Source organism: Triticum dicoccoides, chromosome 6A (genome assembly GCF_002162155.2).
Source record: "Triticum dicoccoides isolate Atlit2015 ecotype Zavitan chromosome 6A, WEW_v2.0, whole genome shotgun sequence".
NCBI classification, from domain to species: Eukaryota; Viridiplantae; Streptophyta; class Magnoliopsida; order Poales; family Poaceae; genus Triticum; species Triticum dicoccoides.
Window position 1 is genome coordinate 3,945,216 of NC_041390.1, and position 72,089 is coordinate 4,017,304.

A 72,089-nucleotide genomic window follows, 5' to 3' on the forward strand; every position below is an offset into this window, starting at 1 on the left:
ACAAGCCATCAATAACCAAAGCATTACGCGCATGCTCCTAGGGGGATAGATTGGTAGGAAAAGACCATCGCTCGTCCCCGACCGCCACTCATAAGGAGGACAATCAAATAACACCTCATGTTTCAAATTTGTTGCATAACGTTTACCATACGTGCATGCTACGGGACTTGCAAACTTTAACTCAACCACTTCTCAAATTCACAATTACTCTACTAGCGTGACTCTGATATTAGTACCTCCATATCTCAAAACAATTATCAAGCATCCAACTTTTCTTAGTATTCAACGCACTCAAAAGAAAGTTTCACAAATCTTGAATACCAAGCATGTTATTATTAAGCAAATTACCATGCTATTAAGACTCTCAAAATAATTTCAGTGAAGCATGAGAGATCAATAGTTTATTTAAAAAAAATCCACCACCGTGCTCTAAAGATCTAAGTGAAGCACATAGAGCAAAATTATAACGCTCAAAAGATATAAGTGAAGCACATAGATCAAAACTACATAGCTCAAAAGATATAAGTGAAGCACATAGAGTATTCTATCAAATTATAATTCATGTACGGCTCTCTCAAAAGGTGTGTACATCAAGGATGATGTGGCACACTAGCAAACAAAGACACAAATAATACAAGACGCTCCAAGCAAAAGACATATCATGTTGGTGAATAAAAATATAGCTCCAAGTAAATTACCGATGGAAGTAGACGAAAGAGGGGATGCCTTCCGGGGCATCCCCAAGCTTTGAATTTTTGGTGTCCTTGGATTATATTGGGGGTGCCATGGGCAACCCCAAGCTTAGGCTCTTTCCACTCCTTGTTCCATAATCCATCAAAAGAATTCACCAAAAACTTGAAAACTTCACAACACAAAACTCAATAGAAATCTTGTGAGCTCCGTTAGAGAAAGAAAACAAAAGACCACTTCAAGTTACTGTAATGAACTCATTATTTATTTATATTGGTGTTAAAACTACTGTATTCCAAATTCTCTATGGATTATAAACTATTTTACTAGCCATAGATTCATCAAAATAAGCAAACAACACACGAAAAACAGAATCTGTCAAAAACAGAACAGTCTGTAGTAATCTGTAGATAACGCAAGATCTGGAACCCCAAAAATTCTAAAATAAATTGCTGGACGTGAGGAATTTATCTATTAATCATCTTCGAAAAGAATTAACTAAATAGCACTTTCCAAATAAAAATTACAGCAGTTCTCGTGAGCGCTAAAGTTTCTGTTTTTACAGCAAGTTCAACAAGACTTTCCCCAAGTCTTCCCAACGGTTCTACTTGGCACAAACACTAATTAAAACACAAAACCACATAAAAACAGAAGGTAGATTGGTTATTTATTCCCTAACATAATAAAAACAGAAAAAACTAAAAATAAAATTGGGTTGCCTCCCAACAAGTGATATCGTTTAACGCCCTTAGCTAGGCATAAAAGCGAGGATAGATCTAGGTATTGCCATCTTTTGTAGGCAATCCATAAGTGGCTCTCATGATAGTTTCATATGGCAATTTTATTTTCCTTCTAGGAAACTGTTCCATGCATTTTTTAATGGAAATTGAAATCTAATATTCCCTTCCTTCATATCAATAATCGCACCAACCGTTCTAAGGAAAGGTCTACCAAGAATAATAGGGCAAGAAGGATTGCAATCTATGTCAAGAACAATGAAATCTACGGGCACATAATTCCTATTTGCAACAATAAGAACATCATTAATTCTTCCCATAAGTTTCTTAATAGTGGAATCCGCAAGATGCAAGTTTAGAGAGCAATCATCAAAATCGCGGAAATCTAGCAAATCACACAAAGTTTTGGGGATAGTGGAAACACTAGCACCCAAATCACACAAAGCATAAAACTCATGATTTTTAATTTTAATTTTAATAGTTGGTTCCCACTCATCATAGAGTTTTCTAGGGATAGAAACTTTTAACTCAAGCTTTTCTTCATAAGATTGCATCAAGGCATCAACAATATGTTCGGTAAAGACTTTCTTTTGACTATAAGCATGTGGAGAATTTAGCATGGATTGCAAAAAGGAAATACAATCAATTAAAGAGCAACTTTCATAATTAAATTCCTTGAAATCCAATATAGTGGGTTTAGCAACATCTAGATTTTTATTTCTTTCAATCCCACTTTCATCAATTTCATCATAAAGATCTAAATACTCCGAATTTTTAGAACGCCTTCTAGGTAAAGGAAGATCATATTCAGTTTCATCAAGATTCATATTGCAAAACAAATATTTGATAGGGGACACATCAATAACTTTTAGATCTTCATCTTGATTTTCATAGGAATTGGAAGAACACGCTTTAATAAAGGGATCTTTGGAAGCACGCATCCTAGCGGTTCTTTCCTTGCACTCATCAATGGAAATTCTCATGGCTTTGAGAGACTCATTGATATCATGCTTGGTAGGAATAGATCTAAGCTTTAAAGAATCAATCTCAAAAGAAATTCTATCAACATTCCTAGACAAATCATCAACTTTAAGTAATTTCTCTTCAAGCAAAGCATTAAAATTCTTTTGTGAATTAATAAACTCTTTAACACTATTCTCAAATTCAGAGGGCATCTTATTATAATTTCCACAAGAGTTGTTGTAGGAGTTTCCATAATTATTAGAAGGATTACTAGGATAAGGCCTAGGATTAAAATTCCCTCTATGCGTGTTGTTACCAAAATTATTCCTACCAACAAAATTCACATCCATAGATTCATTGTTATTCTCAATCAAAGTAGAAAAAGTCATATCATTAGGATCAGAAGAAACACTCTTAGTAGCAAATAATTTCATAAGTTCATCCATCCTTCCACTCAAAACATTGATTTCTTCTATCGCATGCACTTTTTTATTAGAAGATCTTTCGGTATGCCATTGAGAATAATTAACCATAATATTATCTAGGAGTTTAGTAGCATCTCCTAAAGTGATTTCCATAAAAGTGCCTCCCGCGGCCGAATCTAAAAGATTTCTAGAAGCAAAATTCAATCCGGCATAAAAAATTTGTATAATCATCCACAAATTTAAACCATGAGTAGGGCAATTACGTATCATTAATTTCATTCTCTCCCAAGCTTGTGCAACATGTTCATGATCTAGTTGCTTAAAATTCATAATATCGTTTCTAAGAGAGATGATCTTAGCGGGAGGAAAATACTTAGAGATAAAAGCATCTTTGCACTTGTTCCAAGCATCAATACTATTTTTAGGCAAAGACGAAAACCAAGCTTTAGCACGATCTCTAAGCGAAAAAGGAAATAGCTTCAATTTAACGACATCATTATCGACATCTTTTTTCTTTTGCATATCACATAAATCAATGAAGCTATTGAGATGAGTAGCGGCATCTTCACTAGGAAGGCCGGAAAATTGATCTTTCATAACAAGATTCAACAAGGTAGTATTGATTTCACAAGATTCAGTATTGGCAAGAGGAGCAATCGGAGTGCTAAGGAAATCATTATTACTGGTATTGGTGAAGTCACACAATTTGGTAGTATCTTGAGCCATTGCGACAAACAAGCAATCCAACACACGAGCAAACAAAACGCAAGCGAGAAAAAGGCAAATGAAAAAGGAGGCGGAGAAGGAGAAGGAGAAAGAGAGGGAGAATAAAACGGCAAGGGTGAATTGGGGGGGAGAGGAAAACGAGAGACAAATGGCAAATAATGTAATGCGGGAGATAGGGATTGTGATGGGTACTTGGTATGTTGACTTTTTGCGTAGACTCCCCGGCAACGGCGCTAGAAATTCTTCTTGCTACCTCTTGAGCTTGCGTTGGTTTTCCCCGAAGAGGAGAGGATGATGCAGCAGAGTAGCGTAAGTATTTCCCTCAGTTTTTGAGAACCAAGGTATCAATCGAGTAGGAGGCCACGCTCAAGTCCCTCGTACCTGCACAAAACAATAGCTACTCGCAATCAACGCGATTAGGGGTTGTCAATCCCTTCACGGTCACTTACGAGAGTGAGATCTGATAGATATAATATTTTTAGTATTTTCAGTATAGAGATGCAAAGTGAAAAGTAAAAGGCAAAGTAAAAAAAGCAAAGCAAGATTAAAGTGATGGAGATTGATATGATGAGAATAGACTCGAGGGCCATAGGTTTCACTAGTGGCTATTCTCAAGAGCATAAGTATTCTACGGTGGGTGAACAAATTACTGTTGAGCAATTGACAAAATTGAGCATAGTTATGAGAATATCTAGGCATGATCATGTATATAGGCATCACGTCCGTGACAAGTAGACCGAAACGATTCTGCATCTACTACTATTACTCCACTCATCGACCGCTATCTAGCATGCATCTAGGGTATTAAGTTAAAAACATAGTAACGCTTTAAGCAAGATGACATGATGTAGAGAGATAAATTCATGCAATATGAAATAAACCCCATCTTGTTATCCTCGATGGCAACGATGCAATACGTGCCTTGCTGCCCCTTCTGTCACTTGGAAAGGACACCGCAAGATCGAACCCAAAGCTAAGCACTTCTCCCATGGCGAGAACTACCAATCTAGTTGGCCAAACCAAACGGATAATTCGAAGAGACTTGCAAAGATAACCTATCATACATAAAAGAATTCAGAGAAGATTCAAATATTATTCATAGATAGACTTGATCATAAACCCACAATTCATCGGTCTCAACAAACACACCGCAAAAAGAAGAAGATTACATTGAATAGATCTCCACAAGAGAGGGGGAGAACTTTGTATTGAGATCCAAAGAGAGAGAAGAAGCCATCTAGCTAATAACTATGGACCCGAAGGTCTGAGGTAAACTACTCACACTTCATCGGAGGGGCTATGATGATGTAGAAGCCCTCCGTGATGACGGACCTCTTCTGCGGAGCTCCGGAACAGGCCCCAAGATGGGATCTCGTGGATACAGAAAGTTGCGGCGGTGGAATTAGGTTTTTTGCTCCATCCCTGTTCATTTGGGGGTACGTAGGTATATATAGGAGGAAGAAGTACGTCGGTGGAGCTTCGTTGGGCCCACGAGGGTGGGGGCATGCCTGGGGGTATAGTACCCGCCCCGCTACCTCGTGCCCACCTCGAAACTTCCTTGGCATAGGGTTCAAGTCTCTTGGGTCATATTCGGGAAGAACATCACGTTCCAGAAAGGTTTATTCCGTTTGGACTCCGTTTGATTTTCGTTTCTTCGGAACACTGAAATAGGCAAAAAACAGCAATGCTGGGCTGGGCTCCGGTTAATAGGTTAGTCCCAAAAATAATATAAAAGTGGAAAATAAAGCCCAATATAGTCCAAAACAGTAGATAATATAGCATGGAGCAATCAAAAATTATAGATATGTTGGAGACGTATAACTGCCCCTACTGTCACTGGGAAAGGACACCGCAAGACTGAACCCAAAGCTAAGCACTTCTCCCATTGCAAGAAAGATCAATCTAGTAGTCCAAACCAAACTGATAATTCGAAGAGACTTGCAAAGATAACTAATCATACATAATATAATTCAGAGAAGATTCAAATATTGTTCATAGAGAAACTTGATCATAAACTCACAATTCATCGGTCTCAACAAACACACCGCAAAAAAGAAGATTACATCAAATAGATCTCCACAAGAGAGAGGGAGAACTTTGTATTGAGATCCAAAAAGAGAGAAGAAGCCATCTAGCTAATAACTATGGACCCGAAGGTCTGAAGTAAACTACTCACACTTCATCAGAGAGGCCATGGTGTTGATGTAGAAGCCCTCCGTGATCGATGGCCCCTCTGGCAGAGCTCCAAAGAAGGCCCCAAGATGGGATCTCGCGGATACAGAAAGTTACGATGGTGGAATTAGGGTTTGGGCTCCGTATCTGGTAGTTTGGGGGTACATAGGTATATATAGGAGGAAGAAGTATGTCGGTGGAGGGTGGAGGGCGCTCCTGGGGGGGGGGGGTAGGCGCGCCAACTACCTCGTGCCTTCCTGGTTGCTTTCTTGATGTAGGGTCCAAGTGCTCTGGATCATGTTCATTCCGATGATCACGTTCCCGAAGGTTTCATTCCGTTTGGACTCCGTTTGATATTCTTTTTCTGCGAAAATCTGAAATAGGCAACAAACAACAATTCTGGGTTGGGCCTCCGGTTAATTGGTTAGTCCCAAAAATAATATAAAAGTGTCTAATAAAGCCCAATAATGTCCAAAACAGGATATAATATAGCATGGAACAATCAAAAATTATAGATACGTTGGAGACGTATGACAAGGTTGTCCAATCCTTTTGTTGAAAAGGACAGGCCAAAACATTCTCTTATAATAAGCAAAGCGTTCTTGAGGGTACACGGGAATTTCACCATGCTACTTTCAACATGTTGGTTTAATTTGTGTTCTCTACTTGGATAATTTGATATGTGGGTGGAAATTTGTTTAGGTGATGTTCTTACTTGAACAAACCTCCTACTTATGAATAACCCCCTCGCAAGGATCCGCAACTACGAGAAAAGTATTAAGATAAAATCTAACCATAGCATTAAACTTTTGGATCCAAATCGTTCCCTTACAAGGTAGCGCATAAACTAGGGTTTAAGATTTTGTCACTCTAGCAACCCATCATCTAATAACTACTCCACAATGCAACTCCTTAGACCCAAATATGGTGAAGTGCAATGTAGTCAATGTTCACATGACACTACTAAGGGATCAGAACATACATATCATTAAAATATCGAACACATATCAAGTTCACATGACTACTTGCAACATGACTTCTCCCGTGACCACGAGAACAAAAGTAACTACTCACAAATGATAATCATGCTCAAGATCAGAGGGGTATTAAATAGCATAATGGATATGAACATATAATATTTCACCAAATTGTGACCCCCCGATTCAATTGTACACTAATCATACACGTGAATGTTTACGATCAAGATCAGGGACTCACGGGAAGATATCACAACACAACACTAGACACAAATAAAATAATAAAAGCTTTATATTACAAGCCAGGGGCCTCGAGGGCTCGAGTACATAGCTCGAATACACAAGAGTCAGGGAAAGCAACAATATCTGAAATGGGCTAGAGTATATAAAAAATCTAAAATGAATTATGAAAGTAAACACAGAGCTAATGTATTATTATCAACATTCATAACATACATCTCATTCTCAATGAAAGTATGCCCCTTATGTTATTCATAACACCGAACATTAGAAGTTCTCTTATGAACAACCTTCTTGCAAGATACCTTATGCAATGGGCTAGAGTGTGTTAAACTCTAAAATGAATTATGGAAGTAAATACATAGGTAATACACCGATGGAAGGCATAGCAACTTTTATTATGTTCCCAACATGTATTTAATCCTCAGTCCCGGCAAGTCCTTTAGGCCATAGTAGTTCTTGCATTGATTTGCCACAGAATACAATCGAGCGGGTATTTTTGTGATCAACTCACAATGCCCAAGAATTCGTGATTAACATGTTTAACCATAATTCCCAAGAACTATATCTTTCACCAGCCTTCTATACATCAAATTTTTTATGACATTCATACATGAGCTAGATATTCCAGTCTTCTTTCTTTTTGCCTTAATACTTCCAACAGTTTGGCTTTCACTATTTCTCCTAGTTCCAGAAGAAGCTTCCAACTTCATCATATGATAGGCGTTCTTCTGGATCCCTCTCTCATCAGTCAAATGCCCAGTAAACACTTTTACTAACAGTTTGCAAAACAAACATTGATTTGGATATCACATATCTTTTAGCCTTTGTTTGTGTCTGAAAATGATTTTCAGTTCCATGAATATTACATAGCTATCCCAAAACTTTTGAAGTTCGTGTCTCATGGAAGCAAACATATTGCACTTGACCGTAACGGAATTCTAGCTTTTGGATGGAAGGACGAGAGTCACATCATCCATAACATTAGCGCCAGAATACCGAAAGAATGCGATAGGACAAAGTCCTTCTCGGAACTCTCGAGGACAATCCTCACATTACGTTACCAATTGTAAAGTTTTAACCATATATTTAACATCTATTCAATTTTAACAGGGAAGGAGGAAATGCGAGCCATTATTCTACAAATATTTAGCAAGTAACACTTAGACAGTGTTCATAATTAATTGCACTGAGAATTAAACATGTTAATTCAACAGTGTGCTCCCACTCAAATCAATATCTCTCATAATTGACCGTGAGTGCTTCAAGATCCATATTACAATTCAACGCCAAGGATGTATCCATCTCAAGTGACGAGAATTGCAATTGGTAGGCCAACTTGCCAATCACATCTCTATGTGCCTCTTGTTCATCTTTCGATGCACATGTTCCGAGCTCATGACTTTCATGTCTGAGCGTCAAGACAACCAAGTGATCTCAACTCACTCGCCTCACAATTCTCTAATAGTTCGTACCCATGTATCCATGTGATACCCCAAAGAGATAGGTGCCGTGACAGTGCTACACTTGGGAGAACACTAACTACTTGATATTTTAAGTGAGAGATCACCCTAATAAAAAGTGACTACCGCGCAATCAAAAAGGGTGCACCAAAGGGATAAACATCTCAAGCAATTCATAATAGCGTGATATGGTATAGCCCTTTCCGACGGTGCACCAAAGTCTTGTATTTCTTCGCCTTCGGCATTCGCGTCGGTGTTCACCTTCGTGAAGATTGTCACCACCTTGTTGATGCACCAAATAATATTGCTATCTCTATAGCTAATAAAATAAGTGCATTACTTAAGGTTGACACGCAGGTCATTAAACTGACAATCATATGGCTCTAGCCATCATGCTGAATCATGACACACAGGTCATCTTAATTTACATTATATAGTCATCTCATACATAATCAAATTATTATGAGCACTGCTATACCACATCACATGCAAACGATCCTGCAAAACCAAGTTAGACGCCTCTAATCGGTTCATACAAAAAAGGTTTTATGTGGCTTTTGAGGTTTTGAAACAAACGGAAGCTACCTACGTCCATCATCATGTATGATTTATTCAAGTCACTAGATTAACTTTGCAGAGCGTATGAAACATGAGATAATAAAATCTCGAGCCCCATACTGAACTTCGTCATACACATGACCCCCGTGCAGATCATATATGCATTGCCCTTTTGTCTGCGAAATTTCATCTTTCTTTCTAACTATGGTGGATTTCAACGAACTGTTAGCACTTCGTTGATCAATCATGATCATGGATTGGCAGAACATTGAAAATCCACCACACCGTTATCAAGATCAGAAATATGCAAACTCTAGGGAAGAAACAAGAACATCGTGTAACAGATTTCATCTGCTACCCGCACAAATAATTTTTAATAATAGAACTCATCTACTACAAATTATATTGTGCAACACCCATACATATCTATGCATTATAGATCACAACCTACATCTACGCATAGCACGGCTCATGATGCCACTGTTGGGTAATGCAACAGAAAAAAAAATTCCGACATATGCACCAGCCAAGGACCACTATGGAGACTGCATACAAGGTTTGATCTTTTTCATTACCGACTCGTAGCACAGCGGAAGAAGAGTCAATGACGATCGATGGTGCAGATCCGCACAGCTCGGATTTACAACCTCCCAACCGCGAGGATGTATTCCCTCGTCTGCCCCCGGACAGCCCTCTGGGAGGCGGTCGGACAGTCCGTCGGACGGGGTCGCGGACAGCCCTTTGGGAGGACCTTTGAAACGCGGACGGTCACTCGGACAGCCCTTCGGGAGGCACTCTCGAACTAAGAAAAAAACTATGATCTCTCCATAGAGTTGCACACATGTGCTTTCATCTATCCGGCAGGGCTTCGCCATCCAGAACTAGTTCCTGCCGGAGTCCAGACAGCCTTTCGGCTCTAAGAAACTATTTCGCTAGGAGGGAGAGAGAAGGCCAGATCATGCATGATATTTGTATGTGATAAGGAGTAAGTGTGGAGAGTGCCTCTCCACCTCTATTTATAGGAAAACCCAAGGGGTAGGGGGGAACATGAAAAACCCAAAATGCCCACAATTTATGTCACACATAAAGGGCATAAAGGGATGACAAGTGGAGCTCCATGGAGGAGCTGCACCTTTGAACGTCCCACCTTCATGGGGGCCCTCAAAGGGGGTTCCTTGATCCCCAAGTCCTTCTAGAAGCCTTTTCGAGCCCTAAAAGGTGAATTTTCATAAAAATATCCAAAAAGCACTTTCACTATACACGATGACATTATTTCAGCGTCCGTTCAAACTAAAAATATTTATGTGGGCTTAGAATATTTCCAGTACCCACTAAAATAATTTTCAATGCGTTCCGGAACAATTCCGGATTAGTTATTTTCATCAGCGAAAAGCATCTGAAGTGGTTTCGGCAGCTCTGGAACATTTCTGGTTTTTATCACAGAAAATTCCCATAAGTTTCCAGAATAATTCTGGCACCCTCCAAGAATTATCAGGCATGTCCCGGAACCAATTTTACTTAATGGAATACCCCGAAGAACTTCTCGGTTTTACCGAAACTATTCTTGTGTTCTCTCTCTAGAACCTTTCCGATGTGTCCGAAACTTTTTTGGTGAATTTCTCTCAGACTCCCTGTCTAGTATTCAACAGATAGATGACCCTTAAGCGTGTGATCCTATAGGTTCGGTGATGTATAGACATGAATGGGACTCTTTCCGATCAATGATCAACATCGGAGCCGTGGACACCCAGATTGACCCCTATACCCACACGAATGAATATTCGAGTGAACCTCCAGTTGCCGTGTGCTATTCCTGTTGCCTCATGATATGTTACAAATACCCGAGGTGAGATTTACTTGCAACCCCGTGGATTAACAATTTGTCCAATATGCTAGTTAACGTGTTACCGGTTATGTTCTCTTTTCTCGTTTCCGTGTTCCGGCATGCCTGTGATCAAATCACACTTTGTCTGGCCAGATGATGATGGATATCGTAACATCGAGAGGGCCCGAGAATATCTCTCCATCGTCAGAGGAGAAAATCCCAATCTTGAGCTATCAAGTTACTTGACACACTTTTCCATGAACCCGTAAGCCGCCGTAATAGCCACCCATTTACGGATGACGTTTAACAAACCCCAAAGTTCATGAAGCAAGTATGAAGAAACTTGATACTCTCATGGTCTAAGGAGTTATGCAAACATTAACCATCTCTGTGTTATTAACCATAAACTTGTGACGAACGTATCTCATAGCATAACATTAATTCGGGTCGATTCAACACAAATGTTCTTCTAACATTGTGCCCTCAAAGTTGCTGGCATAGACATGCCCATGATTGGGAAAACATAATCATCATGCCATACTTGCGCTAGTCTTAGAGGCATGACTAGGAATATATTTTACCATTTATTATTCCACACATACGCATGGGTTTTCCCCAGAGCCTTTATGGATATACGGGCTCGGGAACCACAACAGTTATAGCATGGAACATAAACATAATTATGAGCATGGAGATAAATAATAACATTTCTTATTGCCTCTAGGGCATATATCCTACACTCATTGCCTGAAAGATGAAGAAACAGACTGTTGTTTCTCGTTCGAGTGCAGAGGCCGAATTGAGAGCTATGGCTCTTCTGACGACAGAGGTCACTTGATTACGATGGCTACCTGAGGATTTTGGTGTTTCTGTTACTGCACCTACCACCCTCTTGTCCGACAATACATGTGCTATCAGTATTGCACAGGATCCCGTGAAACATGAGCTTACCAAACATATTGGTGTTGATGCTTATTATGTGTGCGCTGCTGTGCAGGATCATGTTATTGCTCTTCAATATGTGCCTTCCGAGTTACAGCTAGCAGACTTCTTAACGAAGACACAGACTAGAGTGCAACATAGATTTCACCTCTCCAAACTCAGTGTTGTGGATCCACCATGAGTTTGAGGGGGGGTGTTAGAATTATATTGATTATAGCCTTTGGCCTTTTGTATTCTTGCCTTTTGGCATTCTCATGTACATCTATATATGGTGGCTTTGGCCTCCTAGTAATACAAGTTGCTATTCCAACAGATGTGTGATCTCTTGTTTGAGGTCTCTATGGCATGAATTTGGTAATTTCTAACTGGTACGTCCTTTCCTTGTATTCCAGAAAAAGCATACCAATGAGTTAGATACGTGACCATTCTACTTTGTAGTTCATGAAGCTCTCATAGGCACTTGATGCATGAAGTAAATCTCGAATGACTAGATAATTAAGAATGTTAGTATTTGACTCTGATGGAGGCATTGAGTCGATGATCTTCTAATTTATGCCGCGATCATATGTACTTGTGTGTGAGAACGTATTAGTTAAATGGTTCAAGGTCTGTAGTAGTACCAACCACAGATTAGTTGTTTTTAGATTGTTGGGGCCATGTTTGTTTTCCCTAATGATTCATCTTAGGATATTATTATAATATGTCTGGAAAAATGAGTTGATCTTTATTGTTGTAATCATGCACAATCGTGAGATGATATAACTTGATCGGCATTTCAGCAAGTGTGCCTTGTTAAAATTGGTTTTGACTGATGATATCAATCGTTGTGCAGGCATCAGGAGTTCTCTTGGACTTGCTAAGACGTGGAATTAACTGTCTGCTGTAGGTTCTACCTTCTTTGTTTGCTGTGGCCGCTGACATTGATCTGACGCTGAAATTGACACTCTCTGTAGTATCTTAGTTGTTCCATGTTGTACCGTGGTGAAGTGGGCTAGTAGGATCTAGTTGTGTACTTCATTTGCAAACATGTCTGCAGTATTCTATACTACTATTAATCTATACTACTATTGAAAGAGCAAACATGAATTCCCCCAAAACCACACAACAAACTGTACACGGGATAATCAGGACTGTCCAATCAAATCAAATTAAACAGATCCGACTGTCTATATTACGTCAATGGTTTGTCATCCAGATCAACGATCCAGATCTAATGTTCTGCCAGGCAGACGCCATCGTCTGCCACCGTCCTAGTGCACCGCGTCCCGCAGATCCCCATCCATGATTTACGGAATGATTCCATCCTAAGCGCTGCCTCGCAGTCTCCTCCGCCCAGCCCTATGACCTCCACGCAAGCCCAGCGCCCGTCGCACTCTCGGTCCCTCTCTCCGCAGCCCTTGACGTGCGCCTCTCTCCGCCGCCCAGCCGCCGCCCTTGACAGATCGATCATCTATATATTTTTTACAGCAGACGAAGAAGAGAGATTCCGCACAAGGCCTCGGTGGTGGCGGTCGCTGCAACCGCACCCAATGTTGCCCGCGACTCTGGCCATGGGAGTTCAGTCTACTGGGCCTGGATCCGGGCGGTGGCAGAGGCGGGTCCGGGCCCCGCGGCTCGACAGGAGGAAGAGGACGAATAAGGCTTAGTGCGCTACATCCCCGTCAAGGCCTACTTCCTCTCCATCAGGTGAGTTAGAACGCATAGGTGGTTGTACGCTGGGTGTTTGAGGATAGTTCCGCAAGAAAGACCTTGTGGGCTACTGTGTTTTTTCAATCTCTCATCTAACAATGTCGTGGGAGGCCACGGTGATTTGGTGATGAGAAATGAAAAACGACCTTTCTTTGATTTTCTTTATCCAATCTTTTACAGCATGGGAGCGACTTGGTAAATCCATCCACCTGGTCGCTAAACTACATTGCGCTCTGCTACTCTGAATTCCCTCCAGAGATCATGGTAAGTGATTTCAGTGTAGCACCACATATTTTGAGGGCCAACAATTATATTTATGTTTGATCGTTTGTTGAACATGTTGTATGTACATCATGTAACCTCATTTATTTCACGTTTTTGTAGGGCATTGGAGTGAAGAACGACATATTTTGCTGTCGCTATGTGGTTCTCTTCCAATATGGTTCTGCTGTGCTCTTCAATGTATATAATCAGGAATCATGCTTTTGGGATAGCTTCTGGAGATGAGGAAAGACGGGTATGTCCATTCTATTTGCGAGCTGGTTCCTTATTGTAGAAAACTGCTGGTATGTCCATGCTATTCACGAGCTGGCCGGTTGTTGTGTAATCCACTAAATAGTGTAGTTTTCCTCATTGATTTGTACCTATCTTTCTTCTTTCATTTCCATGTATGTGCACGATCAATCCATTTTTTATGATAATGATTGCTGATATTTCATAAAGACCATTGAGGATCAAGAGAATTGCTCTGAATTTAATTTGTGTTTGGCCAAACCTTAATATGGCTTCTTAATACTAGCATTCTTAATTGTTTGCAAAATACTTCTCAAATTTACCGTGAAATATGTGCAACGTTGTACAAGGCGCGGTGGGTTATGTGAGTGGCAGTCCATGCATAAGTATATAGGCACCCAGTCATATGGCACCTAGCGTCTAATCCACTTTTATAACACTGAACCTGTATTATATTCTCACATGATGACATTTATTTCACAATTTCCAGATTATGCAGTAGTTGAGAAGCCATCCCCGACAACTTGGATGAAAGGAGGTCTTGATTATATAGTTCTTAAAAGTTTAGACACTGATGGAATTCGGATCATTTCAAGTGTTCCTGGTCAAAGCATCGTTCTTGATCATTGCATACAGCAGGTACTGTGATTGAGCAAAGTGAAGAAACTATAGTTGTTGCAAGGTTTCAAGTTCTAAGACACTACTTCAATAGGTCGATGATATGGTTGAGGAGTTTACTGAAATCAATCGTATCATGGAGAAGACTGGGGACTTCACAATGAAAAGTAAGAAGCTATTTCAACTTATGGGCTAGGGTAAGACGAGCGTGCGACGGCCCTGGAGACGAAGAAGGGACTTTCCCCGGCAGCTACTCCGGCGACAGCAAGTCAAGATTAAGGAGGAAAATGTTAGTAGTAATCTTGATTAGTTAGTTGCAAGCATGTAGTTAGCGGATTAGTGGCCGGCCGTTGAGGAAAGCTAGCACGCACTCTGGTATGGATGCATGTAGGTCGTTGGTTAGCTAGCTAGATGAACGGCCGGGTTGTTTGGGCGTTGTGGTGAAGCTGGACGTGAGCATGATAATAGGAGTAGTTAGTGGCGTGAGTCGTGCATGGTGGTTGTGGGCGCTTGTATCATGGAGTGTCGAGTCCCTGTATAAATGGTTTCGTTTGAGTGAATGGAAAATGGTTGAGAGGCCAAAAGCACAATGTAGACACGGTGGTCACCAAGGGAGTGCTCTAGGCAAAGGCCCTATGTTCTTCTTCCTTGGTATATGGAGTGTGTTTGTGTGTGTCCAGGTCTAGTGTGTTCTTGAGAGCAACCATGAGAGAAACAGGTAGAAGAGGAGTGGCGCCGTGGAGAGGTGGCGCCAACAATTGATATCATGAGCTGGTTTATCTTGGGTGTCTCGTCCCCTTGCCGGAGGCGTGCCGGCGGTGGCGGCGTTCGTCGGCGGCTGCGCGGTGAAGCTTCGGGCCGTGTGTCGGCCTGTGGAGGTGTGCGGCGTTGCGGCTGCCATGGCAGACGCGGAGGCGACGTGCGGTGAGTCCACGGCGAGCGCGGCGGCCGCGGAGGTGCTGCGTGGTGGTAAATAGGCCGCAGACGTGCCGCACGGTGCAACGAGCATAGCGTCGGGCGCGTCGAGTGTGTGCGGGACCTGCAGGACGCAATGGTGCGGTTGGGCTCGTCAGGTGCGCCGGGTGCGCTCGGGACGTGCGGGACGCACTGGTGCGGTCGGGCTCGTCGGACGCGTTGGGTGCGCGCGGGATGTGCGGGGCGCAAAGAAACGCCAGGCGTGTGTCACCAGGGGAGAAGGAGCACAACGTGTGTCACCGAGGAGGAAGAATGAGAGGTTGCAGCGTTCGTGCGTAGATGATGCATGCTGCGTGGTTCGCGTCGAGTGTGGAGGCCGCGGCGGCGGCTGGGGCAATGACCGACGGCGAAGGGAGCAGCAACGTCAACTCCGGCGGACGAGCGTGCGACGGCCCTGGAGACGAAGAATGGACTTTCCCGGCAGCTACTCCGTCGACGGCAAGTCAAGATTAAGGAGGAAAATGTTAGTAGTAATCTTGATTAGTTAGTTGCATGCATGTAGTTAGCTGATTAGTGGCCGGCCGTTGAGGAAAGCTAGCACGCACTCTGGTATGGATGCATGTAGGTCGTTGGTTAGCTAGCTAGATGAACGGCCGGGTTGTTTGGGCGTTGTGGTGAAGCTGGACGTGAGCATGATAATAGGAGTAGTTAGTGGCGTGAGTCGTGCATGGTGGTTGTTGTGGCCGCTTGTATCATGGAGTGTCGAGTCCCTGTATAAATGGTTTCCTTTGAGTGAATGGAAAATTGGTTGAGAGGCCAAAAGCACAATGTAGCCACCGTGGTCACCAAGGGAGTGCTCTAGGCAAAGGCCCTATATTCTTCTTTCTTGATATATGGGTGTGTTGGTGTGTGTCCAAGTCTAGTATGTTCTTGAAAGCAACCATGAGAGAAACAGGTAGAAGAGGAGCGACGCCGTGGAGAGGTGGCGGCAACACATGCGTCATCCAGTGGCGCTTGGGCAAGGCTTTGCTAGATGGCGGCTTGGTCTCCCGTCGTCGGTGTATGGTACCTCGAGCCGTGAGAGTGATCTAGATTTAGGTCGGCCTAGCGGGGGTGGCTGCAGACTATGATGGTGCAGCGACCTCCTATGGCTCAACGGCGGTGGTCGACATCGAAAGATCTTCGAGAAGTTTATCTCTTCATATCCGATACTCTTTTCATTTTTGTATACAAGGCCATAAACTCATATTATAGGTATCAAGGTAGAAATTAATCCTACTTAAGCCAATGTTGTAAGGTAGTTTTTTCTTCTCGCTTGACGTGTTAATTAATGCGTATTTTTCTCTTCAACGCACAACAAGACAACCCTCTCACTCCTCATTGATGGGTTAATGTGATACAAAAAAAATCAACCTTCTCACTCCCACATGCATGCCAGGGGTATTAATATCCTCGGTTGCGAGTACGAGGCAAGCTCATCAATTTTATCTCGATTGATGTTTGTGGCCTTGTATAGGTGCAAATTGTAATTTTCATGGTGGCCTTGTATACAAAAATGAAGGGAGTAGTTGACTTTGGCAATGAGATGCAAATTATAGATGAAGGCTTGACGCAGAGGATTAGTTGTGCATCGGTGCATCACATGTAACTACTGGAACCATGAAAAGTGGTTACGTTGATGGTGGAGCTCCGGGGTGAAAGCCTTTTCCTGAAGTCTGCCAATGCCGATAATAATACGTCATTACCTTGTTAAAGGTATTGCTCATATATGCTCGGACTGTCAGGGGGAAAACCTAGATTCTGGCCATAACTAGCTGGATCTAGTGACGGCTACGATTAAACGTCACTTCCTTCTTTAAGGTGTTGTTGTTGTAGAAAGTCATCGTTCGTATGGTGTCTTGAGATAGTGGTGAGCATATGGCCTTTCTTGTAGTTTGCTGATCACGGATCAGGTCATTTTGGTTTTTTTATCTCGCCCAATCATAGCTTTGATCTTATATCACTTTGCTATTTGCAGGGATATTTTTGCGTGTGTTGGTATTGATTGTGTGCATCATACGCAGAGGTCAGGTGTGTGCTCATCGTGGTTGTATTTTCTTGATGCTTCACATTGAGTTAATCAAATCCACCTTTTTTCCAAAAAAGTTCAGACATCTATCACATTGTTCGCTAATTTTTTCCACTGAAAAAGGAATCCATACCAAGTAATGTTACTTTCTTAATCTGTTTCTCCGCCTTTTCTATTTCCAAGTTCTACAAAAATGCAAAATTCGTCTGTTGATCCCGGAGTCGAGGCGCAAATCATAGTGGGTGGACTCGCCGAAACTGGTGCTGGCAAACCCAAACAGAACCCGGCGCCCTGGTGGCGCCTGGGGCGCCGGCACAAGCGAAAAAGGGCGCGCGGGTCCGCCCCGTTGGCGAGTCCAGCGCCTATTCCCGCCGTTTCTTCCCGCTTTTCCCCCACTTCCCTCCCATTTTCCCCTTTTCTCCCGCCAATCTGCCTCCCGCTCGCCTCCCAGCCGGCCGGCATGCCACCGAAGAAGTACGTCGCCCCCCGCGCGGCGGCAACCGCGACCGCCTCCGTCGCCCAGCCGAAGCAGAGGAAGCCAAGGGCGCCGCCATCCAATCCACCGGGCATGACAAACGCCGAGTGGAGGGCGGAAGTTCACCGACGGGAGGTTGTCACCGCCGATCGGCGCAACAGGGCCATCGCCAAGAAGGCCCGTGACAACGCGGCGCGCGCGGCTGCGGCTGCCGCTTCGGCGGACCAAGCCGAGGCCGAGGCGACTCGCGCGGGGATGATGAATCCACCCGGCAGCCACGCCCAGTACGCTCCCTGGGGCCAGGAAAGCGCCGGCTCTCCGTCACCGCAGCCGTGGGGATCGCCCTCGCCGAGCTACGCCGACGGGGACGCACACGGTGGGTTCAACCCAAACATCACCTTTCCCCATGGACACCCGGCCCAGCGCACGCCCTCGTCCGCCTTCGCCGGCGTGCAGTACCCTCCATACAATTACTCGCCGCCCGCCTACGCGTCCTCCCCGACCCTCCATCTACGCCGTTGCGCGCTACCCTTCTCGCACCTCAGCGACACCGACGAGACCGAGGGCGACATGGATGACATCATCGCCGCAGGTTCGGCCGCGGCCGCCGTGTCTCACGGGTTTGTCACCCAGGATGAGACGGTGGATCTCAGCGGCGGCATGGACGGCGAGCTCGGCTACGTTTACGGGAGGACGAGTAGGAGGAGCAGGAGCAGGAGGAGGACGGGGAGGAAGAGGAGGAGGAGGAGCCGGCGCTTGTTCCGGCGAAGGGGCGCAAGAAGAAGAAGCGGGCGGCCAGGTCAGGCGAGCCGCGCATCAACTGGGCGTCCAAGGAGGAGGAATGCCTCGCCGAAGCATTGAAAGTCGTCTGCCTCGACCCGACCACCGGCACGAACCAGAGCATCGACACGTACTGGGACCGCATCAAGGCCGAGTTCGACGAGCGCAAGCTCGTCGACCCCTACTTCAAGGGTGTCTACATGCAGCGCGGCTCGAAGGAGATGGCGAACCATTGGGGCGTATCCAGGGGGCGTGCAACAAGTGGCATGGGATCGTCGAGGAGGTCGCGGCTCGCCCAGAGAGCGGCGCCGGCGTTGGGGATCAGATATGCCATGCCGGTCTCTCCCGCCTCTCTTCGCCGTGTACGCCTGCCAACGGTTTGTTCCTCCGTGCAGTTGCTGCGCATGTTCACCTTGTACCGGCAGAGCAACAACGACGGCGAATTCAAGTACCTTCACGTTTACAAGCGCATTGACAAATGCGAGAAGTGGGCGGAAGTCCGGCGCACTCTCGACAAGGACAAGGAGACCTACAAGCCGGACGCGCCGACTCCTGGCGCATCGGAAGGGCGGCTGGACGGCAACAAAAGTGCCAAGAAGGGGAAACACGCCGACGCGGCTACCGCTCGAGTGCACGAGTCCATCGAGCACTGCCTCGCCGATGTGCAGGCCCGGGCCGTTCTTCGTGAAGAGAAGACCGACGCGCGGTGGTCGGCGTTGATGTCGAGCAGCGCCGTCAAGCTCGACCTGCTCCGGACAAACGTCGCCGCGAAGAAGAGAAACACTGACCTGGCTTTCCTACTGGGCGGGGCGGACATGCTCCAGAGCACCGACGAGGCGGTCAAGGCGTGGTACTTGGCGGAGCGCGGCCTCATCCTGAACCAGCTTCCCTCGACACCGCTGCCGACGCCCACGCCCACGCCGCCGCCGCCGCCAAGCCCGCGTGATGACGCATCCACGACGCCCAGCAGCACCGATGCCGCGCCGACACCGCCCAGCGCAGAAGCAGCTCCGACACTGCCAAGCCCGCGCACGCCAACTCCGCCGATGCCTGGGGCAGAGCCCGTCGAGTGATGCGAACGCGAACTTCTGTCGCTCTATTTTTTGTATGCCTGTCCGATCGCCGAACTGTGACTTGCGATCGCCGGACTTGTGTGACGTCTTTTGTGAGCGGGAATGACCAAGTTCGAATTTTCCGCGTCCTGGAACGGCGCCTGGGGGCGTGACTGGAAGCTAGATCGCCCCTAGGGGCCGAACTAGCGTCGGTTCGCCCCCAGACCGCTATTTTTTAGCGTCCTGGGGGGCCGAACGGCTGGAGATGCTCTTAGTGTGCATGCTGAGTCTGGCTAGGAGTAGCACTTGCCGGCAACTTTGCTAGTTGCCTACGTCACTAGAAGTTAGCTAGAAGTCATGCTGAGTCCGATTACGATTTTATATGCTGCGTGAGTCATCGTATACGAGTAGGTTTAGTTGATCTTTTGGGTCGGTTGTGTCGACTGTGTATCCCTATATACACAGCCAACGCAAAAATATTGTTCCCGGAGAAAAGGAAATAAAAAGGAAAACTAATAGTAGGAGACGTAGCCTCGGCTATACCTTTTTTCCGCGCGTGTCACTACAACACGTACGTCATTAGGAGGCATTTTATTAGCGGCAATTTCCTAAAATGCCTTAAAATCATGGTACTAACGGCACTTTGAGAAAGTGCCTCCGATGCTCACATGCTTTGAAGGCGGATTTAGAAAATGCCTCCGATTGTTGCTGGCGTTTCGGTGGATAGCGCCTCCAATGCTTGGCTTATTATACAGATTTGACCCTTGATTTTAGACTATTTGCAAAATAACCCTCCCACCTCTGTCTTCTATAGGTGACCATCGAAATAATAAAAAAACAAAAAACAAAAGATCGACTCGATCTGCTCGCATCGATCGCTTGGGGCGTCATCGCTGCCACCGAAGCCTCCGCCACCGGTGTCCCACACCGGAGCTGCCGCAGGCGTAGCGGCCGCCGCGGCGCCGCGACCGGCAACGCCATCCCGCGCTGGACCTCTTCTTCTCTCCTTCCCGATCTCGCGGTGGGATTGCAGCGGCCGAGTGAAGGAGACCCAAAGGAGAGGGGATATCCAGGCACCGGAGAGGAGGGGACGGAGGAGGAGGAGGAGGAAGAAGGTGGCCTCGCACGCATCAGCTTTGTCCTTCCCATGCCAGACTCACCCACGTTCGGTTGCTGTTCTTGATCCAACGCCCCGGTGCACACAAGGTGTTTGAGGTAATGCCCCTGAATTTTTCTACTTCATTTTACTTTCCTTTTGTGTTTGTGCTAGATGTTCTGTATGAACTATCATTTTGGCACGACATTGTGCAGTTTGACTATTGTTGGAGAAGCACTGAACTGATCAATACATGTAGATTAGTACTATATATAACACTAATTACTGGCACTTTCACAATAAGCTAGTTGTACTCCCAGAAGTAGTGTGCAACAACGACAAGGAACAACTGATAGTTGATTTGGTATTTTTGCTAGTTAAACTGACACTGCTTCTAGAAATTCCTCTTTGCTTCTGCTCACATTCAAATATTTATTATAGAATTTTTATGTGGCCTCTGCTTTAGTATGTTACATAACTTCTTCTAAGCACCTCATGTTGAAGAACTTGGTTTTGTTCAGTTGAGAATGGATAGGAGTTGGATGCGTGCAGCAAGGTCTTCCGCCGAGTATTCTGAAGGAACTAGCAACTTCATAAAATTTGCTTTTCGTACGCCAGCAAAAAGTAATAGTATTCTCTGCCCTTGCAAGATATGTGTAAACTCTCATTGGTTAGGTGAACTTGAAGTCTATGATCATTTGATTTATGATGGATTCATGGCTGGATATACCACATGGATTCATCATGGAGAAAGTATGCGGCCCTCCGAAACAACTTCAGGTCCTAGTTCACAGTTTGAAGAATATGCTGATAGTGATGAGATGGATGAGATGCTACTGGAAGGATTCGGGATGTATGATACTCGTACTTTAGGAGAGGAGCAAGAGTCTGAAGATGACTTGGACGATGATGCTGAAGCATACTATAGATTAGTTAATGATGGACGCCAAGAGCTGTACCCAGGTTGCAAAAGATTCTCGAAGCTGCAATTTTTGGTGAGGTTGCTTCACATCAAGAATATGAGGGGAATGAGCAATGTCTGCTTTGATGAGGTATTGACGCTAATTAAGGAGGCACTTCCGGAAGGTGAGGCCTTGCCCAAAAATTTTCATGGGGCCAAAAAGTTTGTGAGAGCCATTGGTATTGGATATAATAGTATAGATGCATGCAAAAACATTGCATTCTATTTAGGAAGGAACATGCTGATGCCATATCATGTCCAGTGTGTGGCACAAGTAGATGGAAGAGCGTAAATACCGGAGTTGATGGAAGGCGTGTCCACAAGGTGCCTCAAAAGGTGGTTCGTCATTTCCCGCTAAAGAAGAGACTCCAAAGGTTGTTCGCTTCTACAAAGACGGCATCAGATATGAGGTGGCACAGCGAAGGCCGCACAAAGGACGGCTTGATACGACACCCAGCTGGTTCACCTGCATGGAAACACTTTGATGCTATTCACAAAGACTTCAGTTCAGAAGTTTGCAATGTTAGATTTGGATTGGGAGCTGATGGTTTCAACCCTTTTGGAAATATGAATCTCTCATATAGCATATGGCCTATCATCTTGATCCCCTACAACCTTCCTCCATGGATTTGTATGAAGCAATCAAACTTTATCCTCTCTGTCATCATTCCTGGTAAAAAATCTCCAGGGAAAGACATGGATGTTTACATGCAGCTGACCATAGATGATCTTCTGGAGCTTTGGAATGATGGAGTCTGGACTTATGATGCCTCTCGATCTAAGAAGTTTCTCTTACGCGCCGCACTACTATGGACAATAAGTGATTGGCCTGGGCGTGGATCTTTGTCTGGAGAAAATATAGCAGTTTGCTCCCATTGTCTATCAGAGACATGCTCTCTTTGGTTAAAGAATGGACACAAGAAATGCTATATGGGACATCGCAGATTCTTGGAACCTAATCACGAGTTTCGATTTGATGCTGAGTCATTTGATGGTTTTGAGGAACATCGAGAGCCTCCCATTCCCCTTTCATCACATGAAATTTCAATATTGACAAAGGACATGAAAACTACATACGGGAAACTGCAGCAGAAGAGCAGCAGGAAGTGACACCGTAATCAGGTAGATGAGAATGATACGAGCGTGCAGCAAGACACTTCAATATTCAGAAAGAGAAGTTGCTTCTTTCAGCTGCCATACTGGGAAACACTTCTATTGCGTCATAATCTGGATCCTATGCACATAGAGAAGAATGTGTTTGAGAATATTGTCCATACCCTTCTGAATGTTAGCAAAAGATCAAAGGACAATCTAAATGCACGTCTTGACCTACAACAGTTGAATATACGCCAAGACCAACATCCAGATTTAACTGGAAGTAAACCATACCTACCTCCGGCATTATACTACTTGGATTCACATGGTGCTAAGATGTTTTGCCAGGTTCTAAAGGATGCTAGGTTTCTTGAGGGCTATGCATCCAACTTGCACAACAAAGTGGATATGGTGAGAAAGAGATTAAATGGACTAAAGAGCCATGATTGTCATATTATAATGCGTGATCTGTTGCCCTTAGCCATTAGGAGAACTTTGCCTAAAGATGTTTGTATTCCATTGATGCGTTTGTGCAACTACTTCAAGCAATTATACCCTAAGGTTATCACCGTGAGTGAGATACAAAAGTTGGAGGATGAGATTCCTGAAATCATGTGCCAATTGGAGAAAGTATTCCCTCCTTCCTTTTTTGACATCATGGAACACTTGACCATTCATCTTGCAACTGAAGTACGGATTGCTGGACCGGTGCATTACCGAAGCATGTGGGCTGTTGAGAGGTTTTTGGGCAAGTTGAAGAGTATGATCCATACGCTAAGTCACCCAGAGGGATCAATAGCAGAGGGATATGTTTTGGATGACACTCTTACATTTTGCTCACGATATTTGCATGGCTATCCAACCATATTCACTCAAACAGGACGACATAATGATTTTATTGGCTCCAATGACTCGACAAACCATCAGCCATACTTGAGAATAGTCGGTCGTCCTTTATTTGGTCCTTGTGTTGAAGAACTAGACTACACGTCATGGATCCAAGCTCAAAGATATGTGTTGGTCAATTACCCCCACATTGCTCCATATGTCCAGTAAGTTTCTCACCACTTGTTCCACACTCTCCATACTCTCTGAACTAGCAGTAACCCCCTCTCATGTTCATGTAGACAACATCATGATATTCTATCAGCGGGTCGACGCAAAAGAATACGTGATGTAGAACGCTCCCATCACAATAGTTTCCACACTTGGTTTGCTGACCATGTAAGTGTCTATGATCTCACGCTAAAATTCTTAAAGCGCTTCATGTGGAGATATTGCATTGACTATGTTACGTCTCTAGGTTCAATCATTGATTTCCAATAATGTTAAGATCCCTGAAGAAGTTAAAGTCTTAGCACAAAAGCCATATCGGATGGTGAGAAAGTACAACGCTTACTCTATAAATGGATGCACTTTCCACACAAGGGGATATGGTGACGGAAAAGAAGCGCAATTTGATGGAGTATCTATGATTGCAAAGACATCTAGTTTCTCAAGTGCTAAAGATAAGAATCCAGCTTTAGGAGATGTTGTTTATTATGGCCGAATCACTGAAATAGTTGAGCTCAATTATTCAAACAAAGGCAGCGTGGTTTTATTCAAGTGTGATTGGGTTGACAGTGTTCGCCCTGATGCTGGGGTTCGTAAGGACCCATATGGAATAACTGAGGTGAATTTTAACCATATGCTAAGCAGCGGCAATGACATATTTGATGAGCCATTTATCCTCGCAACTCAAGCCACCCAAGTATATTATGTACAAGATTCTATAGAGAGGGATTGGTACGCTGTGGTTCATCCACCTACAAGAGACTTCTTTGATATGGAGGCTAGAATTGATGGGCATGAAGAATATTAGACTAGGATTAGGTGAGAGCTATTGATTGTTTTTGAACTAAATTTCAAGTGCTGTTGATTGCTTTTATCTTAGTTTTGATCTTGTATTTTCTAACCGAGTTTTGAATTGTACATACCAGGAAATATGATGAGTTCGAGATCAAGATCTGATGCATTTATTCAGTCCCATGTGTCTGACCATGAAAGAAGATTGAATGACCTGAATTATAGAGTCAGACAAGTTAATCTACCTCAAATGGAATGCATTAATGCTATAAAACAATTTAAAGCAGAAGCTTCAAACAGGGATAAATTAGAACACTTCACTATGGTAAGCTCTTAAAATATTTGGTGAGCTCTTGTTTTTATTACTTCTGATGGTCTTGAGAGCTCAACATGGATAACTTTGAACACTTGTTTTTATTACTCATGTTGTTTTCTTGTATTGATTTTGAAGAATTCCAGAGCTGAAGAAGATGTTGACTTAAGGAGCCATGAGGGAAGTGGTGAGGAAACTGAATCAGAAGATGAAGAAGATGACGGTGAACATGGTGATGAAACTGAATCGGAAGATGAAGAAGGTGAGTCTGGACAAGAAGATGAACATGAACAAGAAGAGGAAGTTCGACAAGAACAGGAGCAAACACATGGTTAGTTATGAGGGCATAAAAAATTTACATGTGCTTGTTTTGCATGGGCCTAATGGTAGTTCCTATCTGTTCATATACCAGAAGTTGTAGAGAAGACAAGAAGAGGACCTACTCACATGAGGCGCTTCTGGAAAGAACATGATGTTGATAACAAGATCAATTTGAAGTTCAACAAATTTGGTCAGCCATGTGGTTTGAAGACATGCAAGCTGACAAATTTTATTGGAACCCTAGTGAAAGGAAAAGAAATGTCCTTAGCTGCTCAAAACTGGAGCAAAGTACCAAAGTTAGAGAAAGAAAAGTTGTGGGATTCTGTCAAGGTAGGTCAATGCAATCTAACATATATATTTGCATCTTCAACAAATAAGTCATTTTCTTTTTCAACGAACAAGTTGTCACAACTGTATTTTATAATAGGCCTTTTTCAACATTGATGAGTCATACAAAAGATGGGTGTTGAGACCAGCCAGTAAAAAATGGAAAGACTTCAAGGTTGTTTTAAAGAGGAAATATTACAAAGCTGATTTGTCACGGGCACGGAATATTCTTAATGGTTGTGATAATAGAATCCCAATTGGATAGTGGGAGTGGCTAGTAAAACACTGGAGAACAGAAAAAGCTAAGGTGAGTACTCAATGGTGTAGTTTTGTATCCTATGCTAAATATGTGTTCCACATATAAGCTTGTGATGAGTTTCTTCATCATATTTGTGTGTCCAGGCAAAATCTGAGAGAAACAAAGCCACTCGGGCATCGCAACTCGAGGGATGCAAGGGGACCCACACCGCTGGGTCACGAAGTTTTGCAGTTGTCCTTGATCAAATGGTAATCAATATCCCTTGTTTTATTTTACCCCATAATATTGATTTGCTATCTAGATCTGTTGCCTTGGTGTCTTTGTCCTTTTTTTGGCTCTTTCTCTTTTGTCTTTTTTGCCTTGGTGTATCAACATTTCATCTCTGCTACAGGAGATGGTAGAGGGTAGAGAAATTGGGCGTGTCGAGCTTTACGTGGTTACGTATACAAAAAACAATGGATATCCAGTCAACCAACAAAGCGGAGTAAAAATGGTATATGTAGTTCACTTCATAGTGCTCTGTTCTATTATATTCCTAGTTAGCTTTCACTTGATACTGCTTTGTTCAGTGCTTCATAAAATTCATGCTAGCAACCCTACTGTTATATGAACCTTTCAGGATGACATTAAAAAAAGGATTCGGGAAGATCCTTCTTCGATTGGTGAGGAGGCCCGTGATGGTGATCTTTATTCATCAATTTTCCCAAAAGAAAAGAAAGGAAGGACAAGTGGCCTTGGTCTATTAGTAGGTGGAGTTGCTTCGAAGCGCCTTGCTGAAAGTGCAACTTTCCCTAGGTGGTTTTGGTAATTCATAACAACATATAGCTCATTGAGCTAATGCTATTCCAAGATGATTATTTCAGGAAAAGCTCAATGATTGGCATGGCATGGATATGAAAGTGGAACCCTCAAAATGCTAAGAACAATGGATTGGCTCAAGCTCAAAAGCTCAAGACTCTTCATTTTATATTTTAGTGATCCAAGATCACATTGAGTCCATAGGAAAAGCCAATACTATTAAGGAGGGATGAGGTGTTGCTTAATGAGCCTCTTGCTTCATGTGCTTAGTGATATGCTCCAAAACCCTCAACTACTTTCCCATATCCACATATGACCTAAACTCTAAGCCAAACTCGGTCCTACCGATTCTTCCTATCCGGCGCCACCGAGTTTCACTTGTCATTAGCCACTGCCAAACCCTAGCAATTCGGTTCTACCGATAAGGATCTCGGTCCCACCGAGATGGGGTTGCAAACTCTCTGTTTCCCTTTCGTAAATTTTCGGTCCCACCGAAAGAGCGAATCGGTCCCACCGAGATTGCAATGTAAACTCAGTGTTTCCCCTTTGTAACTTTTTGGTCTCACCGAGTTCCACTCGGTCTCACCGAAAGAGCAAATCGGTCCCACCGAGTTTGCCTGACCAACTCTCTGGTTAGCTAATTACCAAATTCGGTCTCACCGAGTTTGTGTAATCGATCTCACCGAGATTACGTTATGCCCAAACCCTAACCGAATCGGTCCTACCGAGTTGCATGTCAGTCCCACCGAAATTCCTAATGGTCACTAGGTTTACATTTTTGGTCCGACCGAGTTTATTGATTCGGTCCCACCGAGATTGGAAAACTGTGTAACGGTTGGATTTTGTGTGGAGGCTATATATACCCCTCCACCTCTTTCTCATTCAGTGAGAGAACCATCAGAACACACACATCATTCCAACTGATATGTTCTGAGAGAGAACCACCTACTCATGTGTTGAGATCAAGACATTCCATTCCTACCATATGAATCTTGATCTCTAGCCATCCCAAGTTGCTTTCCACTCAAATCTTCTTTCCACCAAATCCAAATCCTATGAGAGAGAGTTGAGTGTTGGGGAGACTATCATTTGAAGCACAAGAGCAAGGAGTTCATTACCTACACACCATTTGTTACTTCTTGGAGAGTGGTGTCTCCTAGATTGGCTAGGTGTCACTTGGGAGCCTCCGACAAGATTGTGGAGTTGAACCAAGGAGTTTGTAAGGGCAAGGAGATCGCCTACTTCGTGAAGATCTACCGCTAGTGAGGCAAGTCCTTCGTGGGCGATGGCCATGGTGGGATAGATAAGGTTGCTTCTTCGTGGACCCTTTGTGGGTGGTTGCTTCTTCGTGGACCCTTCGTGGGTGGAGCCCTTCGTGGACTCGCGCAACCGTTACCCTTGGGTGGAGCCCTGTGTGGACTCGCGCAACCGTTACCCTTCGTGGGTTGAAGTCTCCATCAACGTGGATGTAGGATAGCACCACCTATCCGAACCACGGGAAAAACATCCGTGTCTCCAATAGCGTTTGAATTCTCCAAACCCTTCCCTTTATATTCTTGCAAGTTGCATGCTTTACTTTCTGCTGCCAATATACTCTTTGCATGCTTGCTTGAATTGTGTGATGATTGCTTGACTTGTCCTAAAATAGCTAAAATCTGCCAAGAACTAAAATTGGGAAAAGGTTAAGTTTTTATTTGGTCAAGTAGTCTAATCACCCCCCCTCTAGACATACTTTCGATCCTATAAGTGGTATCAGAGCTTTGGTCTCCATTTGCTTGATCTCCATAGCTTTTGGTGGTCATAGCCTTGGTTTCACAACCTAGGAGAAGTATGGCGTCTAGCGAGGGAAATTATCACCGTAGAGGTCCTTACTTTGATGGTACTGATTTTGCTAGTTGGAAGCATAAAATCAAAATGCATATTCTTGGACATAACCCCGCTGTTTGGGCTATTGTGTATGTTGGTTTGCAAGGTAACTTCTTTGATGGGAGAGAACCAAACCGTGAAGCTACCGCGGATGAGTTGAAGATGTTGCAATACAATGCTCAAGCTTGTGATATTCTCTTCAACGGATTGTGCCCCGAAGAATTCAACAAAATCAGCCGTCTTGAGAATGCAAAGGAAATTTGGGACACTTTGATTGATATGCACGAAGGTACTGACTCCGTCAAGGAATCCAAGTTGGATGTGCTTCAAAGCCAACTTGACAAGTTCAAGATGAAGGATGGTGAAGGTGTTGCTGAAATGTACTCTAGGCTTGCTCTCATCACAAATGAGATTGCCGGCCTAGGAAGTGAAGAGATGACCGATAAATTCATCATCAAGAAGATCCTAAGAGCCTTGGATGGAAAATACGATACTGTGTGCACATTGATCCAAATGATGCCCAATTACAAAGATCTCAAGCCAACGGAGGTGATTGGAAGAATTGTTGCTCATGAGATGTCACTTAAGGATAAAGAGGAACTTCACAACAAATCAAGTGGTGCCTACAAAGCCTCATGTGAAGCCCCTACATCATCAAGTGAGAAACAAGACTTCAATGAAGAATTGAGCTTAATGGTGAAGAACTTCAACAAGCTCTACAAGAGTAGAAGCAAAGATAGAAGCTCCAAGTCAAGGTCCTACAATGACAAAAGATCTTCTAGTCGAGAACGAAACTGTTACAATTGTGGAAGACCCGAACACTATTCCAATGAGTGTACGGCTCCCTACAAGAGAAGAGAAGATTCTCCAAAAAGAAGAAGCAAAGGATCACCACCAAGAGAGAGAAGGAGTAGAGATGATCGTTATGAACGAAGATACTCACAGAGAAGCAAGGATTCGGAAAGGAAGGAAAAATCATCAAGGAGCTACACAAGACGAAGACATCAAGCTCATGTTGGTGAATGGGTATCCGGCTCCGACTCCGACAGTCACTCCGAGAGAAGTTATAACTCCGACTCCGAAGATACTCAAGATGAAGGTGTTGCCGGTCTAGCACTTGTGTCAACCAACTCCTACGACATATTCGATTCACCAAATGAAGGAATTGGAAGATGCTTCATGGCCAAAGGTCCTATGTTAATTTCAATAGTGATGAAGATGACTTGTTAGGTGATGATTTGCTTGGTGACAACTCTAGTGATGAATACTATGATGAAAGACCAATTAATCATGCTAATCAAGATAAAACGAGTGACAATGATAAGGAGAAGATTGAGGCTCTAACTAAAGAACTAAAAACTCTTAAGTTGGCTCATGACACTATCTTCGAAGATCATCGAGAACTTTGAAGGGCTCATGAGAGGCTACGCTTTGAAAAGCTCAATCTTGAGCAAGAGCATGAGTTCTTAAAGGCAATCAAAGATGATCTCCGCAAGAAAAGTTCTTCTTACATTGCCAAGCGTTTACTCTTATCCACTTACATGCCTCAAGTCACATCTAACAAGAAAGATTCTTCCTCTAGTAGTAACAATGATCATGCTAAATCCAATATTGTTGCTTCTAGTAGTTCTCTTGATTCCACTAATGATTCTCTTAGCCAAGTTACACTTGAGCAAGAAAATAGCTTATTGAAGGGAATTATAGAGAAAGGAGTGTACAAAAGCCTTGCCGGGAGTAAGCAATTCGAGGAAATTGTGCGCAAGCAAGGAATGCACCGGAAGAATCAAGGTGTTGGTTTTGAACGAAAGTTCAATGCCAATGGAGTTGAATGGGAAGAAGATCAATACCCCAAGACAAAGTTTGTCCCTCAACAAGAGAAGTATACTTCTTTCAAGGGGACACAAGCTCAAGATGATCTTCCACCACAAGATTACGAGCAAAAAGGCAAGGACAAGCTTCAAGAGGAAATTGATGCATTTGAAGAAGCTCCTAAGACCTTAGTCAAGTGGATTCCCAAGACTTCTTCAAGTTCCACTTCATCAAGTACGACTACAACTCCAAGGATTCCCATCAAGATGATGTGGATCCAAAAGAAGAAGAACTAGAGAGTTCTTGAGGGTGACTCCGCCAACATACTTCACTCTTATCATTTTGGCAAGAACAAGTGCAATAAACTTCCACATCTTGCACTAGTTCAAGGAGTCACAAACCCTCTTGTTGGTAAGACAAGGGACAAGGTAACCTAAAGTTTTCATGGACATCATCTTGTGTGTGCATCACTCTATGTCTATGGATATCCTTGTTTGTTCCTTGTGGGACTAACCCATGTAGGTATTGAAAGTGCTATTCACTCAAATGGATAGCTCCAAGTGATCTACATCAACATTGAGCATCCACATCTTCAACATCTACATGAAGTCATCATCGACAAAACCCAAGGTTAGTTCATCCCTCTTAGGGGGGATATCACATCTAGGGGGAGCTTTACTCTAAGACTTGAGCTAAAGCAACTCTAAAGATGTGAACAAAACAATGCTTTATGTAAAAGTGGTAACCCCACTTGAGCTTAAACGATGAGTATGACCTACGATCAAGTGTTCTCACTTGACTCCTAAGTCAATATACTCATATATAGATGACCTAGTCATCGCAAATTGCTTGATAGATGCTAGAATTGGTTGTGCATGCTTTGCCACATATTTCATTTGCTATCTTATTGTGTGAGCATGCTGATTGCATATTTTACTCATTCGAGGACATCCACTTGTTGCTTTGATTGTTCGGTTTTACTTCTTTTGCCAAGTGGATGGACAAGAATGCCTAAGAACCTCCTCTAGCTATTTATGCTTTTCTCGTCTCAAACTCTATTCATGATGCATCACAAAATTTGATCAAGTCAGATTCGAACCACTCTGTGTGAGGAGCGCTCGGAGTCCCCGATTCGTCATAGATTTAAACTTCCAAAACCTATTTATGATTCTTGGTCTGACCGATACCCCACTTTCGGTCCTACCGAGATCATTTAGTTGATCTAGGTTTTCGATCTCGGTGCAACCGATTTGAACCTTTCGGTCTCACCGAGTTTCAGTAACTGCACGCAGTTATGAATCTCGGTGCCACCGAGTTGTTCCACTCGGTCACACCGACAGGGTCGGGCTATATATAGTCACGGGCAAAATTTGGAAATTTCTCCGAACCCCTTCGCCCGCGCGATAGCCTGCTCTGCCCCCGAGGTCTCCGGATCGTCTTCTCGCCGCCAGCAGCCTCCAGTCGCTGGTCTCCGTCGCCGTCAACGGGATTTCTGCCCCGCCGTTGCCGCCGTAGCAAGTCCCCGCCGAACTAGGGTATGGACTTGATCTTTGTGCTATTCCTCAATCTGATTCCTAGCACATTGTGATCATATTGTTTCTGGCCACGTTTGATAAACTTCTATCTAGTCAAAACGCTCATAGATTAGGTTTGATTTGAAAATTCTAGGTTTAGGTTTCCTCCGAAACCATCTCGGACCCACCGAGTTGAAAAACTCGGTCCCACTGATTTGGCTTATTCCATTGCACAAGTGAGACTCGGTCTGACCGAGAATTACTTATCGGTGTGACCGATTTTTGAACTCAGTGAAACCCTAGCAGTCTCGGTGCCACCGAACTGTGACTCGGTCCTACCATGTTCACTAGTTTAGGTTCCAAAACTGCTTCGGTATCACCGAGTTTGAAAATCGGTAGATCTGATATGATTTCAGTGGGAGACTAAAACTAAGTTTTTGGATTATTCTTTTGCAAAAATCTCTGCTTTTTGTGATGCTCATCCACTCTATCACATCAATAATCTATTCACAGGGTCAGCAGTCAGTTTGCAACATGTCTGATCAAAGTGACAGCCAGAACCTCTCAGAGCAGCAAGTGGTGATGAGTGAGGGCACTAGCCCCTCAAGTTCCTCAGATGATGGCAGCAGGAGCACACCCAGCAACCTGCCTAAAGCTGCCACGAGACAAAGGAAGAAGAAAACCTCAGATTCTAAAGATGAGGACTATGTGGCAGAGGAAGAGGCCACCTCCAAGAGAGTTGAGCCAGCTCAAGACTCAAAGCCAGGCCTGAAAGTCAAGAGGCCAGCAGGCAGGCAGCCAATGTCAAAGGCTAGAGCCTCAACTGAGAAGCCTGCACCTGCTCCCATTGAGCCCATTGCTGCTGAGGACAAGAAAATGAAGGAGAGAGTAAAGAAGACTGTAGCCAAAGTGCTTGGGAGAGCCTCCATCATGGTAGAAGAGGAGGAGGAAGAAGAAGTTGCTGCACCAGCACCCAAGGCAGCCAAACTTATGGGAGATGCCATAAGATCAGGAACAGCTGCATCCAAGCCCAAGGAAGCACCCAAGGCTGCATATAAGCCTAAGACAGCACCAAAGAGAAACACAAGGAGTATACCTGCTGCAGAGAAGAACAAGGCCCCAGTGCCTGAGACTGTTGCTGAGGATGAGGAAGAGAGTGTCCTTCGGAAGCTCAAGCCCAAGATCCCAGACCACAACGATGCTCATCCTATGGCTGAGGATATGAAGCTAAGGAGAGACTCAGGGCTCAGGAAATGGAGAGAAGCAGATCTGTATGCTTCTAGGAGAAGGACTGTCGTGGACTACAGATTTCACACCAAGGAGCAGCAAGATTTCTATGAAACTGTTTTGCTTGACAAGAAGCCAATCGTTTGTGACATGAGATGGGTCGACTGGACCTACATGAAGGAACATGAAGAGTACTACCCCGGAGTGTATGACAGCTTTAGTGCGTGTGGAGTTGCAGACTTTGTTGGGCAGAAGCTCACAAAGTGGAATGAGGAGCTAATCATGAAATTCTACTCCACAGCACACTTCTACCCGGATGGAAGGATCACATGGATGTCAGAGGGTACAAGGTACCAATCCACTGTTGAGGAATGGGCGAAGTTGATCAATGCCCCAGAGGAACAACCAGATGACTTGGACATTTACGCCAAGAAGAAGATGGATCATAACTCCATGTCGAATATGTACAAGGAAATTCCCAATGAAGCTCTTGACACATTCAAGTTTGGCTCAGTGCATTATCTGCTATTAGGATTGCCTACGATCAACTGGATCCTTAGGCACACCCTTCTGCCCAAGTCTGGAGATCACAAGATGATCAGAGGTCACGCGATCAATTTGCTTCATGTTTTTGACGTGCCTCAAAAATTCAAAGTTATGAGCCTTATAGTGGAAACAATCAAAAGGACTGCGGCAGATCAGAAGAGGAGCTGTGGATATGCCCCTCAAATTCAGGAGCTCTCAACTCCAAGATGGGCACGGGCGTATATTTGTTGGATAAGGAACACCTGCCCATCCGTCCAGATTTCGAGGACAATGAAGTTGTTATGACTGAGAACGAGCCATCATCTTCCCAAGCATTTGCAAAGAAGGAGAAGGCGAAGAAGGAAAAAGCTGCCAGGATGCCTACTCAAGCGGAGGCATCTGATTATTTCTTGAAGACCAAACAAGAGCAGCTCGGTTACTTGATTGCATCCACGCTGAGAATTGAGCAAAGTCTGGCCAACCTCACTAAGAATCAGCAGAGCCTAGAGAGGATCATGGAACAGAAGTTCTATGACTTGGATGTCAAGGTAATAGAAGTTCAGTCTGCAGTGGAGCAGCTCCAGGAGGACATGAATGAGAGGAGAGGCAGGACCACGACTCATGCTTTTTCTAGAGTGCCACGAGGCCCGAGGTCGTCTGCCGTGCCAGTTGCTGACACCAGAGCCACCACCTCAGCACCAGCTACAGCCTCAGCTCCAGCATCTACTTCAGCTCCAACTCCAGCGACTACTTCAACATCTACAGAAGCCTCCGTCCTTGGAGTGATCCGGACTCCACCACCACCTGAAGATCAAGCCTGAGCGACGACTTAGCACTATGCATTTTCTAGGAACTTTTTGGTAACTTGTTGCCAAAGGGGGAGAAGATGTATAGATCATAGGCTTCGAGAGAGAGAGTGTGTTGCTTTTCTCTCTTGCTTTATTTGGTAGTTTTTCGAACTTTGTTTGCTTGTGTGTGAGATACTACGTCCTTATGCTTGTGAGACATCGATGATCATGTGTTTGATCATAAGCTACACTTAATGTTTGCTTAATGCTTGCTTAAATATTATCATTCTATCTATCGTTTGTGATCATTCACTATTCTTGGTGATGAGTGCATGCATTTCAATCTTATCATTTTGAGCGCTCCACCAAGATGTATGTGACATGGAAGAGTAACCCACGACTCTAACTCTTTGTGCATTTGCAGTCCAAAGCAAATTTTAAATATGCACAAATTTAGGGGGAGCTCTTACTTATCACATACTTCTCAAAGCGACGATATATTTCATGCTTATTATCATTTGTCGAAGCTTTGATCTATATGTTGTCATCAATTACCAAAAAGGGGGAGATTGAAAGTGCAACTATCCCTAGGTGGTTTTGGTAATTCATAACGACATATAGCTCATTGAGCTAATGCTCTTCCAAGATGATTATTTCAGGAAAAGCTCAATGATTGGCATGGCATGGATATGAAAGTGGAACCCTCAAAATGCTAAGGACAATGGATTGGCTCAAGCTCAAAAGCTCAAGACTCTTCATTTTATATTTTAGTGATCCAAGATCACATTGAGTCCATAGGAAAAACCAATACTATTAAGGAGGGATGAGGTGTTGCTTAATGAGCCTCTTTCTTCATGTGCTTAGTGATATGCTCCAAAACCCTCAACTACTTTCCCATATCCACATATGACCTAAACTCTAAGCCAAACTCGGTCCTACCGATTCTTCCTATCCGGCGCCACCGAGTTTCACTTGTCATTAGCCACTGCCAAACCCTAGCAATTCGGTTCTACCGATAAGGATCTCGGTCCCACCGAGATGGGGTTGCAAACTCTCTATTTCCCTTTCGTAACTTTTCGGTCCCACCGAAAGAGTGAATCGGTCCCACCGAGATTGCAATGTAAACTCAGTGTTTCCCCTTTGTAACTTTTCGGTCTCACCGAAAGAGCAAATCGGTCCAACTGAGTTTGCCTGACCAACTCTCTGGTTAGCTAATTACCAAATTCGGTCTCACCGAGTTTGTGTAATCGGTCTCACCGAGATTACGTTATGCCCAAACCCTAACCGAATCGGTCCTACCGAGTTGCATGTCAGTCCCACCGAAATTCCTAACGGTCACTAGGTTTACATTTTTGGTCCGACCGAGTTTATTGATTCGGTCCCACCGAGATTGGAAAACTGTGTAAAGGTTGGATTTTGTGTGGAGGTTATATATACCCCTCCACCTCTTTCTCATTCAGTGAGAGAGCCATCAGAACACACACATCATTCCAACTCATATGTTCTGAGAGAGAACCACCTACTCATGTGTTGAGATCAAGACATTCCATTCCTACCATATGAATCTTGATCTCTAGCCTTCCCAAGTTGCTTTCCACTCAAATCTTCTTTCCACCAAATCCAAATCCTATGAGAGAGAGTTGAGTGTTGGGGAGACTATCATTTGAAGCACAAGAGCAAGGAGTTCATTACCTACACACCATTTGTTACTTCTTGGAGAGTGGTGTCTCCTAGATTGGCTAGGTGTCACTTGGGAGCCTCCGACAAGATTGTGGAGTTGAACCAAGGAGTTTGTAAGGGCAAGGAGATCGCCTACTTCGTGAAGATCTACCGCTAGTGAGGCAAGTCCTTCGTGGGCGATGGCCATGGTGGGATAGACAAGGTTGCTTCTTCGTGGACCATTTGTGGGTGGTTGCTTCTTCGTGGACCCTTCGTGGGTGGAGCCCTTCGTGGACTCGCGCAACCATTGCCCTTGGGTGGAGCCCTGTGTGGACTCGCGCAACCGTTACCCTTCGTGGGTTGAAGTCTCCATCAACGTGGATGTAGGATAGCACCACCTATCCGAACCACGGGAAAAACATCCGTGTCTCCAATAGCGTTTGAATTCTCCAAACCCTTCCCTTTATATTCTTGCAAGTTGCATGCTTTACTTTCCGATGCCAATATACTCTTTGCATGCTTGCTTGAATTGTGTGATGATTTCTTGACTTGTCCTAAAATAGCTAAAATCTGCCAAGAACTAAAATTGGGAAAAGGTTAAGTTTTTATTTGGTCAAGTAGTCTAATCACCCCCCCTCTAGACATACTTTCGATCCTACACTTGCTCAAGTTGAAGCTGAACTACATGCTGCTAAACAAGAGAACATGGAGCTTCGGCATGTGGTGCATACTCTGGTGGCAAATCAAACTTCAATAATGGCCAAGAGTGAGAGAATGCAAGAACAGTACAATGAGCTAAAAAGTTTGATCATAGCTTCTAGGGGGTCTGTTGAAATGGGAGAGATTCCAGAAAAGGAGCTTCCAAATAAAGATCCTTCTAAGGTGATTCTTGTTTCATCTCTTAAATTAAGTCACATTATTTGAGCATTTACTACTAGCTAAATATGATTCTCCACATACTAGGACTTGGAAAACATGAATGACGAAGAACAAGCAACTTCACTTTCATATACTACCAAGGCATCCGAGGCAATGGCTGCTCCAAGGCATCCAGATAAGGTGAAGGCAACCCAACTGGAATCAAGGATAACAGAATCAGCACTACCAAGTCTTGCGCCTGTGCCAAAACTGAAGAAGACAAAGACAACTAAACATAAGAAACCAGGAATATTTCAAACACCACTCTAAAAGGGGCCAAAGGTGATTTTTCTATATTTGTCTCAACTTTTGAACCAACTAGCAAACTAGAAGGGTTACTTAGTACTATTGCAACTTACAGGACGAATTAAAAGATACCATAAAGTGTGGCATGGAAGTTAGTTTGACGTCACCAAACAGTGCAAGTGTGGTGGCAATGGGAACCATTCAGAAAACTGATAGAAAAGCTAAAGCTATTGATGGTTAACCACTAGCTGATTGTGTTGAAGTACTTGTCAACATCGCGCTCAAAGAAACAACTGAGCTGCCTCCTGCATAAGGGAAAATAAACAGGCTAGGAAATGCCCAAGCTAGGTGTATTCCATGGCCACGCAAAAATGTATGATACGTGACACTTTGCTAACTCATCTGCCCTGTTCTTATATATGCAACTATTCTGACCTCTTTTTCATGCAGATTATGCAAATAGACCGTACTACCGTGTTGCATTCTAAGGTACTATCATAGCTCATAGTTGTTGTTTTGTGCTCATATTATGTATAACTATACATGATTTTTATTTTTACCCAATTGTAGGTTTCTAGTGTTTGTAGTCAGATGTCTTTCAACAATAGTGAGAATGTGGATCCCAACAAAACAACTACTGGAACTCAGGTGACCAACCATCAGACTGGTTGCAGTACTTCAGAAGGTGCAGTAAGGAATACACTGAAGAGAAAGAAAGTTTCTGAGACAACAAGAATGAAAAAAGGTACTCAAGCAATCTCTGCTACAACCGGAAACAACATACTTAGGAATTCGGGCAGGGAAACATGAAAGATGGTCATAAGTGAGTTGTACATGCCTTTTCCTGTAACACTTGTTCGTATTGTTGTCACAACAGTAGGAAGTGACCTGTGTGTTTCTGATTGATACTTCGATATTGTTTCTGAATTTGTGAAGATGTTCTGATGGTGATGCTTTGCATTATTCGCGTGCACGATGATACTTCTAGCCGATGCAAGCTTCTCAATATTTTTTTCTATTGTATGTGTGTTTTTACAGAGCTAGATGCAAATTATTGAGCTTGCTGTAACAGTGGTTTTATCATATTCTTATTATGCATATGTAAAGTTTGTGGCATTCTTATGTGCCCTGGAAACATTTTGGAGGCAATACAAAAGATGCCACATAATGGTTTTGAGGCATTCTTTAGAAATGCCACAAAAATGTCTTGAAGGCAGTATGAGAGATGCCAGGCATAATTTTTAGAGGCATTATGAGAAATGCTACAAATAGTCTTTGGAGGCATTTTGAAAAAATGCCTTTCAATTGAGCTTGTTGGCGTTCTGGAAAAATGCCTGCGTTTAATCTTTTTGAGGCATTGTGGAAAAATGCCTCAAATTGAGCTTGCTGGCATTTTAAACATGCCTCTGTGTTGACCTTTGGAGGCGTTCTAGAAAAATGCCTCAAAAGATCTTTCCCTTCGTGACCATCTCTAGCATATTTGGAAAATGCCTTCTTTTCTCTAAGCTGGCATTATAGGGGCTTTTCGAGGCATTTTAAAGTGCCTGCAATTGACGTACGTGTTGTAGTGGGTGCTGCGTGCCTAGCCGCGATGGCGACCGCTCGCCACGACCTACATACGGCGGCGAAGCATACGCCGTGGATGAAGCTGCCGACGTTGAGGTAGACCAACTGAAGGAGATCGTTTGGGAGATCGGTCCACTGTACCGATGTCGCCATCGATGACCTCCTATGTGTTATGGCAGGGCAGGTACTGGGCAAGCTGCCGACGTTGAGGTAGATGAAAACAATGTACACACTACAACACGTATGTCAATTGCAGGCACTTTAAAATGCCTCAAAAAGCCCCTATAATGCCAGCTTTGAGAAAAGAAGGCATTTTCCAAATATGCTAGAGATGGTCATGAAGGGAAAGATCTTTTGAGGCATTTTTCTAGAACGCCTCCAAAGGTCAACACAGAGGCATGTTTAAAACGCCAGCAAGCTCAATTTGAGGCATTTTTCCACAATGCCTCAAAAAGATTAAACGCAGGCATTTTTTCAGAACGCCAACAAGCTCAATTGAAGGCATTTTTTCAAAATGCCTCCAAAGACTATTTGTAGCATTTCTCATAATGCCTCTAAAAATTATGCCTGGCATCTCTCATACTGCCTTCAAGACATTTTTGTGGCATTTCTAAAGAATGCCTCAAAACCATTATGTGGCGTCTTTTGTATTGCCTCCAAAATGTTTCCAGGGCACATAAGAATGCCACAAACTTTACATATGCATAATAAGAATATGATAAAACCACTGTTACAGCAAGCTCAATAATTTGCATCTAGCTCTGTAAAAACACACATACAATAGAAAAAAATATTGAGAAGCTTGCATCGGCTAGAAGTATCATCGTGCACGTGAATAATGCAAAGCATCACCATCAGAACATCTTCACAAATTCAGAAACAATATCGAAGTATCAATCAGAAACACATAGGTCACTTCCTACTGTTGTGACAACAATACGAACAAGTGTTATAGGAAAAGGCATGTACAACTCACTTATGACCATCTTTCATGTTTCCCTGCCCGAATTCCTAAGTATGTTCTTTCCGGTTGTAGCAGAGATTGCTTGAGTACCTTTTTTCATTCTTGTTGTCTCAGAAACTTTCTTTCTCTTCAGTGTATTCCTCAATGCACCTTTTGAAGTACTGCAACCAGTCTGATGGTTGGTCACCTGAGTTCCAGTAGTTGTTTTGTTGGGATCCACATTCTCACTATTGTTGAAAGACATCTGACTACAAACACTAGAAACCTACAATTGGGTAAAAATAAAAATCATGTATAGTTATACATAATATGAGCACAAAACAACAACTATGAGCTATGATAGTACCTTAGAATGCAGCACGGTAGTACGGTCTGTTTGCATAATCTGCATGAAAAAGAGGTCAGAAGAGTTGCATATATAAGAACAGGGCAGATGAGTTAGCAAAGTGTCACGTATCATACATTTTTGCGTGGCCATGGAATACACCTAGCTTGGGCATTTCCTAGCCTGTTTATTTTCCCTTGTGCACGAGGCAGCTCAGTTGTTTCTTTGAGCACGATGTTGACAAGTACTTCAACACAATCAGCTAGTGGTTCACCATCAATAGCTTTAGCTTTTCTATCAGTTTTCTGAATGGTTCCCATTGCCACCACACTTGCACTGTTTGGTGACGTCAAACTAACTTCCATGCCACACTTTATGGTATCTTTTAATTCGTCCTGTAAGTTGCAATAGTACTAAGTAACCCTTCTAATTTGCTAGTTGGTTAAAAAGTTGAGACAAATATAGAAAAATCACCTTTGGCCCCTTTTGGAGTGGTGTTTGAAATATTCCTGGTTTCTTATGTTTAGTTGTCTTTGTCTTCTTCAGTTTTGGCACAGGCGCAAGACTTGGTAGTGCTGATTCTGTTATCCTTGATTCTAGTTGGGTTGCCTTCACCTTATCTAGATGCCTTGGAGCAGCCATTGCCTTGGTAGTATATGAAAGTGATGTTGCTTGTTCTTCGTCATTCATGTTTTCCAAGTCCTAGTATGTGGAGAATCATATTTAGCTAGTAGTAAATGCTCAAATAATGTGACTTAATTTAAGAGATGAAACAAGAATCACCTTAGAAGGATCTTTATTTGGAAGCTCCTTTTCTGGAATCTCTCCCATTTCAACAGACCCCCTAGAAGCTATGATCAAACTTTTTAGCTCATTGTACTGTTCTGGCATTCTCTCACTCTTGGCCATTATTGAAGTTTGATTTGCCACCAGAGTATGCACCACATGCCGAAGCTCCATGTTCTCTTGTTTAGCAGCATGTAGTTCAGCTTCAACTTGAGCAAGGCGCTCCGAAGCGACTCCACCTACTAATAGACCAAGGCCACTTGGCCTTCCTTTCTTTTCTTTTGGGAAAATTGATGAATAAAGATCACCATCACGGGCCTCCTCACCAATCAAAGAAGGATCTTCCCGAATCCTTTTTTTAATGTCATCCTGCAAGGTTCATATAACAGTAGGGTTGCAAGCTTGAATTTTATGAAGCACTGAACAAAGCAATATCAAGTGAAAGCTAACTAGGAATATAATAGAACAGAGCACTATGAAGTGAACTACATATACCATTTTTACTCCGCTTTGTTGGTTGACTGGATATCCATTGTTTTTTGTATGCGTAACCACGTAAAGCTCGGCACGCCCAATTTCTCTACCCTCTACCATCTCCTGTAGCAGAGATGAAATGTTGATACACCAAGGCAAAAAAGACAAAAGAGAAAGAGCCAAAAAAAGGACAAAGACACCAAGGCAACAGATCTAGATAGCAAATCAATATTATGGGGTAAAATAAAACAAGGAATATTGATTACCATTTGATCAAGGACAACTGCAAAACTTCGTGACCCAGCGGTGTGGGTCCCCTTGCATCCCTCGAGTTGCGATGCCCGAGTGGCTTTGTTTCTCTCATATTTTTCATGGACATACAAATATGATGAAGAAACTCATCACAAGCTTATATGTGGAACACATATTTAGCATAGGATACAAAACTACACCATTGAGTACTCACCTTAGCTTTTTCTGTTCTCCAGTGTTTTACTAGCCACTCCCACTGTCCAATTGGGATTCTATTATCACAACCATTAAGAATATTCCGTGCCCGTGACAAATCAGCTTTGTAATATTTCCTCTTTAAAACAACCTTGAAGTCTTTCCATTTTTTACTGGCTGATCTCAACACCCATCTTTTGTATGACTCATCAATGTTGAAAAAGGCCTATTATAAAATACAGTTGTGACAACTTGTTCGTTGAAAAAGAAAATGACTTGTTTGTTGAAGATGCAAATATATATGTTAGATTGCATTGACATACCTTGACAGAATCCCACAACTTTTCTTTCTCTAACTTTGGTACTTTGCTCCAGTTTTGAGCAGCTAAGGACATTTCTTTTCCTTTCACTAGGGTTCCAATAAAATTTGTCAGCTTGCATGTCTTCAAACCACATGGCTGACCAAATCTGTTGAACTTCAAATTGATCTTGTTATCAACATCATGTTCTTTCCAGAAGCGCCTCATGTGAGTAGGTCATCTTCTTGTCTTCTCTACAACTTCTGGTATATGAACAGATAGGAACTACCATTAGGCCCATACAAAACAAGCACATGTAAATTTTTTATGCCCTCATAACTAACCATGTGTTTGCTCCTGTTCTTGTCGAACTTCCTCTTCTTGTTCATGTTCATCTTCTTGTCCAGACTCACCTTCTTCATCTTCCGATTCAGTTTCATCACCATGTTCACCGTCATCTTCTTCATCTTCTGATTCAGTTTCCTCACCACTTCCCTCATGGCTCCTTAAGTCAACATCTTCTTCAGCTCTGGAATTCTTCAAAATCAATACAAGAAAACAACATGAGTAATAAAAACAAGTGTTCAAAGTTATCCATGTTGAGCTCTCAAGACCATCAGAAGTAATAAAAACAAGAGCTCACCAAATATTTTAAGAGCTTACCATAGTGAAGTGTTCTAATTTATCCCTGTTTGAAGCTTCTGCTTTAATTTGTTTTATAGCATTAATGCATTCCATTTGAGGTAGATTAACTTGTCTGACTCTATAATTCAGGTCATTCAATCTTCTTTCATGGTCAGACACATGGGACTGAATAAATGCATCAGATCTTGATCTCGAAGTCATCATATTTCCTGGTATGTACAATTCAAAACTCGGTTAGAAAATACAAGATCAAAACTAAGATAAAAGCAATCAACAGCACTTGAAATTTAGTTCAAAAACAATCAATAGCTCTCACCTAATCCTAGTCTAATATTCTTCATGCCCATCAATTCTAGCCTCCATATCAAAGAAGTCTCTTGTAGGTGGATGAACCACAGCGTACCAATCCCTCTCTATAGAATCTTGTACATAATATACTTGGGTGGCTTGAGTTGCGAGGATAAATGGCTCATCAAATATGTCATTGCCGCTGCTTAGCATATGGTTAAAATTCACCAAAGTTATTCCTTATGGGTCCTTACGAACCCCAGCATCAGGGCGAACATTGTCAACCCAATCACACTTGAATAAAACCACGCTGCCTTTGTTTGAATAATTGAGCTCAACTATTTCAGTGATTCGGCCATAATAAACAACATCTCCTAAAGCTGGATTCTTATCTTTAGCACTTGAGAAACTAGATGTCTTTGCAATCATAGATACTCCATCACTTGCGCTTCTTTTCCGTCACCATATCCCCTTGTGTGGAAAGTGCATCCATTTATAGAGTAAGCGTTGTACTTTCTCACCATCCGATATGGCTTTTGTGCTAAGACTTTAACTTCTTCAGGGATCTTAACATTATTGGAAATCAATGATTGAACCTAGAGACGTAACATAGTCATTGCAATATCTCCACATGAAGCGCTTTAAGAATTTTAGCGTGAGATCATAGACACTTACATGGTCAGCAAACCAAGTGTCGAAACTATTGTGATGGGAGCGTTCTACATCATGTATTCTTTTGCGTCGACCCGCTGATAGAATATCATGATGTTGTCTACATGAACATGAGAGGGGGTTACTGCTAGTTCAGAGAGTATGGAGAGTGTGGAACAAGTGGTGAGAAACTTACTGGACATATGGAGCAATGTGGGGGTAATTGACCAACACATATCTTTGAGCTTGGATCCATGACGTCTAGTCTAGTTCTTCAACACAAGGACCAAATAAAGGACGACCGACTATTCCCAAGTATGGCTGATGGTTTGTCGAGTCATTGGGGCCAATAAAATCATTATGTCGTCCTGTTTGAGTGAATATGGTTGGACAGCCATGCAAATATCGTGAGCAAAATGTAAGAGTGTCATCCAAAACATATCCCTCTGCTATTGATCCCTCTGGGTGACTTAGCGTATGGATCATACTCTTCAACTTGCCCAAAAACCTCTCAACAGCCCACATGCTTCGGTAATGCACCGGTCCAGCAATCCGTACTTCAGTTGCAAGATGAATGGTCAAGTGTTCCATGATGAAAAAGGAAGGAGGGAATACTTTCTCCAATTGGCACATGATTTCAGGAATCTCATCCTCCAACTTTTGTATCTCACTCACGGTGATAACCTTAGAGTATAATTGCTTGAAGTAGTTGCACAAACGCATCAATGGAATACAAACATCTTTAGGCAAAGTTCTCCTAATGGCTAAGGGCAACAGATCACGCATTATAATATGACAATCATGGCTCTTTAGTCCATTTAATCTCTTTCTCACCATATCCACTTTGTTGTGCAAGTTGGATGCATAGCCCTCAGGAAACCTAGCATCCTTTAGAACCTGGCAAAACATCTTAGCACCATGTGAATCCAAGTAGTATAATGCCGGAGGTAGGTATGGTTTACTTCCAGTTAAATCTGGATGTTGGTCTTGGCGTATATTCAACTGTTGTAGGTCAAGACGTGCATTTAGATTGTCCTTTGATCTTTTGCTAACATTCAGAAGGGTATGGGCAATATTCTCAAACACATTCTTCTCTATGTGCATAGGATCCAGATTATGACGCAATAGAAGTGTTTCCCAATATGGCAGCTGAAAGAAGCAACTTCTCTTTCTGAATATTGAAGTGTCTTGCTGCACGCTTGTATCATTCTCATCTACCTGATTACGGTGTCGCTTCCTGCTGCTCTTCTGCTGCAGTTTCCCGTATGTAGTTTTCATGTCCTTTGTCAATATTGAAATTTCATGTGATGAAAGGGGAACGGGAGGCTCTCGATGTTCCTCAAAACCATCAAATGACTCAGCAACAATCGAAACTCGTGATTAGGTTCCAAGAATTTGCGATGTCCCATATAGCATTTCTTGTGTCCATTCTTTAACCAAAGAGAGCATGTCTCTGATAGACAATGGGAGCAAACTGCTATATTTTCTCCAGACAAAGATCCACGCCCAGGCCAATCACTTATTGTCCATAGTAGTGCGGCGCGTAAGAGAAACTTCTTAGATCGAGAGGCATCATAAGTCCAGACTCCATCATTCCAAAGCTCCAGAAGATCGTCTATGGTCAGCTGCATGTAAACATCCATGTCTTTCCCTGGAGATTTTTTACCAGGAATGATGACAGAGAGGATAAAGTTTGATTGCTTCATACAAATCCATGGAGGAAGGTTGTAGGGGATCAAGATGATAGGCCATATGCTATATGAGAGATTCATATTTCCAAAAGGGTTGAAACCATCAGCTCCCAATCCAAATCTAACATTGCAAACTTCTGAACTGAAGTCTTTGTGAATAGCATCAAAGTGTTTCCATGCAGGTGAACCAGCTGGGTGTCGTATCAAGCCGTCCTTTGTGCAGCCTTCGCTGTGCCACCTCATATCTGATGCCGTCTTTGTAGAAGCGAACAACCTTTGGAGTCTCTTCTTTAGCGGGAAATGACGAACCACCTTTTGAGGCACCTTGTGGACACGCCTTCCATCAACTCCGGTATTTACGCTCTTCCATCTACTTGTGCCACACACTGGACATGATATGGCATCTGCATGTTCCTTCCTAAATAGAATGCAATCGTTTTTGCATGCATCTATACTATTATATCCAATACCAATGGCTCTCACAAACTTTTTGGCCCCATGAAAATTTTTGGGCAAGGCCTCACCTTCCGGAAGTGCCTCCTTAATTAGCGTCAATACCTCATCAAAGCAGACATTGCTCATTCCCCTCATATTCTTGATGTGAAGCAACCTCACCAAAAATTGCAGCTTCGAGAATCTTTTGCAACCTGGGTACAGCTCTTGGCGTCCATCATTAACTAATCTATAGTATGCTTCAGCATCATCGTCCAAGTCATCTTCAGACTCTTGCTCCTCTCCTAAAGTACGAGTATCATACATCCCGAATCCTTCCAGTAGCATCTCATCCATCTCATCACTATCAGCATATTCTTCAAACTGTGAACTAGGACCTGAAGTTGTTTCGGAGGGCCGCATACTTTCTCCATGATGAATCCATGTGGTATATCCAGCCATGAATCCATCATAAATCAAATGATCATAGACTTCAAGTTCACCTAACCAATGAGAGTTTACACATATCTTGCAAGGGCAGAGAATACTATTACTTTTTGCTGGCGTACGAAAAGCAAATTTTATGAAGTTGCTAGTTCCTTCAGAATACTCGGCGGAAGACCTTGCTGCACGCATCCAACTCCTATCCATTCTCAACTGAACAAAACCAAGTTCTTCAACATGAGGTGCTTAGAAGAAGTTATGTAACATACTAAAGCAGAGGCCACATAAAAATTCTATAATAAATATTTGAATGTGAGCAGAAGCAAAGAGGAATTTCTAGAAGCAGTGTCAGTTTAACTAGCAAAAATACCAAATCAACTATCAGTTGTTCCTTGTCGTTGTTGCACACTACTTCTGGGAGTACAACTAGCTTATTGTGAAAGTGCCAGTAATTAGTGTTATATATAGTACTAATCTACATGTATTGATCAGTTCAGTGCTTCTCCAACAATAGTCAAACTGCACAATGTCGTGCCAAAATGATAGTTCATACAGAACATCTAGCACAAACACAAAAGGAAAGTAAAATGAAGTAGAAAAATTCAGGGGCATTACCTCAAACACCTTGTGTGCACCGGGGCGTTGGATCAAGAACAGCAACCGAACGTGGGTGAGTCTGGCATGGGAAGGACAAAGCTGATGCGTGCGAGGCCACCTTCTTCCTCCTCCTCCTCCTCCGTCCCCTCCTCTCCGGTGCCTGGATATCCCCTCTCCTTTGGGTCTCCTTCACTCGGCCGCTGCAATCCCACCGCGAGATCGGGAAGGAGAGAAGAAGAGGTCCAGCGCGGGATGGCGTTGCCGGTCGCGGCGCCGCGGCGGCCGCTACGCCTGCGGCAGCTCCGGTGTGGGACACCGGTGGCGGAGGCTTCGGTGGCAGCGATGACGCCCCAAGCGATCGATGCGAGCAGATCGAGTCGATCTTTTGTTTTTTGTTTTTTTATTATTTCGATGGTCACCTATAGAAGACAGAGGTGGGAGGGTTATTTTGCAAATAGTCTAAAATCAAGGGTCAAATCTGTATAATAAGCCAAGCATTGGAGGCGCTATCCACCGAAACGCCAGCAACAATCGGAGGCATTTTCTAAATCCGCCTTCAAAGCATGTGAGCATCGGAGGCACTTTCTCAAAGTGCCGTTAGTACCATGATTTTAAGGCATTTTAGGAAATTGCCGCTAATAAAATGCCTCCTAATGACGTACGTGTTGTAGTGACACGCGCGGAAAAAAGGTATAGCCGAGGCTACGTCTCCTACTATTAGTTTTCCTTTTTATTTCCTTTTCTCCGGGAACAATATTTTTGCGTTGGCTGTGTATATAGGGATACACAGTCGACACAACCGACCCAAAAGATCAACTAAACCTACTCGTATACGATGACTCACGCAGCATATAAAATCGTAATCGGACTCAGCATGACTTCTAGCTAACTTCTAGTGACGTAGGCAACTAGCAAAGTTGCCGGCAAGTGCTACTCCTAGCCAGACTCAGCATGCACACTAAGAGCATCTCCAGCCGTTCGGCCCCCCAGGACGCTAAAAAATAGCGGTCTGGGGGCGAACCGACGCTAGTTCGGCCCCTAGGGGCGATCTAGCTTCCAGTCACGCCCCCAGGCGCCGTTCCAGGACGCGGAAAATTCGAACTTGGTCATTCCCGCTCACAAAAGACGTCACACAAGTCCGGCGATCGCAAGTCACAGTTCGGCGATCGGACAGGCATACAAAAAATAGAGCGACAGAAGTTCGCGTTCGCATCACTCGACGGGCTCTGCCCCAGGCATCGGCGGAGTTGGCGTGCGCGGGCTTGGCAGTGTCGGAGCTGCTTCTGCGCTGGGCGGTGTCGGCGCGGCATCGGTGCTGCTGGGCGTCGTGGATGCGTCATCACGCGGGCTTGGCGGCGGCGGCGGCGTGGGCGTGGGCGTCGGCAGCGGTGTCGAGGGAAGCTGGTTCAGGATGAGGCCGCGCTCCGCCAAGTACCACGCCTTGACCGCCTCGTCGGTGCTCTGGAGCATGTCCGCCCCGCCCAGTAGGAAAGCCAGGTCAGTGTTTCTCTTCTTCGCGGCGACGTTTGTCCGGAGCAGGTCGAGCTTGACGGCGCTGCTCGACATCAACGCCGACCACCGCGCGTCGGTCTTCTCTTCACGAAGAACGGCCCGGGCCTGCACATCGGCGAGGCAGTGCTCGATGGACTCGTGCACTCGAGCGGTAGCCGCGTCGGCGTGTTTCCCCTTCTTGGCACTTTTGTTGCCGTCCAGCCGCCCTTCCGATGCGCCAGGAGTCGGCGCGTCCGGCTTGTAGGTCTCCTTGTCCTTGTCGAGAGTGCGCCGGACTTCCGCCCACTTCTCGCATTTGTCAATGCGCTTGTAAACGTGAAGATACTTGAATTCGCCGTCGTTGTTGCTCTGCCGGTACAAGGTGAACATGCGCAGCAACTGCACGGAGGAACAAACCGTTGGCAGGCGTACACGGCGAAGAGAGGCGGGAGAGACCGACATGGCATATCTGATCCTCAACGCCGGCGCCGCTCTCTGGGCGAGCCGCGACCTCCTCGACGATCCCATGCCACTTGTTGCACGCCCCCTGGATACGCCCCAATGGTTCGCCATCTCCTTCGAGCCGCGCTGCATGTAGACACCCTTGAAGTAGGGGTCGACGAGCTTGCGCTCGTCGAACTCGGCCTTGATGCGGTCCCAGTACGTGTCGATGCTCTGGTTCGTGCCGGTGGTCGGGTCGAGGCAGACGACTTTCAATGCTTCGGCGAGGCATTCCTCCTCCTTGGACGCCCAGTTGATGCGCGGCTCGCCTGACCTGGCCGCCCGCTTCTTCTTCTTGCGCCCCTTCGCCGGAACAAGCGCCGGCTCCTCCTCCTCCTCTTCCTCCCCGTCCTCCTCCTGCTCCTGCTCCTCCTACTCGTCCTCCCGTAAACGTAGCCGAGCTCGCCGTCCATGCCGCCGCTGAGATCCACCGTCTCATCCTGGGTGACAAACCCGTGAGACACGGCGGCCGCGGCCGAACCTGCGGCGATGATGTCATCCATGTCGCCCTCGGTCTCGTCGGTGTCGCTGAGGTGCGAGAAGGGTAGCGCGCAACGGCGTAGATGGAGGGTCGGGGAGGACGCGTAGGCGGGCGGCGAGTAATTGTATGGAGGGTACTGCACGCCGGCGAAGGCGGACGAGGGCGTGCGCTGGGCCGGGTGTCCATGGGGAAAGGTGATGTTTGGGTTGAACCCACCGTGTGCGTCCCCGTCGGCGTAGCTCGGCGAGGGCGATCCCCACGGCTGCGGTGACGGAGAGCCGGCGCTTTCCTGGCCCCAGGGAGCGTACTGGGTGTGGCTGCCGGGTGGATTCATCATCCCCGCGCGAGTCGCCTCGGCCTCGGCTTGGTCCGCCGAAGCGGCAGCCGCAGCCGCGCGCGCCGCGTTGTCACGGGCCTTCTTGGCGATGGCCCTGTTGCGCCGGTCGGCGGTGACAACCTCCCGTCGGTGAACTTCCGCCCTCCACTCGGCGTTTGTCATGCCCGGTGGATTGCATGGCGGCGCCCTTGGCTTCCTCTGCTTCGGCTGGGCGACGGAGGCGGTCGCGGTTGACGCCGCACGGGGGGCGACGTACTTCTTCGGTGGCATGGCGGCCGGCTGGGAGGCGAGTGGGAGGCAGATTGGCAGGAGAAAAGGGGAAAATGGGAGGGAAGTGGGGAAAAGTGGGAAGAAACGGCGGGAATAGGCGCTGGACTCGCCGACGGGGCGGACCCGCATATGGGTACTCCCTCCTTATTTCTAGCCAGCAAAGTTTTAACTTTATTTCTAGTGTACCTGGTGTTTTGGTCACACTTACAATAAATTTGACCTTTGACCTTCTAGATTACAAAAGCGTCACATTTTACTATGAGATGTACGTGCATTGTTAAAATAGTCGCTGGAAAAAACTATAGTGGTTAGGATATGTGTGGTAAAATACTAGAATTAATAGTTATTCTCCTGACAAGTTTCACGGGAATCGTTTCTATTTTCTCATATATAAGAAAGTGGTAGAAACCCGATCGAGTTTCTACAAGGAGAGAGAGAGAGAGAGAGAGAGAGAGAGAGAGAGAGAGAGAGAGAGAGGCAAGCCAGGAGTCCACATCGTCCCTATACGACTAGGGCTGGCGACGTCGTCATGGCATAAGCTCCAAAGGCGTGCGAGAGAGGGGGTGTCACCATTGAATACAGCCTCATTGTGGTGCTTCTGTAGCCACCAGCAACAAAAGGAGAACGAGCTTGACACCGACCGCCAACGGACAGCGGGCGGAAGATAGACGTCCTGCATTCATCAAAAGATAGACGTCCTGCATTCATCAAAAGATAGAAGATCCTGATTAAATCTGGTGTGAGTTAACATCTGGCTCTAAACCAACTTTGTTGGTCTTATTCCATTCATCAAGTATGGACATTCTAACCGGCGTGATTCTCATATGAAATTGTCCTATATCGTACATTATTGTTGCCCATACCGCTATTAATTGTAGATGAGTTGTGCCCATATAAAAACCCGAAGATAAATGGTTGATGCGCAGATGCAAGTAAGTACAAAGTGACGATGCACGTCTTCAGTGTTCTATCTACCAGCTTCCCGTGTGCCCTGGTCCATTTTCCTACCAATATCCTTGCGTGATTCACGTATGACCTTTGTCCCCTCTTGTATATTATTGCTGCCCATACGGATACTATACATATGACTGCCACTTCAATCAGAGCGATGATGGCACCAGTGTGAGGATAAGGGCTTGCACTCTATAATATGGGCTTTTAATACAGTATTACAGTATGGCATGCAATATGTGTCTATGATCTGCAATAAATGTTGAGGCCAGGTGGTGGCGGTCGTGGACCTCTTCAACGACGAGCGGACGCAAGATCATGGTGGCATTACTGGGACTGCAGGTTCAGTGGTTGCGTGGGGCATGAAGGACACCTTGCCGCGGCGCAAAGGGGCCCTTGCTAGAGGTCTTCGCCCTAGATCTGCGCCCTAATGGGCTTATCCCTTGCTGGTCGACATCTACATGCACGATGGCAGCATCTGACGGCACGGCGAGGCAACTATGTGCACGATTGGCAAACTGAACCTAGCAGGCCGGCTACGGTGCCGGCATGGAACGGGCGGGTGGCCGGGGTGTGGTCCTTTACCTCCGTCTACCGGGCTGGGGGCCTCGGTCGGCTATCTTCTTGGTGCAGCGGGCTTTGACGTTGTCCGGCGCCGTGTGGCAACATAATCTCATGTGACAAAGTTTGGGGGTGGCGGCGAGCGCCCCCTTGCAGCTGGACCGATCTGCCTCGGCGAGGGTGTCCCTTCTAGATCAGGAGCTTGGATACTAAGTTTTCGTGGCAACGACCGTATCCTAGACCTGATTATTGCATGCTCCTGTATGTATATGGCAGTGATAATAGGCGGAACGACGCTCCACTTATCTGTTTGCATCACTCCCTACTCGGCAAAGCTTGATAAGGTGGTTAATAATGTTACTTGTGTCGAACGTACATTCCTGTTTTTTTATCTATTAGATACAGAAAATTTTGGAATCCATTAAACTTAGCATGATTGTGGAACCCATGTTATTCGGTGAAGGATAAATATATATTTCTGACCTTTTGTTTTATAATGCCCATTTTTTTTGAAAATCTGGATATTCAAACACAGTTATTAAAGGACCCGGTGTAAACTGAATGAGAAATAAGGTGTAAATTAACATCTACTAGTTTTAAACCATCTCTGCAGGTCTTATTCCATTCATCAAGTATCGACATTCTAACCGGCCAGAGATTGATGCCAACAGGCAAAACCAATAGCCTTGCGTGATTCACGTATGAAATTGTCCTATATCATACATTAATGCTGCCCATACTGCTATTGTAGATGAGTGTTTTGCCCATAAGATACATGGTTGCTGCCCAGATGCAAGTAAGTACAAAGTGATGGTGCACGTGTTCAGTTTTCTAGCAGCTTACCGTGTGACGTGGCGCGTTTTCCTTTTCTTTAAATGAAAATTTGACGCCAACGTGTAATACATACCAATAGCCTTGCGTGATTCACGTATGACCATGTCCCCCATTGTACATTATTGCTGCCCATACTGATACTGTACACGATTGTTGCCCATAATAATACATGCAAGTACGTACAAAATGATGGTGCACACGTACTCAGTGTTCCAGCAGCTTCACCCGTGACTGCCACCTCAAGCAGAGCCATGATGGCACGATTGCAAGGATAAGGGCCTTCACTCTATAAATAGGACATCAAGTTGATCTATCCAAGCATGCGTCAGCAAATAGAAGTTTCAGTTCCAACTCAACAGACACCATTAGAGGGAGGGTGCAGCAGCAGGAGTTGAGGGTCCAAAGGCACCGGATTTCTTCAGCTTCGAAAGTAAGTGATAATCAATGTCTTCTAGGCTTCCACTGGCAGGAGTTAGGACTTCCAATTTCGAGCCTAGAGAGCTTCCATCAAACAGCTACCTGAATCTGGGTGGGCCTTATGGAAAATTTGTGCCTTTCATAATCGCGGGAGAAGGGGGCTTTGGGGAGCATAAGCAGCTCAACTGGACAAACTTGTTTTTACTGAACAAGCTTGGCAGTGACATAGACCGGGATCATGAAGAGGTGATCGATCAGATAAAGGCAGAGAAAGATGTTGAAAAGATAAAAGAGTTGATAGAGCGACTGCCTCGTGAAATTGCTGAGCATTTGGAAGGCCATGAGACCCATGAACAGGTCGAAATCCTGGCAGATCTGAGCAGGAACATGGATCAGAGGATGTCTTATCTCAGCAGAGAGATCCGGCATCTAAGGAGTGACCTGGGACAGGTGATGCAAGGTATAGGAGAGATACGCGAAGCATTGGCTAGGATGGAGCGCCAGAATCCTTGCTTCCGTCCATGAACAGATGCAACAAGCCCTGGAGCAAGTGCACCTGGCAGTTTCGTATTTGCATTTCGTACTTGTCTATTTTGTGTTGTAATGAATAAAATTATGCACTCCTTGCAGCGTATAATGTTGTATGAGTCTGAGTCGATCGAGTTTTATTAGCTACACGTGCATGTCTGTACTGTCTGCAGTTTCTTGTTCTTGTCAAGGGTTTGTAATGAATAAAATTATGTGTGGCTTGCTGCAATAATGTAGTATCAGTCCGAGTAGATCAAGTGGTTGTGGGCAACAGGTCCGCGTGCATGTCTGCAATTGTCTGTAACTTTTTGTTCTTCTAAAGTGTGTGCAACTTTGCATTAAAGAGTTATGTATATAGTGAGTGTATTCATGTTATTATTTTGTTTCACCAGGTCCTTATTATGATGAGCTGAATCTCATTTCATCCTCCCGAAAAATGATATAATATAATTGCATGCATCTCCAGTTTACTCTGTGGTATCATTGATATTTTTTTTTAGCCAGAGCCTAAAGACCACTCTCAATTAATTAAACAAAGAGAATTGTGCAGATAATTAGGGGAAAACAAGGTGAAAACCTTATGGACGTCTTTTGGCTGGAACACTCTCCACCTAAGGTTGTTCGGTGATGTCTTCGTCATCACTCCTCCTTGAGCCGGTAACCATAATTTCACAGCTATGTGCTCACAGCTCTTGTTGCCAGCTTATTGTTGCAAGCCGCCCTGTGCTATCCAGGTGAAAATACATAAATCCAGACTTTTTTTCGCAACATCAAGGGTTTGTAATGTATCAAATTATCTGCATCTTGCTGCACATAATGTTGTATCAGTCTGAGTAGATCAAGTGGTTGTAGGCAATGCAATAAGATCAAAAGAGTTACTTTTTTTTGTGAAATCTCAAAACTATATTCCCATTAATTTATTTTTCAATTCTATGACCTGGTCGAAGTGATATTGGATGAAGACTTACTTTTCTCCCCCTGAGGGGTGGTCAGGCCGACCTAGGGCAGCTCATAGCCGCCGCGCGCCCTGACGGGGTCCCTGCCAGGCGTGTGGGGTTTCGAGTCATCAAAAGCGTCCGCCAGATTGCTTGCGTACCACGCTTCCAGACGGGTCTCCTTCGACACAAGTTGCGCCTCCTCTTCTCTTCTCCATCTCCTCACCCAGTGCGCCCCGTCAACATCGCCAGGAGCCCAGCTGCTCTTGCTGGTATTGCTTCTTCTCCTTGCTATTGGCCCTCTGCTGCCGCCATGTTGTTGCTGCGGCCTAGCTAGCTCTCTCTGTCGTGAATGGATGGAGGTAGAAGAAGGAGCAAGACACAGCAGAAAATTTCTACAGGCGCTCGAACGCCCAGCCGCACGTACGGCCTTCTCTTTTCTCTGATAAACAAGCTGGCTCAAAGCAGTACAAGGGGAGGGGGAGTTTATATGGGAGCACACACACCCCGCACCCAACTCCGAATAACCAGGCCACGATCCGCATGCACTGCGCCCCGGACGCGCTCAAACGCGCCCACGCTGCTGCACTCCAACGGATCACCACGCTCACCCCGTCACATTCGCCAACGCACGCACACATGCATTCCTACAGACTCGGCACGGCCATGAACCAGTGCCCAGCTCCACCAGCATGCACACGCACGCCACACACACACCTGGTCACGTATGCACGCAACCCAGGCTGCCACGGGCCGAGCCCGACGCGTTCACCGTGCACGCACGCGTACCGCGTCCCGGGCTTGCCACGGCTTATTCCCAACACGCCATAGCCCAACTCTTCCCCCTCTTGCTTGTGGTTGTTTTTCGCACTGTTCAAAGCAGGCATCGTAGTATTTCGCGTAGCGCCAGCGCAGGTGGCACTTTGGTAGGTCTCCCAGACGCTTATCCCACCGGCACGCGGCGTGGCAGGGTTTGTAGTCCTCCCGGCCGCTGCACTGCGCCTTGCAGGAGGAGTTTGGGCTGTTCCTAGCCACCGCCGCGGCGCCGAGGAGGAGCAGGGCTAGGCATATGACCATGCACGACGCAACAAGGCTGCCGCTGCTGCTACGCTTCATCTCGAAACCCATACCCATGGCTAGCTATCTAGGTGGCTGGCTGTGTAGCTATAACAATGTACCTTGCTGGATGGATGGATTGAGGAGTCGGGGATACACACATATATAAAGAGGCCGGTTGGCTGTGTAGCTATAACAATGTACCTTGCTGGATGGATGGATTGAGGAGTCGGGGATACACACATATATAAAGAGGCCGGTTGACTGTGTAGCTATAACAATGTACCTTGCTGGATGGATGGATTGAGGAGTCGGGGATACATACATATATAAAGAGGCCGGTTGGCTGTGTAGCTATAACAATGTACCTTGCTGGATGGATTGATTGAGGAATCGGGGATACACACATATATAAAGAGGCCGGTTGGTTGTGTAGCTATAACAATGTACCTTGCTGGATGGATGGATTGAGGAGTCGGAGATACACACATATATAAAGAGGCCGGTTGGCTGTGTAGCTATAACAATGTACCTTGCTGAATGGATTGATTGAGGAGTCGGAGATACACACATATATATAGAGGCCGGTGAAGCCCGCTAAAGCCTTTGATGATCTGACCCATTGAATCCTGCCGGACACAACCACAAGTCCACAACGGCCACGCAAGAGTTAGCAACCCAACATATTTGCTTGTGGAATGCATGTGCATCGATGGATCAGATTATATTCAACTTCCTCTTCATGTACTGCTTGCTGGATTAAGAGGACGGAGTTATGCCCTTCTGAAAGAAAAACCTAAACAACTGCTTGCGCCCATGAGACAATATATGCATGCGTACAAGTACAATACGTGGATCAGCTGCATGCATGCCACCTGCTCACCTTATTTATTTGCTCGCGAGCTAGCTAATGGGCGACTCTGATGGATCCAACAACTACGCGCGTACAATGCATGTGGGCATCTTGACGAGCTATTTAGTTTGGTTCATGTTTATATAAGCATGTTCTTTTTTTCTGCCGTTTATAAAAGCGTGTTCTTTCATACATACATACATAAGTACACACTGTAATTTTTGTCGCATCTATATGACAGATTATACCAACGACGTGTCAAACATTGTTAGAGATGAACTAAGATGGTGTGTGGTAGTTCAATCGACGATTAAGAGGGCCCACATCAATACAGTTTTGCACCGCGAGTACAAAATATGAATTATATGTCAAAAAATTATAGCTACTGGAATGGCTGTGCTTATGTCATTTTTACATCAAAACTGGTACGGCACTATGGATATCTGGCTACAGCGAGAGGATGGGTGGATGTTAAACTTTGTATTCTGTATCAATGGCTCTGGTGATATGTTGGAAATCTTCTACGTGTCCCACAAATATCGTTGATGCATGAGTACAGGCGCACGTGGCGTTGGATATATGCACTACCATGCATTGATGCACGTTTGAGCTCGTGGCATCTCGCAGATGCATCCCCAAGTTGGATACATATATATCCACTTGCTCTCTTCCATCAACAAGCTAGCTAAAAGAGGTTTACTCCCCTGTCTTACGCTTTCATGCATGCACTTAATGCTAAAACAAATTCAGTTGTATCATCAGTGTTTAAATTACATCTTGTTTTGTATCACCTTACAATCAATGCCACAAAACCAGTTGTCAAACATATTGCAGCACAACAAAAAGGGACCACATATACCTGCGGTTTTCCTATATCACCTCCTTTTATTTCAAAAGGGAAAATGATGGTGGCTTCAAAAGTGTGGCACACACAGAAGATTGTGTGCTCACACTGTCACACATGGATATGGGGAAAATGGAACTACTCAACAACCATGGTAACAACGTACAAGCTGGATGACCTAATTAACATCTTGTTAGGAAAGCAAACGATGTAGTCCGGTGCAGGAGGCAGCACCAGCTTCTCGGCAGAAATAGCTCAGGTTGACGGTGCACCCTCTTCTCTTCGTCCAGTTCTGTTAGACTGTATTTACATGTGTATATTGTAACGTTGTATACCACCTCATTATATATATATGTGATAGGCCACCCCTAGAGGGTTGTGCCGGTTCCCCCCAAAGCCTATTGTCTTACATGGTATCACGCTAGGTTACGTCCGCTTTCGCCTAAAAACCCTAAACCGCCGCCGCCGCCGCGCCCGCCGTCGCCCGACTGCTATGACGTCCGCCGCTGCGTCCGGCTCCACCGCCACCGGTTTTCTGCCGGCCTCCCTCGCGGCACTTCTATCGAGGCCGCTAGATGCCGCCTCCCTTCAGGCGCCGATCGGGACACGGAGCGTCGGCTCCCTCTTCGCGCTCCCGCCGGCTGCTACTTCGCCTGGGCAGGCGCTTGTGGCCCACACCGCCGCCGCCCCGTCAACCGCGGCTGTCGCGCCCTCGGCCACTGCGCCGCTGGTGGCGGAGGACGTCGCGCTGGCAGGCTTCGCGGCGCCAACCGCGGCCATCGCGCCCTCTGTCACCGCGCCGGCTGCCCCTCTGACTGTCTCCACGATGGTCTCACCTCAGCCAGTCTCCTCGATGGGATCGCAGCCGCCGCCGCCGTTTCACTTCGGCCATCTCATCACCATCAAGTTGTCGTCGGACAATTACATCTTCTGGCGCGCGCAGGTTCTTCCGCTTCTTGGGAGTCACTATCTGCTTGGCTATGTTGACGGCTCTCTCCCTTGCCCTCCTGCGCTGGTTGACAGCGTGCACGGTCCGGTCTATAATCCGGCTCACCGTGTCTGGACAGGGCAGGATCAGGCGAACCTCTCCTCCATCCAGGGGTCGCTCTCTCCGGCCGTTGCTGGGCTTGTTGTCTTCGCCAAGACGTCCCACGAGGCATGGACTATTCTTGAGCGCTCGTTTGCGGCACAGTCGCAGGCTCGTGTATCTGGGCTCCGTCGCCAACTTGGGGAGTGTCAGAAGCTTGACTCCACCGCCACTGAGTTCTACAACAAAGTCAAGAGTCTCGCCGACACGCTGGCCTCCATTGGACAGCCCCTCACCGACTCCGAGTTCAACTCGTTTATTGTCAATGGTCTTGATGAGGAGTATGACGCCCTAGTCGAGATCATCAATGAGAGGGGCAACTCCACGCCCATGCCAGCACACGAGGTCTTTTCACGCCTCCTGCTTACTGAGCAACGAGTCGAGACGCGCCGATCCAGGGGCAACGGCGCCCTCTCGGAAAACGCCGCCACCAAGGGTGGTCGCTCCTCTGCTTCATCCAGGGCTCCTTCGGGGCAGTCACCACCACCCGCCTCGGCCCCTCCTCCTACTGCGACGCTACCAGGGGCTGGCGGTCCACGTGTGTGCCAGCTTTGTGGTCGCGATGGGCACTGGGCCTCGAAGTGTCACAAGCGCTTCCAGCGGGGTTTTCTTGGTCTCGGCAATGACGGGAAGGATACACGCAACTTTGCTCGTCAGGTCGCCATGGCTGATCGTCCGCCGCCGCAGAAGCCACAGGGACACACTCAGTCCTACTCCATTGATCCCCACTGGTACATGGACTCTGGGGCGACAGAGCACCTGACCAGTGAGATGGGGAAGCTTCACACTCGTGAACCCTACCATGGCTCCGACAAGATCCACACCGCCAATGGAGCAGGTATGCACATCTCTCATATTGGTCAAGTATCACTTCTCACTAGACATGCCAATAGGAGTCTTCAACTTCGCAATGTTCTTCGAGTTCCATCTGTGACACGTAATCTTCTTTCAGTTCCTAAACTCACTCGTGATAATAATGTGCTTTGTGAATTTCATCCTTTTGATCTTTTTATTAAGGATCGGGGCACGAGGGACATTCGTCTTAGTGGGCGGCTCTGCCAAGGTCTCTATCGTCTGGAGCATCCTGGCGTAGCTCGCGTCTTCAGTGGAGTTCAGGTATCTCCGTCACAGTGGCATGCTCGTCTTGGTCACCCGGCCACACCTATTGTCCGGCATGTTTTGCGTCGTCATGAGCTTCCTAGTGTGTCTAGTAATAAAGATGTAGCAGTGTGTGATGCTTGCCAGCAGGGGAAGAGTCATCAACTTCCTTTTTCTGAGTCCAGTCGTGAGGTGAAACATCCTTTAGAACTTGTGTTTTTAGATGTATGGGGTCCTGCTCAGACTTCTGTTAGTGGTCATAATTACTATATCAGTTTTGTTAATGCTTACAGCCGCTTTACCTGGCTTTATCTTATCAAACGTAAATCTGATGTGTTTGACATTTTTGTTCAGTTCCAAAAACATGTTGAACGCCTTCTCAAGCACAAAATTGTGCATGTTCAGTCGGACTGGGGTGGCGAGTATCGCAACCTCAACTCCTTCTTTCAGTCGCTTGGGATCACTCACCGTTTAGCATGTCCACATACACATCAGCAGAATGGTTCAGTAGAACGTAAGCATCGTCACATTGTTGAAGCTGGTCTGACTCTTTTGGCCCATGCATCTATTCCATTTCGTTTTTGGACTGATGCTTTCACCACTGCATGTTTTCTCATCAATCGTACTCCCACTCGTGTTTTGAATATGAAGACTCCCATTGAAGTTCTCCTTAATGAACAACCGGACTACACCTTTCTCAAGGTGTTTGGGTGTGCTTGCTGGCCCCATCTCCGTCCATATAACAAGTGTAAGCTCGAGTTTCGTTCCAAGAAGTGTGTTTTTCTTGGTTATAGCTCTCTTCATAAAGGATACAAATGTCTTCAAGTGCCCACTAATCGTGTCTACATCTCTCGGGATGTTGTGTTTGATGAGCATGTTTTTCCCTTTGCCAAACTCCCTGTGTCCACTACCGAGCCACCTGTCATGCATTCATCCTCTGTTGCTTCTGACCAATTTGATGATGTTGCATATTCTCCTCTATTGTTGCCTAACCATGGTGCAGGCACTGGTCTTGGGGCTCGTTTGGAGATTCTGGAAGTGCCATCTTCCTCTTCGTCGCCATCGCCTTCATCCTCGGCACCTTCTGTTGTGCATGAGGAGCACATGGCGCCCCTGCATGGCCTCGGTTTCCGTGCTCATGCACGGCCGATCGACGTCCTGGCCCGGTCGCCTCTGGCTTATGGGCTGCCTTCGCCATCGTCGCGCCCTGCAACCCCGCCGACTGGGCCGGCCTCCTCGGTCCCCGTCTCGCCCAGGGCGTCGGGGCAATCATCACTAGGCCTGGCCTCGCCCGCCCCTGCCTCGCCCAGGGTGTCTGGGCCCTTCTCACCAGGGTCGGCCTCTCCTGCTCTCGCCTCGCCAAGGCCGTCTGGGCCGTTGTCACCGGAGCTGGCCTCGCCCACTCTCGGTTCGCCCATGGCCTCTGAGCCCCTGTCATCGGGCCAGTCTTCGCCATGCAGCCCGGAGTCGTCTGTCCCGAGCTCGCCTGAGGTGATTCCTGCATCTCCGGCGACCGTCACGTCTCCGTCACCTTCGCCTCCGCCGGCTCCTGCTGCTGCTCTACGTCCACATACGCGCAGTCGGAGTGGTATTTTTCAGCCTAAGCAACGTCATGATGGCACGGTTGCTTGGTTAGCGGCGTGCATGTCTGCTGCTCTCGCAGATCCATCCTCTGAGCCACGCACGTATTAAGCTGCTATGCGCATTCCTCATTGGAGAGAGGCCATGGAGCAGGAGTATCAAGCGCTTCTTCGCAATTAGACATGGACTATTGTTCCTCCACAATCACGGGTAAATGTCATTGATTCCAAATGGGTTTTCAAAGTGAAGAGGCATTTTGATGGGTCCATTGAGCGCTATAAGGCTCGTCTGGTTGCTCGTGGTTTTCGACAGCGTTTTGGACTTGACTATGAAGACACCTTCAGTCCAGTGGTCAAGCCTACTACCATCAGACTTCTTCTCTCTCTGGCTGTTACTCGAGGTTGGTTTCTTCGTCAGCTTGATGTTCAAAATGCTTTTCTTCATGGTGTCTTGGCGGAGGAGGTTTACATGCGCCAGCCTCCGGGTTTCTCTGATCCGGATCGCCCTGATCATCTCTGTCGTCTGTCCAAGGCAATTTATGGTCTGAAGCAGGCTCCTCGTGCTTGGCATGCTCGTCTTGCAATGGCTCTTCGTGCTCATGGTTTTGCATCATCAACTGCTGACTCCTCATTGTTTCTACTTCAAAGGCCTGAGGTTACTATGTACTTGTTGGTCTATGTAGATGATATCATTTTGGTCAGCTCCTCTCAGTCGGCTGCTACTGCGCTTGTTCGCTCACTTGGTGCTGATTTTGCGGTCAAGAACCTTGGGAAGCTTCATTACTTTCTTGGTGTGGAGGTTACTTCTCGTGATGCTGGCCTTGTTATGACGCAGAAGAAGTACTCTCTGGATTTGTTGCAGCGAGCTGGGATGCTTAAGTGCAAACCGACGACTACACCCATGTCTACCACTGATAAGCTCAATGCTATTGACGGTGTGCTTCTTTCTTCTTCTGATGCGACAGAGTACAGGAGTATTGTTGGTGGGCTCCAGTACTTGACGATCACGCGACCAGACATTTCCTATGCTGTTAACCGAGTCTGCCAGTATCTGCAGTCACCCCGTGACACTCATTGGTCTGCTGTTAAGCGGATTTTGCGCTATATTCGTTTCACGGTGGCTCATGGTTTGCATATTCGGCCGTCTGACTCTGGTTGTCTTTCAGCATATTCTGATGCAGACTGGGCTGGCAATCCGGATGACAGGCGATCCACGGGGGGTTATGCTGTCTTCTTTGGCTCTAACCTGATTGCCTGGAGTGCTCGGAAACAGGCTACTGTCTCGCGTAGCAGTACTGAGGCCGAGTATAAGGCTGTGGCCAATGCCACATCAGAGATCATCTGGGTACAGTCCTTGCTTCAGGAGTTAAGTATACCCCAATCACAGCCTCCTGTTCTTTGGTGTGATAACATCGGTGCTACATACCTTTCTGCAAATCCGGTATTCCATGCCCGAACGAAACACATTGAAGTTGACTATCACTTTGTGCGTGAACGTGTCTCTCAGAAGCAACTACAGATCAAGTTTATTTCTTCCAAGGATCAACTTGCTGACATATTCACCAAGCCATTGCCTTTGCCACAGTTTGAGACTTGCAGGCGCAATCTTACCCTTCTAGATTCATTAGAAAGTGGCTAAGATTGAGGGAGGGTGTTAGACTGTATTTACATGTGTATATTGTAACGTTGTATACCACCTCATTATATATATATGTGATAGGCCACCCCTAGAGGGTTGTGCCGGTTCCCCCCAAAGCCTATTGTCTTACAAGTTCCGTGCCCACCGCTTTCGACGCCAGGAGACCAACTTCTCACCCTCTTGCTTCGTTTGGCGCTGCCTCACACCTTCTCAGGCAGTCCTCCTTTTCATGTATGTAGCGGCACACGAAGGAGCAGATTTCTGGGTCATATTTCAGCTGGACTGGGGCGGCATCTGGTTGCTTCTTCTTCTCTCCGCCTTTCCTTCCGGCACGCTCCGTCGGCATCACCAGCAGGCCAGCTCCTCCTCCTCCTACGCTTGCTTCTACTGCTCCTTCTCTTGCTTCTTCTCCCTGTATCCCACTCTGGCACTGTTTGACGCAGGCGGCGATGTCGTCCGCGTGGCGGCAGCGCACGCGGCAGGTAGGTGGGGCACCAATTCCTCCTACTGCCGTTTCTCCTTGTGTCCTCCCATGGGATCCCAGATGCACGCCCCACAGGCACGCGGCGTGGCAGGGTTTGTACTCCTCCCGGCCACGGCACAACGCCTTGCAGGAGTTTGGGCTGCTCTTGGCTGCCGCCGCCCCAACGACGAGCAGGGCTAAGCCTAGGACGACGCACGACACAACAGCGCCGCCGGAACCAACACCCATGGCTAGCTAGGTGGCTGGCTGCTGTGTGTAGTGTGTAGCTAACAATGTAGCTGGGATGGATCCAAGAGTCGGGGACACACGCAGATATAAAGAGGCCGGTGAAGCTAGCAAAAGGTTCCTCTCGTGAATCTGAATATCTGATTCATCTTAGGTAATAACGCGTGGCTACCACCACACGGGCCACGCAAGAGGTACCGATCCGACATGTGCGCGTGTGCAATGCATGTGCACAGATGGATCAGATATCAACTTGCTCTTTATGTATATGTATGTCTACTTGCTTCAAAATTAACTATCTACTACTTGCTACATTTGATTAGAACAACTGTCTAAGACCACTAAGTTACAAGCTTCCTTCTAAGGCGGTGTTGTAATCCCTCAAACTCTATCTTCTCTCTTAATTAATATATGAGGCAAATCTTTTGCCTCCTTTAAAAAGAAAAGCTTCCTTGTCAGACGGTTTGGATGCTTGCCAATTTTTTGCTAATTTATTTTTGCTTTTCCCATGGGTCTAGCCTCCCCTAGAAGCAAAAGAGATCGGCTAGATAGCCACTTGCGTCAATCAAACCGAGCTCACCATCTTCTAGCATTGCTTCATGTGTTAATTTCTAGTTGCCAGCCAGCAAAAATGATGATATATATGAATTATGTATGTAAACGATGACACAATAACTCAATATGGAACCGAAACTGGTCACTTGAAAAAAGGGATACATCTAGTTATGAATAGTTGAAAAATATGTGTTCGTTTTTTTATCCCGAATGATTAGTGCCACACGTGTGGAACGAAGCACTCCGGCCCCGGCGATTTTTACAACTAAAGTTGCCATCCGATAAGTGAAAAAACAAACAAAAAAACACTTAAACTTGCCATCCGAAAAGAAATTTTCCATGCTTGACAACTAATGTTGCCATCCTCGCGTCACTAAATTTGCCATAAAAAATGTTCGGAGTTGCCATGTGTCCGTGCCACACGTGTGACACTTATCAAGGTCCATTTTTATTACTTGAGATAAATATTGAGTTTGGATCAAAATATTCAGCAAAATAATAAATATGCACCATGCTTTAACTGTACTTAGCATTCCTACCCCAAGCAACTTGAGCGCAATCAAGAGGAGGAGAAAGAGATTGAGCGGCCTCTTGTGATCTTGGCCTATCACATGGAGATTACCACCCCAAGCGATGGTCCATAATGTACAGTCAAATGATGCTTATTATTTTACGATGTAACTGAAAATTGCATATCTATTAATTTTAGGTCGGCTTTAGGACTATGAAGATGAATTATCCCCATAATTTCTCTTGATGGATGAATGACGTGAGAGAGGTATGTTCATCCATTCGATCAGACCAGAACCGACATCTCCGCCCGTGCAGCGCATGGGCTTCCATAAAGTTTGACTGCCATCACGTGCATAAGCTTAACTGCTTGAGTCTGGCGAGATGCTTCTTGGTTACATGGATGCATGTTACCAAGGATGAGGTGGCTCAGCTACTACGTACGTGGTGAATGCGTGTGCATGCGGCCTTGCTGCCAGATTAAATTAGCATCACTCTGGGTGGATCTAGTGCAGTTAGCACAGCGGCCCATGCGGGGCGTGTCCTCTTTCATTCTTTATTTTTTGGCGACAAAAATATTGGGAGCACTGTGAGTTGCTCTAGTGATGTTAGGCAAAGGTTTCTACTAGACAGCCACTGAGAGTCTCTCCCACGGACACGCTGCGGCAGATGCATGTGCATGGCTGCATTATATATCAACTTGCTACTTATGTGTATATATAAGCACTTGCTTCCAAATTAACTAGGTACTCGCAGGATTAGATTAGCAGAACTGTTACTGACAATTAGAGCGACGTGTCGAGTTTCATTATTTGATGGCCTGCATGTGCGACACTTGCTGCTCTTGTTTGTCTTTTGTGCAGTAGATACATGTGCACAGCTCAACCATATCAAGTTGCTTTTATGTATACATATCCATGTCCACAAATTCAACTTGGTGCATGAATGCTATCGCATGTGGTAGACACAATTAGGGCATCTCCACCACCATCCCTTAAAACGGACACACTATTTGTCCACAGACTGGCCCTGTCCAGTCCGTGGACATTGATACCGTTGCCTGCGATCCAACCGCATCCCCTAGATGTCCATCCAAATATGCCGAAATTCATTTGAATACATGGTAATATGGAGCAAATTGAAGTGAGCGTTCATAGCGCCCGATGAGAATCAGAAAGAGGCGGATGTTCATAGTTTTTACATGCGTCTGATCATAATAGTTCCTGCCCGGCACTCCATGCAAGAAACCGACATTTTTGCCCTACCAGATCTGTTGTCCGAGCCATCTCACTCACTCTACTACCAACTCCTCCTAGTCATCCGCTTCCTTCTCGGCCTCCTTTATCTTTGTCGCCAAGCACTTCAACATCTTGACACGACCGACGCGCAAGATCATCGCAGCTTCGGGATCCAACTCATTGATCCTCGTGGTAAACATTTTTGTCTCCTCCCAAGTAGCCGCAAGCTTAGCTCTCCTCTATTCGAGGTTACTACGTGGTAAATGCATGTGCATGCAGCCTTGCTGCCAGATTATATTAGCATCACTCAGTGGATCTAGCACGGCGGCCCATATATGCGTGACGTGTGCACTGTGAGTACTGTGATATTTATTTTTTGGCGACAAAAATATTGGGAGCACTGTGAGTCAATCAGTGAAGTTAAGCAAAGGTTTCTACTCGTACTAGACAGCCACCGCATGCACACCAAGCGAGAGCCATCTTGATCCGACATTTGCGAGTGTGCCATGCACAAGCTTCAAAACGCGATCATATGTCAACTTACCATTTATGTGTATAGATAAGCACTAGCTTCCAAATGAACTAGGTACTAGCTGGATTAGATTAGCAGAACTGTACTGACAATTAGAGCGATGTGTCGAGCTTCCTTATTTGATGGCCTGCATGCATGTGAGACAGTTGCTGCTCTTGTTTATCTTTCGTACAGTAGATACATGTGCACTGCTGAACCATATCAACTTGCTTTTATGTACCGAAAAAGGCTTTCGCCCCGCTTTATATTATAAAGCAACTGCCCAAGCCAAACATCCAACAAAATTAAAAAACACACACACACACACAAAAGTCACACCGAGACGAGGAATCCAAGGGTTAGTGCTTTTATGTATACATATCCATTGCCACAAATTCAACTTGGTGCATGCATGCCAATGCATGTGGTAGACACAATGATGACATCTCCAACGCTGTCTCCTAAAATGGAGACACTGTTTGTTCGCGGACTAGTCTGGTCCACTCTATAGACATTGATACCGGAGCCAGCGATCTAACCGCAACCCCGATGTTTGTCCAAGTCTGGAGACGTTCATTTCAAATACATAGTAAGATGGAGCAAATGAAAGTGCAGCATTCATAGCGCCCAATCAGAACCAACAAGAGGTGGATTTTCATAGTTTTTACATGTGTCCGATCATTATTGTTTCGGCCCCGTTGTCCGTGCAAAAAACCGGCATTTTTGTCCTGCCAGATCAGTTGTCTAAGCCTTCTCGCTCACACTGCCGCTGCCGCTGGCTCGTCCTCATGCGCCGCCGCTTTCTCAGCATCCCCTATCTTGTCCGTCAAGGAACTCAACGTCTTGACACGGCCCACTTGCAAGATCGTCGCTGCATGGGGATTCAACTTATGGATCTTCATAATCAACATTTTTGTCTCCTCCCAAGCGGCCGCAAGCTCATCTCTCCTCTTTTTGAGATCGGTCTTTTTCTCTTAAAGGTTCTTCTTCTCGGGCGCCGACATCAAGATGGTAAACCTCTCTATCTTCTTTTCCTCCTTCTTTCCAAGATGCCCTTGAAGCTCTCCGTCATCTTTGACGCTGACCTCCACTCCAAACACGACGCGAGGAAGACCCCTACCGCCGTTGTTGGCCGCACAGGCTTCACATGGCGGCAGCCTTTGGTGGCACCACAGCAAACTAGGGATGCAATGGTGGTTCCTACAGTTTAAAAATGGGCGCCCCGCCTTGGGCTGGGGCGACGTGATGGAAAGAGGTAGCTCTTCGTATGGCTTGATTTTCTTCGGTATATCGGATTTAGATATATTTAGATGAAAGATCTCGATAATTTCTCCAAATGGATGGATCACGTGAGAGATCTATCTTCATAAAAAATGCTAGACCTACTTACGACCTACGTAAAGTTAGGTAACTTGCCTTAACTTTTCTCAAACGGGGGTGGGGCCCCTTCCCTTATTTCCTCTACCAAAACATGGCACCTAATCAGTTATGTTAATTACATAGAAATCCTTACATAGATGTAGCATTACTGCCATCTTCATTTATCCGATCAAATCAGCCCGACATCAATTGCAGGTGCAGCTTGTGTACTCCCGCATGGCTAGTCCATGCATAAGCTTAACTGCTTGAGTATGGCGCCATTCCCCTTGGTTACATGGATGTAGACAAAAGCGGTGGATCAAGTGACCTACGTAAATATATTAGCATCACTCTGAGTGGATCTTACTGCAGCTAGCGTGGAGGCCCACTGTCCTCTTTCATTTTTTATTTTTTGGCGACCCAAACATTGGGAGCACTATGTGTCGATCTAGTGCAGTTAGCATCAATATATTTAGAGCTAGTTAGTTTTTCTTGCATCACACCTCCTTTTATTCTGAAAGGGAAAGTGGTAGTGGCCTTAAAAGCGCAGCACACACAGAAGAGGTTGGCGGTTTGAAAAGGGGTGCCTCCGCCCTGGGCTGGGGCGATGCGAGGGAAAGAGGTAGCTCTTCATATGGCTTGATTTTCTCAAGTATATCAGATTTACAAATGTCTAGATGAAAGATCTCGATAATTTCTCTAGATGGATGGATCACGCGAGAGATCTGTCTTCATCCATCCGATCATATCAGCCCGACATCTGCATGGGCTTCCACGAAGGTTTGACTGCCATCACGTGCAAATGCATAAGCTTAACTGCTTGAGTATGGCGACATGCTCGTTGGTTACGTGGATGTAGACAAAAGCAGTGGATCAAGTGGCTCAGCTGCTACGTGGTGAATGCATGTGCATGCAACCTTGCCGCCAGATTATATTAGCATCACTCTGAGTGGATCTAATGCGGTTAGCGCGGTGTCCCATGCGTGGCGTGTCCTCCTTCATTCTCTATTTTATGGCGATGAAAATATTAGGAACACTGTGTGTCGATCTAGTGCAGTCAGCTTCATTATATCTAGAGCTAGTTAGCTTCATTCCTTGTCGCCATTCATATAACTAAAATTGCTAAACACATTGGGAACACTAGTGCAGCTTTTCTTGCATCACACCTCCTTTTATTCAGAAAGGGAAAGCGGTGGTGGCCTTAAAAGCGCAGCACACACAAAGAAGGTTGTGTGCTCGCACATGCAATACTAGGAGGAAAACGGAAATGATAATTAACCTTGTGAGAACACCTAGTTAAAACAAGATCGACCACCTAGTTAAAACCTTGTGAGAACAGACGATGCTGTCCGTTCAGGAGGCGGCAGCAACTTCTCGGCGACAATTGGTTTGTCAGGCAGAGGGTGTGTCCTCCGCTTGCACCCTCTTCCCACAGCGCCAGACGCATGGTGTTACACTACAGTCGCGGAACCAGTCGCAGTGTGGTTTCCCCACCGCCGTCAGCGCATCAACAGCTCCTCCTCTTGCTTCTTCTCCTTCTGCTACCCCATGGACCCTCAGACGTCGGCACATATACTGGCAGTGCCTATATCCGGGGGAGCCTTCATCATAGTGTTTGCGGCAATACTCATCGCAGTTGCCCCGCGACAGTGCACCTGCAGCAGCCTCATGCTGCACCACCGTCATTGGGACATCAACCGCTCCTCGTCTTGCTTCTTCTCCTCCGGTTCCTCCATGGGCCACCAGCTGTGCGGCGTCCGGCATATTCTCAGCGTAGCAATCTTTGACACATTGGGTGTAGTCCAATTCCGGATGTTCACGGCAGGCACTGTAGCACCAGACTGGGTCGCTCAGACGGGCGACGGGGTCCTCTTGCTTCCCCTTCTCTTCTCCCTCCGGTGAAGCCAACTCGTTAGGTTTGGGCACTGTAGATGGGCACACCGGTATATAAATAGGCCAGTGAAGCCAACTCGTTAGGTTTGGATGAATCTTGCTGCCGGTGTCCACCGATCTGATCCGAACCGGCATCTGCGTGCGTGCAGTGCATGTGCATAGCTGCAGTAATCACACATCTACTTGCTTGAAAATGAACTACGTATAGTACAACTTGCTACTCCCTCCGTTCCAAATTACTCGTCTCAAAAATGGATGTATCTAGAGCTAAAATACATCTAGATACATCCATATCTGCGACAAGTAATTCGAAACGGAGGGAATAGATCATTAGATTAAAGAAATGTTTGCGTGCGGGGGCAATTGATGCGATGTGTAGATCGATCAGCACGTATGAGCGTCCTTGTTTCACCGCCTGCATGTTGCAGATGCCGCTTGTGCGGTTGCACCCCATGTTTGTTCCTCGAAACAGGCTCGCGCTCCATTTTATAGATAAAGCACCGATCAAAGTACACGGCCGAATCGTACATAGTGAAGAGGTAGCCCTCTTATAAAGCGGATCCTAAGATCTCGCTACCACGCAGAAGCTATGCAACCGAAGAAGAACAAGGGGAGATCAGAGTGCAACGTCACGCCATGTCCTAGCACACCTAGGCTCCACGACATCACCCTTAGGAGGGAGAACGGCGCAGAGCGTCGCCACTGCCGAGTCCGAGATGGACAGGGGTCTTCACCCGGAGCCCGGACACGGAAAGGAGAACCACAACAACGTCTTCAAGAAGAATGTGGTGCGCAGGCGTCACCGTCATCGGCGCCAAAGGGGTGAAGCTTTCGGTCGGCAGCTCACCCATCTCCCACGATAGACCCAGGACATACGCGACGAGCTCCAACTCCTTGATACAGATCCGGGCACCGCCGACAAGGGCGTGCCCGAGCCACCTGCTGCTAGACCTCCCACCGCCCATACGACCAAGAGGAGAAGCCACCACCACCGCCACGAGACCCGCCGGAGAGCCAATCATGGGGACCGCCTCCTGGGGCCGCCACTCCGGCATTGTTGTCCCAAGACTCGACCACCCCGCCGCCACACGACACACCAACCCCGGCGGTTATGGTAGAAGAACGTCCTTCCACACCTTCACCGTAGGAGGCACCGACGCCTGCATCCCTAACCAGTCCCCGTGGACCTGGGGACATGACCCTAGGACCGTCGACGGTTGCCGCGAAGCAGAGCTTGCACAACGCCAAATCCGAGATCACCGGTACTGCACGGCATGACGAGTAGGCGGTGCAATGACCACCTCCACAGCCCACCGCACTCGCGAGGACAACGCTCACGAGCACATCCCGGGCCGGGCCCGAACCACGCCTACTCGGAGAACACCCCGATCTACCCAGGCCCAAAGCCGGCCTGCCCGAGCGCAAACCCTAGGTCAGGGGAGCTGCCGTCATGACCCAACCAGCCCCGCAGACCACCGGCTCCAACCCTGGAAAAAGAAGGCCGCCACGCTGCCGCCCTGTGCCACCAGCAAGAACACGGCCACCGCGTCGCCGAAGCCCGAACCAGCCCGCACCTTCGCTCCAGCCCACCACAGCCACGAAGACCGCACCTTGAGCAGGAGCCGCCGCTACCGCCAGCCAGCACGATGATGACCTCCAGCCCGCACTGCCCGGCGACTAGATCTAGTTGTCGCTGCCTGGGCACTCCCCGCCATCATTAGTGCCTGCCACGCTGTCGCACCAACGCGCCGCCGCTGCCACTACGCCCGCCCGACCCCGCGCCGTCACGCCCATGTTTGGTAGGTGGACGTGTTTGTATATTTGTATTTATTAGTGCAGCAGATGGGTTTGTATAGCTGGATAATTAACACTATTCGTAAGGCGAGTATCATAGCTATTATCATGCATGCCACCTAAACAATTTTGATGAGGTGACACAGAATTAAATAAAAAAGAGAAGGTTGAGTATCATATTATAATACCATATCATAATAATTATTGTACTATTATATCCTCTATGGCAATAAATGAGATCATCTAATATACTAATTCATACTAACATCATCTTGCTTTTATGTACGCCAACAAAGTAGCCCGCCCAATTGGGTGTTTAGCGTCTTCAATTGTCTATTTGTTTTATTATTATTTTCAAAAGACAAGGCAATGTCCGAATCACTAGAGGAGTTCGAACCTAGCCACTTTGAATTAACAAAGCTATCAACCACCGAGAACTACAAGGGGAACACAATACAGAGAAAATAAAAGCAAAGCGAAAAAAAAACAGATACAAGGAGTTAAACACAACAACCAAAATGCAACAACAACAATGTGCACAATCACATGGCACTGTTGCCTACAATAGCATTGTGCCAACACCAACTAACAAACTAAGGTCTTGGGATGAGGGAACCACCATGCAAGCATCATGCGGCCGACTGCATCCAAAGGGCCAAAGATACGAGCAACACACAATCTGTCTCCGGCATCGCAACGGGCTATAACCCTTTCACCCACACTCGATGTGTGCCACAGCGGCGGTCGAAAAGTGGTTTCCACTAGAACCCATATCAAGGTGCCCAAGCTGACAATGTAGAAGCAATAGGAGCAGACCCATAGGCATGGATGACCGACCATATGAGCATTGTCGCCGGAAGGGCAATACAGAGCGTCAAACGAGAGTTGTCCAATGATGGAGCATATGCATGAATAATGCGGAAGAGGGCATCACCATGCATCGCTCGACGATAGCACAGAGAGGATCAGGTGTAGCCGATACACCAAGCCACCTCGCACAGACTTCCATGAGTGTTTGCATATGATTCAAACTACACTGGGCCTCTAATTATG

The 72,089-nt window shown here is 45.7% G+C and overlaps 3 protein-coding genes and 1 pseudogene across 3 annotated transcripts; 2 read left to right on the forward strand and 2 right to left on the reverse strand.

Moving 5' to 3' along the window:
• The first annotated feature begins 21,312 nt into the window (after positions 1-21,312).
• Positions 21,313-37,820, forward strand: LOC119315115 (annotated as a pseudogene).
• A 1,714-nt stretch (positions 37,821-39,534) lies between these two features.
• On the reverse strand, positions 39,535-47,376 carry LOC119314365. The gene is made up of 11 exons (XM_037589086.1): positions 47,023-47,376; positions 42,920-43,110; positions 42,601-42,793; positions 42,281-42,519; positions 41,777-42,183; positions 41,532-41,633; positions 41,034-41,405; positions 40,725-40,952; positions 40,388-40,645; positions 40,272-40,310; positions 39,535-40,190 (listed from the first exon to the last, which is right to left on the reverse strand). Exons 5-11 carry the CDS (start codon positions 41,777-41,779, stop codon positions 39,951-39,953), a joined length of 1,242 nt encoding a protein of 413 aa, XP_037444983.1. The 5' UTR covers positions 41,780-42,183; positions 42,281-42,519; positions 42,601-42,793; positions 42,920-43,110; positions 47,023-47,376; the 3' UTR covers positions 39,535-39,950.
• Positions 42,596-46,753, reverse strand: LOC119318924. The gene is made up of 3 exons (XM_037593477.1): positions 45,427-46,753; positions 44,675-44,737; positions 42,596-42,793 (listed from the first exon to the last, which is right to left on the reverse strand). Exons 1-3 carry the CDS (start codon positions 46,612-46,614, stop codon positions 42,596-42,598), a joined length of 1,449 nt encoding a protein of 482 aa, XP_037449374.1. The 5' UTR covers positions 46,615-46,753.
• A 5,455-nt stretch (positions 47,377-52,831) lies between the features above and the next one.
• Positions 52,832-53,588, forward strand: LOC119314706. Its single transcript, XM_037589405.1, has one exon. The coding sequence runs from the start codon at positions 52,875-52,877 to the stop codon at positions 53,370-53,372; it is 498 nt and encodes a 165-aa protein (XP_037445302.1). The 5' UTR covers positions 52,832-52,874; the 3' UTR covers positions 53,373-53,588.
• The last annotated feature ends 18,501 nt before the right edge of the window (positions 53,589-72,089 follow it).

Bases quoted from the DNA above. Each gene is read 5' to 3' on its own strand.
- LOC119314706 (XM_037589405.1), top strand. From the start codon at position 52,875: ATGTCTTCTAGGCTTCCACTGGCAGGAGTTAGGACTTCCAATTTCGAG.
- LOC119314365 (XM_037589086.1), bottom strand. The intron at 41,406-41,531 runs GTATATGTAGTT...TGAACCTTGCAG, and splicing joins AACAAAGCGGAGTAAAAATG to GATGACATTAAAAAAAGGAT. The intron at 40,953-41,033 runs GTGATTCTTGTT...TCCACATACTAG, and splicing joins CAAATAAAGATCCTTCTAAG to GACTTGGAAAACATGAATGA.
- LOC119318924 (XM_037593477.1), bottom strand. From the start codon at position 46,614: ATGGATAGGAGTTGGATGCGTGCAGCAAGGTCTTCCGCCGAGTATTCT. The intron at 44,738-45,426 runs GTCTGGACTTAT...ATGTTTTGCCAG, and splicing joins TGGAGCTTTGGAATGATGGA to GTTCTAAAGGATGCTAGGTT. The intron at 42,794-44,674 runs GTGAGAAAGAGA...TTGATTTTGAAG, and splicing joins TGCACAACAAAGTGGATATG to AATTCCAGAGCTGAAGAAGA.